Source organism: Megalops cyprinoides, chromosome 2, assembly GCF_013368585.1.
Source record: "Megalops cyprinoides isolate fMegCyp1 chromosome 2, fMegCyp1.pri, whole genome shotgun sequence".
In the NCBI taxonomy this organism is placed as follows: Eukaryota; Metazoa; Chordata; class Actinopteri; order Elopiformes; family Megalopidae; genus Megalops; species Megalops cyprinoides.
Window position 1 is genome coordinate 57,726,941 of NC_050584.1, and position 54,516 is coordinate 57,781,456.

A 54,516-nucleotide genomic window follows, 5' to 3' on the forward strand; every position below is an offset into this window, starting at 1 on the left:
CGTGTGGTGTGCCACAGACATGATTTCCATCAGAGGGGAGCCAGACAAAAGGTAAGCTCATTATTTTACAGTATAAAACAGAGTCTGCTCTACTCAATGGAGACTCAGTACATTGACACCTGCAGAGGACACCATCGCGTGACAGGCTCAGATCGCTCCATTTCTGCTTTTCCCCAAATTTTCAGCCAGGTGACAAAACTGCAGCCCTTGCTACGGTCCACTTGGGTTGCTTGCATGTGCTTGCGATTGCTGTGACATTTTGCACGTGACCAGAGTATGCACATAACGGGATTAAGTCAGTGGGCCAGCTGCATACGGTGCAATAAAACAGAGTATGCAATTGTTGAGCTGACTGTAGTTGTACACATCACTGTTGAGCTGATTGTGGTTGTACACATCACTGTGGAGGGTGGAAAGAGGGAAGGAGGTTGGGCCAGGGCATGAGTCGTCAGTGCTTGCTCTTCTTGGACTTTTTGTGAGATCGGTGTGGAGATCTGGACTTTGACCTGGACTTCTTGCTTGATTTCTTCGGTGTCCTCGACCGTGACCGCCGGGACCTTTTGGGCGTTCTGGGCGGTGACGGTGACCTTATAGAAGAAGGTGAAACAAAGTCAATGGAGAGTTTTTGAAATTCTAAAGATTTCAAACAACCATCAACAAAATACACTTTTCTCTTCTTCTTCTTCTGAATATTTTTTTTTGGGTGTAACACTGCTCTGATTTGCAGTCCTTGACAGACTGATGCATTTCAAGTGCAAGGGAAATCAAGCAAACAAATGTATCTTCAATTATGATTCATGTGTAAGTCAGTTGTGGTGACAGACATTCTACAGACTTGTGGTCTTAGTTAATTCTGTCCTTGTAATTGAGTGGATGGTAAGTAGCTCTGTCTGTTGCTGCAGGAGTTAGCTGCAGGCTGCAAGTTCTCTCTAATACCCAGAACACCCAAAATATATAAATATATAAGAGTGGCCACCTGTCAAGTATGTAAGTCAAGGCTGATGCGCTCTCTATTCTTCACTAACACAGTTATCACCGTAGAGCATAAAGGAGGGAGAGTACCTTTTGGAGGACTTCCTGCTGCTGTTCCGTGGGGAGTCTTTGTGCGAGGAGCGGGACCTGGAGCTGTCCTTTGTGTAGGAGCGGTCCGACCTTTCAGAGCGAGGGGAGGGGGACTTCCCCCGTCGCCCGCTGCTGCGGGCGGGGCTGGGGGAGCCGCTGTGCCTGCGTTTCCTGGCAACCACAGCGGGAGACACACACCTGTCACAGGTGGGCCAGTTTAATGCAACTCATCAAAGACACTTTCCTCCTTTTACTCACTCAATCCACCATATTTCCCGCACAGCACATCACAAAAAAGGAGTACCATTTCATGTTCTAGTACACACCCTAATGTTGGGTTATGCACAGTTTATGTTCTGATATACCACAAAACATCTGTTGGGTCTGGGTATTTATACACTTAGAATCTCTGGGGTCTGTAAAACACTTGCTACTGTTGGGAGGGGTGGTAGTTTAGCTCTAATTCCTAAGAATGGAAATGTGAGGCACAAATGGCTTACCTGTCTTTTCTGGATGGTGACGAATCCTCCTTCTCCTTTTCTTTTGAACGGACCTCTGTTTTCTCTTTGTCTTTTTTGTCTCTTTCTTTTTCCCTTTCAAGCTTCTCTTTTTCTTTTTCCTGAAAAACAAAATCTCTTTAAACAATCTCTAAATAACAGAAAGCTATCTGGCACACTGTTTTAAACTGCTTCTAAAAGGCAATTTATTTTTCATTTGGGCAAAGCCTTGCTGAGGTTCAGTGATTTTAAATACATACCTTCTGCCTTGATTCAGGCCAACATGCTCCCTTGATTATTGCTTGGGTAAGACCAATTTAAATGCCATTAGGGTAATGGAGGACGTGTGGGTTTACTGTTAATGTAAAATCATCGCCCCCTTGTGTTACAGCACTGACAGCACAAAACATTAATTCCCTGCGTAGTGCTGACGTGACCAGTGGTCAGAAAAGTGAACTCTTTTGTGTGCCTTGCTCATTGCTTATCATCAGCACCTAATGGTGTGGGACTGAATCAAAATAATGCGTTACACTGAAGGAAAATTAAAACGCTACTCTGTCAGCGACGAGAATCTGCCATTGCTTACCTTTTGTAACAGCTTGTCTCGATAATGCTGGACTTGTTCCTGAATGCTCTGTCCAGATTTCTTGGGCCGTTTTCCTGATTCCAGCTCATCTTGAAACTTCATCACTTTAACCTGAGAAGAAATCACGCGAAGAGCACTGACACCACCCATCACGGGGAAAGTCCTGCGGCATGCTGGGAACGTGACCGAGGCCGGGACGCGCGCCAGCGCTGCTCAGCCTTACCTCGATTTCCCGCAGCTTCGTGCGCTTCTCCTCGTTCATCCCGGAGAACTTTGCCATTTTACCGTCAGAGGAGTCGTCCTTGATGGGGTTGGAGTACGACTGCTGTTCCTCCGACCGGGAACTCTTGGAGTCATCCTCATCTTCGCTCTCCTCCTCTTCCCTTTGGAGACACACTTTCAGTTACACAGAGCATCTTCCAGCTCTCATTGAGCTGAAAAGGAGCTCAGTAACCAGGTGCTCTCGGTGACCAGCACATTGTGAACGAAATGCAGCATTTCAGAGTTCCAGGAAAGTCAGTAGCACATGCAGCACACTGGGACACACACAGGCTATGAGGGCTTCATATCAGGTGTTTTTATCCTCTTTTAAACCTTATTTTTCCTCCAATTATTCAACTACAAGTGGTACAAGTACTATGAGGCCCCATCCAACTAAATGAAGTAATCCACATCAAGGGAATGGATGAGTACCAGGACCCCATCAGCTTTTCACTGCTCTACAGCTGGAAGGAGGGTCTGGTCCAGGAGAAGCCTCCTATATTTGTGTCATTAAAACCCTCAGCTATGAAACTGGGCCAGTTATTAGACTGAATCGGTCCAAATGTTCCTGGCCCCAAGGCACAACTGTAACTGATAAGAGATATGGAAATGTGCAGGCAGAAGTCCAACTACGTGAATATCAATGTTAAGAGCGGAACATGTTGTCATTCTTACTTAGAGAAGAAGGAAGTGAAAGGTACACAGGTTATGTAAATATGCTCTATTGTTTTCGGTTGGAGAGTATCTGTTTCTACAATGTGAACAGGATCACTGACATTGCTGTAGTGATCATCCCACACACTGGTATCATGCATTTTACTTACTTTTTGAGTTCCTCTGACTCTGGCTGTTCAAAGATTTCCCACTTCGAAGTAGTGACAGCTGAAAGGAAACCAGACAAGTCAAAATGAACACAAAATAAAAAGTAAGACATGAATAGTGCAAGTGACTGTTTTATTTTTTGACACATAAATTCCAGCCATATCACTGAATGTTAAGTTTACAGTAATGTGTTCTCACCCTGCGCTTCCAGTTCAGACTCATCCACTGCTTCCCATTTTGAAGGTGCTACTTTGAAGGTACCTTCCTTTTGCCCAGACTGATCCACTGACAGAGGAAACAGGAAAAAGTATACACATTAAAGCATGCCCGTTACTGGTGGCTGGTGCTTCCAGAATCTGAAGAGGCAGATAAGAGCTGTGAGTCCACTCTTCCATAATTTTACCTTGTACTGAATGCAAAAAGTGCACGGTCTCAAATCTACATCCTTACTTAAGTCACTTCTAATATCTGCTTCTCCCATGGGGTCCCCTAAATAATACCAAAAGTACCAGACCTTACATGAATACACTATGCATCTCACCTAACATAAAAGGCCTAAATGCTGCCATAAAAACCGGCTTCTTTTTCATTTCCTTCTTTCCTTGCTTCCTCTTTCCAACTCCACCACATCGCCTTGCTAATCTTCCCCTGAATTCCACCACATTTAAAATATAACAATTTGCATGCTATAGCCCTCAGGACTATCAAAAATCTTACATATCACAATCACAGTGTTCCCCTTTAAGCATCTCATCTCCGGCATCTCTAAAACCATTACAACACATAAAAACCCCACCACTGTGAAACCACGGTAACACGAATTGCAGTAAAACACCACTGACAGTTCAGTGAGGTGGAGTAATTCTAAGAGGGGGGATTTTTTTGATTTACATACCACACAGCCATATAATGGGGTAAGGACCTCTAAAACATGACAGGTTGTACAGAACACAGTCTGAAAGTATAAGACCACAAAGTCGTCCCTTAAAAAACACCTTTACGATACTCACATGGAACCCCGTCAAGGTCGTCGTCCACGGTCTTTATGGGAACCCCGTCTAGGTCGTCAAGAGGGGCTCCGTCGATGGGCGCCCCATCTATGGGCGCTCCGTCGATGGGCGCTCCGTCGATGGGCATCCCGTCCACATCCTCCAGTGGGGCCCCGTCCAGCTCTTCCGCGATGGGGGCCCCGTCGATGTCTTCCGCGGGCTCCGCCTGTACATCACACAGAGAAAGTACCAGTCTGACTCCAGCTCTCCCATCCACACTCCAGTAGGACACTCCTCAGGGTCATTACATCAGTGCTACAGACTTATCCAATTCCAGTCAAAAGTTTGGACACAGCTTTTATTCTTTATTTTTACCATTTTCCACATTTTAGAATAAGTGGCAAAGACGTCATCAAAACTATGAAATAGCAGAAATGGTACTACGCAGTGTTGAAAAAAATCAAATCAAATCTTTTACATTTTAGATTCTTCAAGATCACCAAAAATATTTTTTAAAATTAAAACATTTTTTTTTTAAAGAAATTCATACATAGACAAATATAGTGAAGTTGATGCCTAAGAAAAAAATGTCAAGCATTTAAGCACAGGTCTTTAGATCAAAGTGTCTTTGAAAGCATGTTTTCCATTATCTTAATCAGTTGTGTCCAACTTCTGACTGGTACTGTATGTGCCTCGCTAAGTTTAGGAGGTCAGGATTCAGACTTCTCTTACCTCAGGAATGGCTACAGGGGGTTCCTTCTCTGCATTCAGGTTGACCAGCCCCAGGAAGATGTTCTGCAGTTTAATCAGGAAGGGGTCTGGGTACACCGCCCAGTCTTCCCACGCTCGGAAGCAGGACATCACTCTTTGCTATGGCCGGGAAAGAAGCGGTGGAGATATTTTAATGAATTTAACCCATGACAAATCACCCTGGATGCATGGGAAAAAAAACAGCAAGAGGATGTTCGATAAAAATTGATTACAAATGAGAAAGCTGAATCAGACTAGCCACGGGCTAGATGCATGCATGGAGTTTTAATTTTTTTCACTTTACCTCAAACAATTTTTGACTTAACATACAGGCTAAAAATGTCTAGGTTTAGTCTGAATCATGCTGAATACATCTAAATCACTGGATCCAATGTAATAGAGAAAATACCTTGAAATTTTCTGATTGTAGGTGGCCCTGTATTGTTCTGTAGGTGGCATGTAGGTCTGAAAATATCTGGCAGAGTTTGGTTTCAAAGCTGTATGGAAAAAGAATTGAAATGAGAATGATAATATCGATAAGGGTAATGGCAGTCCTTTTATAATGTTTTGTGATTGGTTGATTGTGTCAGCTATCAGAAATTTACTGTTCACTTCTCAGATCAGTTTCACACAAATTCAGCTCAGTATGCTGTTAGCAGTAATACTGTGCAACCCAAGTAAGCAAGTATTACAAATCAAAATAGCTTTTACTAATTTTTTTTTTTAATTCTTTTAATTTTTTTACTTTTACTAATTACATTTAATAAGTGTGAAAGGTACCAATTACTTTTTACTAATTTCTAATATATATATATATATATATATATATATATATATATATATATATATATATATATATACATATATATATATACACACACATACATATATATATATATATATATATATATATATATATATATATATATATATATATATATATATATATATAGTGTAGCTCTTCAATTTACTATTACCGTGGAAAGGAAAATGTGCAACATATCAGAGGGGGGGCAGTTCATACTTACTATTTCCTATAATAGGAGGCGTTGGTAACTTTAGCAGACGAGTTATACAGCACATCTGATACCAAATACAGCCGTGCAATCTAGGGAAAAGGCGACATGTTAAACAGAATATTCATTCATTCGAAAGAAAAAAAGTGATAGGAGCACATCAAAAGACAAGTGAAAGCTTCTCACTGATTCATGTTTTCTCATTTGGAGAGAATTTCACTGTACTGAGAAAACCCCATTCATTGGTTTTTGATACATTCGTCTTTGTACTTCTAGAACCCTTAGAAAGTCTCCCTCCCCCTCTTCTTGGGCAAGGTCTGCAGATTAATCTCTACATTGGAAAATCTGATGCACTGCTGTAATGTAGAGATACAATTTGGATACAAGAGGGCGTGGCCTCATTAACCACTAAATGTACCCACCCACTTACAAGCATTATACGTGACTGACTGACTTGAACCAATCACACTGTTTCGCTTTAAGTGTCTTGAGTGATTCAATAAAGACAGAACGTGACAGATCATAGTAGCTCCAGTCATCATCATTTCCACAATCCCCCTGACCTTTTTGGGCAGTGGAGTCTTCAGTATGGACAGAGACTCGGTGATGCACTCCACGATCTCCTCGGCGGCTTCTGCGCGACTCAGGCAGAACAGCATGGCATCTGCTATGTCACTCTTCCTGGGAGTCAGGCCGCGCAGGATCTCCTCCAGTTTGTCTCTTTCCCTGCGAGGAGAAGCACAGTCAACCAGAGTCAATCAGGAAAAAGAAATCGATCACAGGAGCTGAAGACTGAAACTACGTTAAACCACTGCAAAGGGTTTGACTTTCAGCTCAGCCTAAACCTGTACGCTACACGACAACCCCCCACGATACAAGTAACCTCTGGCATACTGAATCTAATCACTAACTAAAGCACACATAGAAGAAAGGACTAAGCAAGCTTGAGTATTCGGACGTTAGAGAGGAAACACACTCTTCTTTCAAGCAGCCTTTTTTGCCAGCCTCTTCTTCCTCTTCGTCATCTTCGTCGTCGTCAAACGTTCCGTGCAGGTAGGGGTTCAGAGGAGGCGGCCTCCACAAAGACCCGTTCTTAAACATGCGGAAGTCTTCCGTGCGCCACTTTGTTGGAGAATCTCCCTGCGGGACAACGTTCAGACTCATCTGGTGAGAAATGCTCTGTAATTTGCTTAGAGCTTTAGACATGTAAGCGCTGGATGAATATCAGACCTGTAGAATGGTGTATAGCTTCCATCGGTAGTACACATGAGCCGGGCTCTGATTCTCAAACAGAAACCTGTTTTTGTACAGAGAGGAAAAAAAAGAAAAGGCAACCAGCATATAAGGTATGCTACAACAATTAATTTAACAAACAGCCCTGTAGAGCAATGTCGAGAGCTGCAAAAAAAACGGGTGCTGATGTGCAAGCTGAAGTCACAGAAACGCACCTGTACATTGGGTTGTTGATCTCTCGGTTCATGATCATGGCTTCAAACATGGGGCCCTCACGCACCACAAACTCGATCATTCGGTGGATCAGAGAGAGCAAATTCCTATAAGAAAAACACAGTTAAAGCGAAACAGATTCAGAATGGTAACTGTTCTCCAAAATCACTGCCCTTCTTCAGAAGTCTATGACGTTACTGTGTTTGTACTGTTGTAGCCATCTTTCATATTCAAGATTCGTTTGCAGTAGAATGATTTAAACTGTTTAACTAGGACAGCTTCACTAGTTATGGTCTGATGCTTTGAAATTAATTACCTATAAACACACACAGATGTGCGATCTGTATTACATACATAAAAATACGTAAAATTACATATATTCACCATGGCTGCATTAAGTACTGCAGAGCTAATGAGCAACAACTACAAACTACACTCTAAAACAGGCTTAAATTATGAGCTGTATTAATTAGTATATCAAATCTTAAACCATTTGTCAAGCTGTCTGATACCACCACCATCTTATTTATCAGAAGAAAATAGTAAATGGATTACAATCTAAAAAATCTAAAAATACATAATAATGCTATACCTATGATTTATAATGCTTGCAGAGTGTCATCTTGTGATTGTTTTAGCTAAAATGCATTCAAGCTAACTTGTGTGCCACTTTCTAAAAATCATAAGCTGTTCTTAACGCTAAAACTTAGCCAATTAAAATGTGCAAGAAATGAGGAAATAAGAACCAGATCTTATAAAAGTATTACAAATTACTCTTCACCACAAAATTCATAAAAGAAAAATTCAGTGCTTTTCTGTCGTAAGAAATAAATGACTGGCTCTGTATGAACTGCTACATTTACAAATACAGAGAACCACAGCATTAAATTGCTGGCCAAAACAGGTCCTAAAAGGTGGCTACAACATTGTGAAGTATCAATAGATACGTAGTACTGAATAAATGTGAATGGAGAGAGGGAAGACGAATATGGTCTGTAAAAGAACTACAGCGATATCTACAGACATTTAGAAGGGGCAGGGTGCAGGTTGTACATTGTAAAATTAGCCTAAAGTGGCCAACAAAACAACAAAGGATGCCTTTCATTTACAACACAATCACATTTACTTGTATTGGAGCCGATCGTACCAATGTGAGGTAAAATTCAGTATACTTTCCCAATCCATCCCATGATGCTTTTCTGGTCCCCCGCTGCCGCAGACAGTTCAACTTGTGCTGCTCACCAAGGCCAATGTCAAAGGTCACAGACTATGAGGATTGGAATTCTCGGCACAGGTCGTTTGGCTGTACCCATGCTTGGCTGACAGAGGCCAGGGGGTGTGCAGTTGGGGTGAGCAGTAGTCAAGACTGACTTTAAATGATGTGAACATCGTTATTAGTTGAACTGGAATGTGTACATGGATAAAACTACTTTGTAGAAGCGTAACAACTACTCATGGACTAGTGGTCAGGGACATGACGCATGCAACATGTAAAGATGACGACGGTGAGATGGCAACTGTGATTACAAACAGCTGTTGTTCGTTTGACCAGACCTTTGAACTAACTGCTGTCCTGAGGTGCTTCATACCAAATGTACTGCACAGCAGAATTACTGTATCACTACCTGTGTAGCTATACTATGTTTCTGTATCGTTATACTATTACTTACACTTCTATACTGTAGTATCACAGAATGTGTAGTATCTGTGTTACTACAGTATATGTAACTTGGTATGTTGGTGTATTTTAAAAATCAGCAATATAGCCATGCTATAACCCTGCTCTATTGTAACGAAAGTTTTGGTATTACGGCTATAGTGGGATGCAGGCGCACTTCAAGACTTTAAGACAATGTAAGCCTGCTAAACTCAATCCACTCACTCTCTTGGCACCTTGTCTTTTCACAGCACAGAAAAAAAGTGTTTCCTAGAAAACCAACATGTAGCTGATAGCAGCCTTTAAAGACAGACACGAACGTGCTCCTTTATCAACTACTGCTCACCCAAACTAACCAACCTCCAATAGCATGCATTGTCCAATTGATCAAACTTTTATATTATTATGGGATGTTTTTCTACAATTTTCACCAATTTAAAAAAGAAAAACATGTACCTTTCTGTTGGGATAACCACTTTGACTATGGCTTGCGACAGAGTCTGTATATGAAGTCACATCAGATAATAAACATAGAATATGTGAGTATTGTTAACAAGCAACAAGCAAAATATAAAAAATGCATTGAAAACTGCATAACAACTTTACTGCTGTCAGTTTTAACACTATAAACAAAGTAACTATTTTGGCAAAACTCTTTCAACTGAAGTAGTGAAGTAAATGAATTATCATAACTACTATACAATAACTGAAGTAGTTTTTATTTTTTAAAAAATCCACTTTCAAATTGCTGGTAGACTTAACTTGCAAATGTCACATATGTGCATGAAGCAAACTACTTCAGTTATATCAACTGCACTAGAAATGTTTCACTTCTCTGTCACATACTGCAGAAATACTGAACAAAATACAGTACCTTACAGCTTTAAATAAAAACATACTGAAAAAACAACCACTGAGATACCAATCAGCTATACAATTTCTATGATATAAATATGCACATTTCTGTGTTAGCCATATCCCATCACACCATTGTTTATAAATAAACTGCATATCTCTACATAACCTTACTACGTATGTGCTAGCTCTTGTACACCTAAATTGGTATCAATGCTCTTCCACAATATCACATTCCCAAACTACTGCTGTGCACAGCTCTCTGCTCTTATGTTTTGTGGCAAGATAAATGTATGAAGTGCAGAACCCAAGCTTAATGACAGAAAATATGACCAACAAACTGGCTTTGCCTAAAATACTAATTTTACAAAGATGTTGCAAGTAAAAACACAAGGCTTTAAAAAGTAAATACTCAAAGACTTCTGCACCCTTACCAGACCTTACGTTATCTATGAACACACTTAACTTCCTACACATGGCACACTGAATTACCTTATCGAACTCCTCCTTGTTTTTGGGAGGGGGTAGCAGGGCGGCGTTGGGGTTCTTCAACCTCTCGCGGGGCTGGGCGTTGAAGGGCAGGCCAGAGGGGGGCGGTGGGAGCGTGTGCTCCATCATGGAGGGTGGAATGTATATGGGGTGGGGTGGGATCGGGACGCCTTTACCCCATCCCAGCTTCATCTCAAAATTCATGATCATCTTTCCTGGAATGATTTAAAATGATCGTGATGTGCTAGGGTCCATTTAAAATGTCAAAACAACATTGCTCAAGGGTATGGAATCATGAAGTCACTTATCAATGGTATCTTATCATTATTAACTTAAAATATCCTCAATACTTAGCTGCTGGTGGACAAAAATGTAAACCCATAAAACTCCAACCCACACAACTGGTTACTCAGGGTTGCAGCGATGTTAACACAACACACCACAAATGCACAGAAGTCTTTACCATTTAAATGTTTCAGCGCTCGTTCTGCATCTCTCCTGGTCATGAAAGCCACGAATCCACAGTTTCGCTCTCTGGCCCGTTCCTCATCCGTCCTGGGCCACATGATCTTCACACTGGCCAAAGGACCATAGCGACCAAACTCCTGACAAAGCATCTCTTCATTCATCTGGTATGGACAACAGGAAAGCAATTAAAACTCCAGCTCCTAAAATGCTTAAGATGGTGCTGACTCAACAGTTAAAAACATGGTCATGCACACTTCAGTCTCCAAATACCTTTGTTAAAAGTATGTTCCAGTGTGTACCTCTTACCTGTGGGTTTATGTTTCCCAGATACAAGTTTGTGGTAGAGGGGTCGCCAACATCGTGTGAGCCTGGTGCGGAATCATCCAGAACTGCAAAAAAGGAGGAACCAGGTGACTTTATCATTCGTTACTGTGCATTCATGCTTGTAGCCACTTGAAATAAAACGCATGCCACAATATAAAGTCAAATTACCACTGGACGGACGGTTTCTTCGTGAAGAACCATCCGCTAAAAGAAGCAGAAAACCGTGTAAATTTTGTTTCAAAATAAGTAGGGTTTTGAAGATCACTACAGGGAGAAGAGGGGTGATGACCGAAGAGCAGAGCGCAGAGGCCTCTGTACGTGAGGTCAGCAGAGCAGGACTAAGAGGTGCTGCCGTGTCACATGTCACTTACAGGAGCGTCTTCCATCACCGCTGGAGAGGGGCTCAAATCTGCTGACGCGTCCCTTCATCTTGTGTCGCTCATCTCGCTCTTCCTGGATTCTGAGGGAGTGCGTTTACAATGAGATCACCAAAAAAGCAGCACCACAAAGGGATGTTTACAGGGGCTTAACAGGGCCTTTACAACTGCTGCATGATGGTATTTACATACAAAACTATGGCCACTTAGTAAGGACCTCATACACCAAAGAACGCTAACGGTCTGCTAAAGTCTGTCATATGTTGTGTCAGTTGTAATAAATCACGAATATGGAAGATGAGCATTTTAATACTTTTGTCTTATATAAAACAAATGGACACTACAGAAGTAGTGTAACCAAGCAAGAAATAAAGCAGAAATAAAGCAGAAAACAAAAACAAAAACCAACACACACAAACCATTGTTCACCTGATAAAATAATATCTAATAAAATCCTGCCTATGCTGTTGCCAAAGCAACTTTTTTTCGCCAGTATATTAATCAAATAGTAGCATCCCAGACCAACCAACTGAGCTGTGCTATACAATCCTGGTATGGAGAAACAATGTTACAATGGAGACAATCCATCTGCAATCCAAGAACTGCTGCAAGCAAACTCTAGTCTGGGAGCCCTATGAGAAGGACATAGCACTTACCGTTTAAGTTCTTCTTTAAAGAGCTCCAGGTTGCTTTTCTTCTTTTCCTTTTCACCAGTCTTCTTTGCGGTCTATAAAAACAAATTAAGTAAAAATTTTCAAAACAAAGCATACAAGGACAAGATTTTTGCTACAATGGAAAAATTAAACCTGGATAAATACTTACATTTCTTTTGTCTATTGCTAAAAACTGTGGAGGGGTTTCCAAAGGCAAAGGCACACTTTTGGGTTCAAAGCGAGACTTGGGTTTGTACAGCTTGCCTTTCCTGTCATCATTAGCAGACTCTTCTGCGGGGAGGGAATGCATTCAAAAGAGAGTTAGACTCTTGTATGGAAGATCAAACCTGTTAGTTCATGAGATACTGATACCCTGTTGAGATAATATTAAATATAATAATGATAATCAGATGCAAAAGATGACCACTATGCCCTTACAAATGTATCTGTCGTGTTTAGATAACATCTGTGTACAGCTAGCTGTTACCAAACCACAAAGAGCTGATGAGGCTGGCCCCGGACCTCTTCTCCAAGAACATCACTTGCCATTTTTAATCACTGGGTATTTTTTAAGATTATATTATCGTCTTCCGATTTACCTCTTGCTGCATTGGCAAAGCCCCCTCTGACGAAGGCTTTGACTTTGCCCTCTCCACCTTCAAACGCAGCCAGGAATTCCTCATAGATCTCGGCTGCAGCCCGCTCATCCTCCTGAAGAAACAGAACATGGAGCCCCGCCTTCCACTTAGAGATGGAATAATGCATGCTGTTCTTTCAGCATGGCCAGCACTCTCACCGCAGCCAAAAATAATGTCCTTCTTAAAACTTTACATAAAATGTATAGATCCGTCTGAGACAGAGATTTGGGTAAATATTTAAATTGCTATCACAGCTTTGCTGGCATTTCAACTAATGACACAGTTGGACTTCAGCCCGCTCCAGCCTGACATGAAGCTTCACGCACAGACAGGCACGTGCTACAGCAGACTGCAGCTTGCATGGAACAGGTTAGTTACATGTATTTAGTGGACGTCATTTTAAAAATCCAAGCTAAAGCCATTGTATTAAAACCACGGTTCCATTACCTTCTTTTTAATCTCCTCTTGCTCCTTCTTGCTGAGGGTTCTTTTTGCAACAGCCATTTTGCCAATGGTGAAGGACTTCAGCTTACTCTCCAGCAGTGCCTGCATTACACAGTTCAAACTATGTTATTTACACAAATCAATACTGTATCCTCAGTCTTCCCCTTATTCAAAGTCAGACAGCGCCTACACCTTCATTTTCAGTACTTCTAGTAGCCCGGCAAGGTTTACTATCGGAGGAATTCTTAAAATGTGTTGAGTATATAAATATAAAAAATGACATGTAAATCCAGGTAACATTAAAGTAATTTTGTAACATCATTAAGCTAGCTACATGCTAAAATAATACAGACGGAGGTAATTAGAGGTATTTGAAGCAGGTTAGCTACCAAGCCATGCCTACCACACAATGCAATGCAAACGCATGCAATGCAAATACTTCTGTTGCTACGATAACTAACTTGCTAATACATTAACATGAAATCCTGGGTTGCTTGCATTTTGACATCATGTAACAGCTTACCATTTACCTAGACAGACGGGATGCCAGCAGGTAGCTAACGCTACAGTAAAATTCTGCTTTTCAAACGACGTGACAGACGACAGATCCATTCGAAATACAACAGAAATTCTCTAGCCAAAGAGCTAGCCTAGCTGGCTATAACCATTAAGCATGCCGAGACTAAGCTACAATACACACATAACTTACTCGCATACATTTGAAAAATAGAACAAACTAAAATATTAGATTACATCTGACATGAATAGTTGGTAGTCTGCCGCGGGTTAAAGGCCAACTATGAAATTGTTCCCAGGCTAGCGACTCAGCTTAGACCCGATGTGACAATGTTAGGCTAAGTTTCACCAGGGTGCTTGGTCGCTAGGACGAGCCACCAAATTATCTAGCAAACTGTTAACTAGCAAGGTAGCTCCAGAACTAAATACTAAATAGCTGCCATATATATCAAAATTGCAATTACCCTGAAAACATTCCGTTAAGCTGTTTTACATAATAGAAAACTAACAGAAACCAGTGCCTGTTCATGGGCGCTTTCGATATCACTACCGGTTAACTTGGCTTAAGTTCTCGTATAGCGTTAAAGCAGATTTATATATTAAGATAGTCTGACTAGCCAGTTACATACCGTGGTCATCAGTTCTCAGCCCTGCGAGAAGCGGGCTACATGGAAAAGACCAATTTCAGAAATTTTTGCTCTGCGAAACATTTTACTAAGCTACAAACTATGGCGCCATATCCAAACACACGCTACCGGTTAGCTAGCCGATTAGCTAACCACCTTCGACTCAATCATTTGCATGCTAGTCAGTCGATCTACGTTATTTCTCTGAACCACGACAATCAGCTGAATGTCTAACATTGACAGAAGTGAATAATATCGTTGCTAACATTATCTCAGCTGGACTAGTTAGACAACGTCAGACAAGCTCAATTTAAATAGTCGGCTCATTTAGTACATTGCACATATTAATAGGTTAGATCACAAATAACTAAGGATATCATTTAAGAAATCACACAAGACAGTTTTATCTGGATATTTGGCTAGCTCGGTCGAATAGCAAGGAAATCTCTGCTATTAGCAAGTCCGGCCTATCAGCTCAGTTAGCTAGCTAGCTTAGCCAGCCACACATTTCTGCACGGCCGCACAATGCTGGTCCCTTCCCGGTTACACACTCTCACACGTCAGTGCGCCAGCGAAATACACAAGGAACCATATCTAGATGAATCCCAACGAAACATATATTTTGTTTTAGTTATTGTTTTCGCGCAGCTCCACAGCAAAAAGTACATTTATTCAGTTTATTAATTCACCTTTGCGCTGGCTTTCTGGTCACCGCCAGGTGTTTTGTCCGCCATCTTGACTCTTTTCCCACAGATGTAATCGATCACCGATCTCTCGATTGCCAAGTACTGTAGAGACTTCGAGAATCCAAATAGCCAAATACCGAAATTTGGATGAGGAAGTGAATACACAAAGGCGTGTGCCACTCTAATTATGTTAGCCCGTGCAAGACGAAGGTTCAGAGCAGGATACATCAAACGCAGGGCTGACCTAACTACATGGGACTGTTTTTCTTATTTCTTGATGAAGGAGAGCTCAAATAATTACTATAAGCAGGCGAACAAGAATGCCTGAGTGAATTTATCAGTGATGATATAGGCGTTTCATAATTGAGGCTAGGTGCTTGAGTTATGAATAAACATCCTGCCTGTCAGATTTCAAAGTTAACCACTTTGAGACAAAGCTGAACAAAACATTGAATTTCAAAGGGACCGATATTTAGCGAAGCAAATAAATACTGTGCTTATTTAGACTACATAAGAAGCACTTCTTCAAAAGATGTGCATTCAAATCAATTAAATTTTAAACAATCCCAGTATGGACTATATAGATTATCGACACACTTGCACTATATGAGACATAAATTCAGTGTAAATTGCTTGTTTACTGCAAAGAAAGCTGCATTCACTCACTTCTGTCTGTAAAATTAATATCAAATAATTATGTGTAGGCTTATTTTACGTGCCTTTTAGGACCCTCATCGCGGATATTGATGAAACAGATAAAATATACAGTTAACATATCATGTAGCATCGGTAGTGTGCTGTCTCCTCAGCCTTATTATTTGCAATACTCATTGTGCTCAATCTGAAGAACCCAAGATTGGGTGGCAAGGTGGACATGAAGTTGCAGGTTGAATTCACAGTTCCAACAACACTGCTGTTTTACTCTTCAGGATGCAACTTAACTTGAATTACTTCCGTTAATCTCCAACCGTATACAATTACGTAACACTCTAAATCGCCTTGGGTACAGCCGTTTGCTAAGCAAATAAATAATGTAATGCGATATGCTTAGACACGCGCGCGCGTTGGCACACCTTATCTGATGGCACAGCATACAGTGGGCCACTAGATGGCGTAATTTCATTTATTTTTGTAAACTTAGATTATGCAATGATTTTCTGGATCCCCGAAACACACCAGCTCTGCACATACATTTGAAATGGACACAAGTCAGAAATTGTTTACACACGGAGACAACGTCCTAAATATCTGAAGGTTTATGTCTGGAAGTAGCACTGCACAGCAAATTATTCTTCTCAAAGCAGTCATTTGTGTAGGTCAAAAGTAGAGGTTTTAACATCAATAATAATATGGTAATAGCCTACAACGTTACAGTAATTTAGCTTTGTATTACACATGCCATTAATTAGGGCAGAGACTATAACTGAATTATTTCTATCACATTGAAATGTGAGGTTGTTAATGACATGAACACATCTTGGAGCAGTAACCTACTTATGGACTGATTTACTCTCATTATAAAATACACTTTATCAATCACTCATCGCTTTTTTGAGCTATTCATATAATGTAGCAACTAATTCTTACCACCGATTACGAACAGTTTTATATTCACATGGTTTTTTTTTTCATGAGCACAGCCTCAAATCTGTCATTAGTGTCAACCACAAACTAATGATGTAGGCTAAATCGAAACAACCTAAAGTGCGCCATTCCAGCCCGCACACAAACACACACACACACACACACACACACACAAAACGATGGTGGTCATATTCTGGATTGTTTAGGCAAATAAATGCAAAAACAATGCTTCAATCCACAAGTGTCAGGTGTCCATCCAAAAGACCACGAGAGATGCCTCCCCGCCACCCCCCGCACTTCCACTCTGTCAGTCTTTGATCCCAAGTTCTGGAAGAGGCAGCTGCCGGCTACTCCCTCCTACTCCTCGGAACAAACGCTATATTCATCTGCTCCAGCTTGCAAGCGGCGAAAACCCCCTCAAGGAGTCTAACTACGTTTTTTTCTCCGCTGTCGAGCGACAGACTACAAACTTCGATATACTACAGGACGCCAAACCGGCCACTCTGCTGATACGACAATGAGGAGTATCGTTTGTTGCATATGGGGTCTGCTGTTTCTGGTAGAGGTACAGGCGCAATCCCAGCGGAGGTATATTTTTCTATTATTTAAATTTTCAAATACATCGATCACAGATATTCGTCTATGGCATATTATAGCTGTATGATTTCAGTAAAGTAGCTGCGGGTCAAAAGTTAACGGAAATGTGAGAGGGAGTCCGAGGATGATGTAAAGCGTCTTGCAAGGAGTTTGGAACACAATGACACCGTTACTATCAAAACTGCTACCAGCGCGTGATTTGACGGAAAGTCGTTTGGTATATGTGCACCTTGAGTAGGCTATTAATCGTTTTTTTATTTAGGCAAAAATTGAAATCGCACAAAAAATGAACTGTAATGCAACATGTTCAGAAGTAAAGCGCACTGGCACAATTCCTAAGCGTCTCCAGTGATTGAAACAAATGCGCACTGCTTCCATACTGTCCATACTGTATATGGCGAGAAAAGCCGAGGGTTGGTTGTATGGTTAACGATTCATTCATTTTGGTTTTCAGGCCGGCGTTTACTTGCGGCGGAAACATAACGGGGGACAATGGGGTCATCGGTAGCCAGGGATATCCGGGGGTTTACCCCCCAAACACAAAATGTATTTGGAGAATTACGGTAAGCTTTTTCCCCCACTATTAAAAACAACGCTATATAAAACATAATCAGGGGGTCTCTCGTGGTCTTTTGGATGGACACCTGACACTTGTGGATTGAGGCAGTATTGCACCTATTTGCCTAAACAGTCCAGACTATGACCACGAGATTGTGAAAGAAAACATTTCGACAATGAGCATACATTATTTGAGGCCCTCTAAATCACGCTATGAAAAACTTACAAATCAGTGCGATTACACAAGGCAGAGGTTAAAGGCTTTACGGCGATAAAACAATAATCCACTAACCTGTGTTTTTGGTATTCCGGCAATCACCCCCTAAAGATTGAGTTTATAGGCGCTACTTCCTTGTTAGCATCGATGGCACGTACGCTATTTGCTGGATTTAATTAAAGCGTTGGCAACATGTGGTAACCACTGCTTTTTAACACACTAACCACATTCACTGTCCGACATTTAATTTCTGGACAATTTTAGAGCATGAGATCATGTTTAAAATCAGAGTAGACTGAGAGAATTCTGTAATTAGGGAGAGTTATATTTAGGTAGCCTCAGATCTGAAGATCATTATGTAGTGATTTTATTACAGGTTTGACTGACAGTAGCTTCAAGGTTCAGAGCTCTGTTCACCAGCTGTAGAGCCAGGTGTACCCTCAGGGTCTCCATGGTTCAACCTGTCACATCTCTTTAGCTCTCAAACTACGAATTCAGAGAAATAGTTATAGTTATGCACCATAAAATACACAACTACTGGGGAACAATGTGCTAATCTTTGTAAGGAATAATCCAAGAGTAGCAGGTTTTGCCCTTTTCTCTTTATCAAGATCACCAGTATATACAGAGCACTGCATTGTGGGTAACATGTTTACTTTATGCACTACCCACAGGTTCCCGAAGGGAAGGTGGTTGTCCTCTCTTTCCGATTCATCGACCTGGAGAATGACAATCTGTGCAGGTATGACTATGTGGACGTGTACAACGGCCATGCCAGCGGGCAGCGCTTGGGCCGCTTCTGCGGTACCTTCAGGCCAGGCGCCCTGGTCTCCACCGGAAACAAGATGCTGGTGCAGATGGTGTCCGATGCCAACACTGCTGGAAGCGGCTTCCTGGCTGTGTACTCCGCCGCTCATCCGCACGAGCGAGGTGAGGACGCGGCGTGCAGCGCGGCTGGAAGTGACTCCTCGGCGCAAAGCTGGAACAATGTTATCAGTTCCCAGTGTAGCCTTATTACCTCTTCCAGCTCAGCCTTCTGCTTCACAAATATGATAGAGGATCAGGAATATTTTTCTCATTGCTCAAGTGTGTTCTAGAAATGGGGGTTAAGGGGTGTTTCTTACGAGGCATGGGTGTGTGGTTGTGCTTTTAGTGCTCAATTTAACAAGGCTCTTAATGGCTACCTGCAAATGGCTGTTGTAAGTAAATTTATGTCTCAGAATAAACTCACTTCATAGTAAAGGTTTGAAGTACACTTAATGGCTGTAATGAGCACGGATGTTGCTGTCACTCATTAAAAATTACATTTAGGCCTTTGGCCAAGCTGAGCTGCTCGTTTATAGCTTGGAGGGGGGAGGGGGGAGGGCAAAAGCGATCACCAAGAGCATTTCACAATATGACATGGAATTTCTCACAAGAGTTTCCAGACTGGTATGGTGACAACTTGGAGCCAATCTGTTTCTCATTTATGTGGAATGTCTACTCAGTTACAAGTTTTCTGGAATTTCGGTAGCAGGGGCACAGATTTATTCAGACAGCTACCATAGCAGACTGCCGCTTTGGAGTACAATGTGGTTGCTAAACTGGTGAGCAGCATGCTATGTACAGTAACTGTGACTGATTCTAGGTCAGTATGTCATGTTAATATTATGTATGAACACTGACATTCTGGTGTTGGTCATGTATAGTTTCCTCTGTGAAGATGTTGCTTTTATACAGTTTGTATTCTATTCCTTCATATTACTGCTTTAGCCAGAACAAGCCATTGTGGTTTAGGCATCCAAACTGCCTTGCTAATGCTAAGATATGCGGTTATGAGCCTGATCTCTCTGTGGAGTTTAATGATACCGGCAGCATGTATTCTCCCTTGTAATCACACATTTCAGATGATTATACAGGACGGGCAGATGCCTCAAAGAGATATTCACTATCCCTGAGGTTTGCATTAGCTCACAAATAAAGAGGAATTGGCTTTTAACCGCACAGCGATGCTGCGCCTGATCACCCTATCATTTGCAGAAGGATGAGACATGGGTGTGTGCCCTTCAGCTGTCAGAAGTAATGTATTTTCCGCTGAGCCGTTAGCACATGAAGTCATTTCCAGGGACCGATGATACTTCTGTGTATCACTCTGCACAACAGGTGACCAATACTGTGGAGGTCGCTTAGAGAAACCTTCCGGATCCTTCAAGACTCCCAACTGGCCAGAGAAGGACTATCCGGCTGGAGTCACCTGCTCCTGGCACATTGTGGCACCTAAAAACCAGGTGAGACAGTGTGCTACTCTTCTACCAAAATCCAGCCAAGATCCCTTCCAGCCATGGAAGCCATTATCCCCATGTTGTTGGTCAGTCCAGTAGAAGGGTCTTGAGAGAATGGAAGTCAGTGGAAAGCAGTAGCCCTAAACTACTTAAGTAGCACACACTTCCTGAGGCACGTTTTGCTGTTTTCCGTGCTGGTATTGATGCTTATGTTTTATAGTAGAATGATTATATGTCTTTGCTTCTTAACTGCAATGTTCTCTGCCTCCGAACCCCATGTTCATCTGCCCAGATTATTGAGGTGAAGTTTGAGAAATTTGACATCGAGAGAGATAACTACTGCCGGTATGACTACGTGGCAATTTTCAACGGTGGGGAAATCAATGACGCCAAACGAATTGGGAAGTACTGCGGAGACAGCCCACCAGCGTAGGTCACTTATTTATGTTGACTCTGTTGTCACTGTGGTCACATGATTTTAGGTGATGTTTGATTCATGACAATTTTTTGTGCACATGAGGGCTATAAAATGCTTTAAAACAGAGAGCATGAGCATTGCACAGTATTGGAAACCAATATTTAATACGTTTGATGACTGTGGTCTTTCATTCACAAAAAATATGTAATAAAGCACTGTTCAATTAAACATTTTAAAATATCAAACTAGAGTGACATTACTACTCACCTGTATAAAGAGGCTAATCAGGTGCCTCTGCCACTTACTATGTATGAAATACAGTCTAATATATTCTGTTCTGGTCCTCAATTTTGTATATTAGCCTTTGCTGTGATGCGTCATGGACATTGTCTCCATTTTTCCTTCTTAGTCCAGTCTTCTCCGATGGGAACCAACTCCTTATTCAGTTCCTCTCTGACCTGAGTCTTACCGCTGATGGCTTTATTGGTCACTACAAGTTCAGACCAAAGAAGTTCTCCACCACTACCATGCCCCCGACCACCACCACCCCACTGGCTACGACCAGGGCCGCAAGTAGGTGGTGCTCTCTTCTTCCCTCCTGCCTCCTCTCTCCCTTTCCCTCAAACTACATTGGTGCTGCCATGTTAGAGATGTTCTTCCATAGCCTGAGGTCATTCAACTCACAGTTCTTTTTTTACTTTTTCCCCCTTTATCCAGCCTTATGTTGGAATAGCAAGTTATATATTAGGCTCATCTCACAGTGTCACAGTGACAACCGCTGCATTCGCTCAGGAGCAGTGAGGTGAGGAACATGCAGTCCTCCAATATATACTCACATGCAGTCAATGGCTATTGTTCACACTGTAAGTCACACAATGCACTACAGGGAAGTGGGCAGTGATTGGAGGACAGGTGCCACTCCACTGACATCATCCAAGCAGCTCGCAGGGTGCCTTACAAATCACAGGGTGACAGAGAGTGGTTAGGCAAAGAAACTCTGGCTGACCTACACACCCCAATTTGTCCCACCGCTGTAGGCTCCCAGTCACTGTTGGGTTGTACAGCTCAGCTTGCATTCAAAGCAAACGCATTAACCGCTGATCTACTTGGGAGGCCCCACCTCATAGTTCTTTAATGATGATACAGGCTTATATTGTTTTGAGAAAACCGCTGTACCAGATTCAGATTTATTAGTTAGATTGCCATTAAATAGTAGTCACATGGCAGAAGTGTGAAGATGTGGTTGGAGTACTTAATTAGGAGTGAATTATTGCCTTTCCTGTCTCTTTTTGTCTCTGTCTGTCTCAACACTCACTTGGCTTTGGTCCTAAACCTGGGGTTGCATGCATCTCTGCCTTAACTGCACGTGCACTCAGATGTGCTTCATCTTCATTTTTAGATCTGAGAGACAATTTTCCCCAATTGATCCCATCTGCTTTACACACATGTGGCAGATCCATCTGATCTTGCACTGAGACAGAAGATTTAGTGCTGGGTTCGTCTCCCTGGCTCATCTGTGTCCTTGGTCTCTGATGCTACTGCCAAGATGCCGGCCGGTTCCCGGGAGGAGAAGCCAGCCACTCTCTGCTCTCTGCTCTTGTGGCTCTCTGCGGTTGTGCTTGTGGCTGAGGCTCAGGGTGTGGGATTGTACGCTGGGACTCTGTGTCCCTCTGCCTGACCACTGACCCGGAGGAGAAAGACGTGACCCAGTCTGTTCAGAGTCTTGGGAGCCCCCCTCTTGTTTTCCTTTGTGGAAACCAGAACCTGCCGTACCAAGAAAACAAATTAGGTCCATTGCCTTGGCACGGCATGAAATGAGCTCACCCAGTGCAGACTGCCCCTCTGATGCTTCGCCTCTCTGCCTGTGTTTTTCTCTCACAGTAAGAATAATACGGGACTGGGGGGCTTTATTTTTCTGTTAGCCGTTCTGCCCCATAGACCGTGTGAGTAAGAGCAGTAGACATAACTTTAAAAACAGATGTTGGCCGGATTACGTTAGAAGTGGGCCACGCTGTGTACACAGTGCGTCTAACTCCGCCGGAGCCCACACACACTGGCTGTACTCTGAGAAAGTTTGCTTCGAATATCGCTACTGCAAACAGCAAACGTGGATGGCGAAAGCGCAGGGCCCCCACTTGCGGTAACGGTGTGTCTCTCTGTCTCTCCACCAGCATTGAAGTACTCAGCAGCTCTATGCCAGCAGAAATGCAAGAGGAGTGGGACCCTTGAGAGTCATTACTGCTCAAGCAACTTTGGTGAGAAAGCCCCCGCTTTTCCTGACACGGGCCAGAGTGTGCTAGGAGTGCGAGAAATGACGGAGCCTCGCCCCCACGTCGCCCCCAAATGGCCCTCGCCCTCGAACAAGAGCCTGTTTTCATGGTTCTCATGCCACACTATCTTTGGCCTTCTGGTTTGTTTCAGTGCGTCTCAAAAGATTCCTTGAGGATTTTTCAAGAAGGAACAGTGAATTTGTGTATCGGACACAGTTCCCTTAGTGTAAACCAGGAGGGCTAAACTGTAGGTAAACTGTTGGTAAATGAAAGTGTTGATTCAGTCAGTAGTTTGGCCACTTTCTGGTCTGGGAACAGCTTTATATGTTTGTCTCTGGGAGATGTTTACGAAAAGAAGCACATATTTAATTGCGATTTCTCGGCCGGTTTACTTGGATTTGCATACGGAAAATGGTTGTTAAAAAGTTCAGTGCCTAGGTTGCATTGAAAAACCTTGTTCTTACAAGGCAATGTAAGTCTATGGCAGAAAATCTCACACATATCAATTCAGGAGTGTAACATCATATAAAGGCCAAAATGGGTAACATATAAGATAACCACAGGGGTCTTTGATCTTCTCCACAGCTTTGAGGGAATGTGGGACTGGTTAGTGTGCAGTCTCTCAGCTTTGTTTTTGGAATGCACAATCCGAGGGCACACATCACATAGACCACACACACACACACACACACACACACACACACACACACACACACTAGCCCATTCAAGCCAAATTGACCGAAACTGATCACATTCATCAGTCAGAGCCTGGTGTACTGAGATGTGTCTGTGTCAGTGAGAGTCATCAGTCGCTAGCAGCGTGTGCTAACACCATTGCTGTGACTTGTCCCCAGTGATAACGGGGACAGTCATCACCGCAGTGACACGGGGGGGCAGCATGTACGCTACCATCTCCATCATCAACGTCTACAAGGAGGGGAACCTCGCCATTCAGCAGGCAGGAAAGACCATGAGCACCAAGATCGTCATTCTCTGCAAGAAGTGTCCCCTCATCAGACGAGGTGAGTCACTCAATTAAGTCAGACCTGATATCTGAGAACGCAGTCCTAGTGTCTCTTTGCCGTTGCACTAGTGTCCCTAAATTTAAAATTCGCTTTCATAATGTTATTTCAGGATTAAATGAATGTATTGAATGAGGTAATGAATTTTGTGTGGTAGTTTTATGAAGCATGGCATTGATCCCGTTGCATCCTCCTATTGGAAATTTGATTGTGAGTTAACCAATGAACTGCTCTTAAACACTCATTTCCTGGCTTCCTCCTATGACACCTTTGTTAAGGGTAGCCATCTATTGACAAAACCTTTGCTTTTAATTTGTTAGTGGTGGCTTTTACCCTGTACTACTATACAAGCATGTTGTTCTCTTAATATAAAATTTGTCTAATATTACAAATAAAATAACATGAAATGGTCACGAATTCATGAATGGTTAGACTATTGGTTTGTTTACTTAGTTGTGGTTTAACAGCATTTTATTTAGTTCATAATGGGGCCAGTGGTCATATTTCTTCACTGTCACACAACCATAGTTTAATGTTACGGTTTAAACACCCTGATAAAAGCTGCTGAACTAATGGAATGAACGAATGAATCAGCATTCCTCACCACACGTTCTCGTCCACTAAATGGAGGTCAGTGTTTGGGGAGTGGTGCACCAGAGGCCAGTGAATCAATACTTTATACACAAACAGAGGCGCTTCTTTGGTGGAGACTGAATGAAGGCCACAACTGGAGGGCTGTCTTGGTAAACAGCTGTGAGCCGAACACATTGAATACAGAGAAAGAACAGTAGTACTTTGCAGCACAACCTCTGAGGCCGGCCTGGGCTTGACAGATGGAGCTTTGCTCAGGAGTCAAAGGTCAGCAGCAGAGAACCGGTTATAAATCACGCTAAATTACAAGGTCAAACTAATATTACACTAATATTACACACTAATATTACAAAATGATGCTGGTTGGATCCGAGGTAGTTTGTGTTGTGTCATGTATATGTATCGTACATGTTGAGCATTATCACGTCATTGTGAATGAAGTTTTTTTGCTCACGTAGAGATGCTGATCCTCAGTCCTCCTGAATGTCTCCTGAATGTCTCTGCCATTCCACTGCTGCATTCAGGCTCTCTCTGTGCGGTCTCACCAGGTCTGAACTACGTCATCATGGGCCAGGCGGACGAGGAGGGACGCGGCAAGATCGCGCCGCACCACTTCGTCATGGCCTTCAAAGCCAAGAACCAGAGGAGCCTGAACGTCCTGAAGACCAAACGCTGCTGAGCCAACGACCCTCCCCGAGCTACGGCCGGCGCCCCCCCCGGCCCCGCCCACAGCGTTACTCCGTCCCCACTCTTTCAGCAAGGACAGACCCAGCGTTAGAAGCACCTCAGCGCGGTTGCACAATCCCACCCTGTCTGACCTGCCCCCCCGCTGTTTTTCTTTCCCTCTTCTGAAGCGGCCCCGGAACACGGCGTAAACAGGGAGCGCAGTCAGAGGCCTTCGTTTGATGTCTGTCAACCAGTCTTTGGTGTCGGTGCTTGGTGGGCGGAGCCGAAACATTTCAAACAGCAGTTTGTCAGACGGAGTACGCCTGGCAGATAAACCAGTGTCATCTCCTCTTTGTTCTATACTTACTCTCTTACAAAGCAGCGTTTTACAAACTAATCTCTGTCACTTGTGATTTCAGTGCCATTTTGGATGAACAAAATGTGGGGAACGTTCTATGTGGTGATGTAAAGTGCAATAACTTTTTTAAAAAGTTGATGTATAGCCTTTTCCTTAAATAACTGGGGGTTATTTTGTCTTCTGGCATAGCAATTAGTTCTGTGACCTTTTGCATAGATCTTTTTTTTTGTCATGTGCAAAGGGAAAGCACTCCATACCATTTTTGTTTTGCTTGTTGTCAGGACATTTCATTTTAGCTTACTTTTAAATTTAATGATTGTAATTAAATTAGTATTGATGAACACATAAAGTTATTTTCCTACAAAGCCTTTCTTAGTGGTAAATGTTTATTTATATTTCCCTTTTTTGACATTTTAAATAAAATCCATCAAAGTTGATTTTGTTTAAAAAACTGTCTGAGCCCTTTTGGGGCAAAAAATTCAGTGGAAACTAATAAGGTATTGGCCTGTAAATACAGGGTACACGGGATGTGGCTAGTTATGAATGGGGTATTTATTTTGGGTGGATATCTGATATATAACCTGCATTAAATCAGAACTTAAAGCATCCTTCAGTGTTGTGAGGTGAGGGAGGCCCACGTGTAATTGCAGTCATTGGTTCCAAGAGGCTGCAGTTCGGTTGCCTTCCTCAGGTGCTCGCATTGTTCTCTTCCGCAATCAAAATGGCTGAGGTTGGGACTTGATCTGGCTTCACACAAGTGAGGCTGCTGTATTTCCCTGTTAACACAACTGTCTTCTTGTGCCAGCACACATGAATACAGTTGCCATGTAGAGTGAGGGAGAGTCTTTACACTGGAATTTTGTGCAGTGTTCTTATTGTTGTCATGCAAGTGCAGTGGAATGGCTCTTAGACGTAGCCTTAGCTCTGACAACGATAAATCATGGAAAGAAGCATTGGAGTCAACAATCTTTCATAAATCTTTATTTTGTAGTTGAAAAGAATGGCACTTTTAGAAAACAAGTAAGATGAGAGCATATTATACAAAGCCTGAATTTTGAAACATTAGTACAGAATACTTGTTCCAGTCATTTTCCCAGCTGTTCAGACGTCCCTCTGAGCTCCTGAGTAAGGGCCGTGGAAGTTTCCGTGCATGCTATGTCAATCCTAGCCACATACAGAGAGGCGGGCACTTAACTTCTGGGGTAAAACATGGCATACTTGGAGGTGCGGAAGCCCAGCAAGTCCCTCATCTCGTTGCGGAATTTGGAGAGGTCCTGCCGGAGATCGTTGAGGTTCTCCACGGTGGCTTGGTCCGTGCTCTGCATCTTTTGCCTGGTGGAGGTCAGGTAGCGGTGGACCAGACAGCACATGATCTTCTGATAGTTCTCGTCCCGCTTCTGTTTCAGGTTCCTCCACTCCTGGAGAGACACGGCAAGATCCATGTATCTTCTACTCTGTATTTACTCAACAATTCATTTTCAAACACTCTTAAGGATATGCGTTTCATTGCAACTGTTACACATGGATGACAATCCTATTGAAGTAATCTGCTTTAAGTTGTCTCTGCACACTGCACACTGAAAAAAACTTCAGAGCTAATAGGCATGAGCACTGTTAAATATTTGCACCTTTCGTTTTTTGTAAATTCTAAAAAATGAATGTTTTACTTCATTTCAGCTAAAAGGAAGTGATTATTGATTAATGTTCTATGATTTATCTCAGACCCTAGTAAAGTAGTAATTGTCAAGTGACACAGAAATCACAATCAGTACTTAGTATTGCTCTGGAGGGAAAAATCACATGACCACAGTGGGAGGGTAGAAGAAACATTCAACTAGAATGCAATGTGACATGTCCTTTTTTAGCCCAGACAATCCATCTTTAGTATGGACAAGATGTGACAACAGGGGGAGCCTCGTTTGTTACCTAATGACCCCTTACAGTGTAACAATGAGAAATACCTCCTGCGCACTGACTGAAAGAGTGAAACACCCACTGATTTTGATTGCTCCGTTTTTTTGTGCATACATTATCTCGGTTTAAAGCATCGTTGTCATTGTGCTTGTGACTTCATGTGGTTGTCAGGCCTGGTTTATGGGCTACATGTCACAGGGACCTGGAGAACAGTAGAAGACTGAACACACACTGTGTTAAGTAGAAGGTAGTAATGGATCACCTATGCCAAACGTCCTGACACAGCTCTCTCTGTGGATAAACCAAAGCTTTCAGCATATGATATAGGATAGAAGTATAATTGCCCTGCAACTCCAGAAGCTCACTCACATTTACATTTATTCATTTGGCAGACGCTTTTATCCAAAGCGACTTACATAGGTTGCAGTTCTTTACAATGTTATCCATTTTTACAGCTGGATATTTACTGAGGCAATTGTGGGTTAAGTACCTTGCCCAAGGGTACAGCAGCAGTGTCCCAGCGGGGATCGAGCCAGCAACCTTTTGGTTACGAGTCCTGCTCCTTAACCACTATGCTACACTGCTACACTCACCCTCAGACTGTTCTGTCTCTTGACTTTGCCGGTGGAGGTGTGGGAGCAGATCCATTTGCTCAGGCTGGTCACCAGGTAGCAGACGGTCTTGGGGGAGGGGAGGATGTTGAAGGGGGGCGGTAGAGTACACTTGTCGTCGAAATAGCTCAGCCACAGCTTCGCACGGGCAAACTTCCATTCCTTGTCCTCATGGTTCTGAGTTACATGGAGAGTGTTCACTATTCAGTTACAGGTTAAGGACACAGTTCAACTGCTTAAGTGCTCCCTGTGGAAATTCAATCAAATCAGTTCCATATGCTTATGAATTGACTGAGCAGGCTTGCATACAACATGAGGTTTATTGCATCTGTAAAGAATCTGAGTAACTGTAATTGTACAGATATCTCAACAGTGTTTTTGTTAAGTTTGTTCCCCTTTGCTGTGCTCACTAACTGCTACAACCGAAGGCCACATGAGGTGCTAACCCCACTGAAGGTCACAATTAACTTCTGAAAGGTCTGCCATCACAACCAGAGGAATAACTTGCACATGTGCCGCACCTGTGTGACCCTTCCGACCTCTGACGCACACGTCCCTGCCACATCACAACTTGTCCCAACTTTTGTCCTGGACTAAAAACTCAATAGCTTGACTTGCGAACTTTGACATGGAGTCTGTGAATGAAACCTCAAGAAGCCTTCATCACATAACAATATAACAGGAAGGGAGAGATGACAGATTTCAAATGAATCAGTTTGGCCGGGTTAAATCTGGTAAGGAATACGGCATAGATTCGCCACTCACAGCAATCTGTCGGAAGCTCTTGTGCAGCATAGCTACCAGCAGCTTGGTGAGGACGATGACCACCACAATGTTGTAGGTGCCAACGATGACCGTGCCCACAAACGATCGCAGCTCCTCGTTATAGCTGATCCTGGTGATGAAGAGTGCCACGTGGGCCAGGGAGAAGATGTACCAGAAGAGGGTGTAGCAGGTGCCTATGAACCTGGAGCGGGAAGTGCAGAGGGCTGCAGTTAGCACGTGCTCTTAGGGTTTTCGCACTGTGGGATTTTAACGAGGCTGGCTATCCAGAGCAGTGACATTACATTCATTTAGCAGACACTCTTATCCAGTACAACTTCCAGCACAAACGGACAGAAGTGTATCCATGCAAGCTGAATGAGCAACACTCCCAGACCATGTGACATACGTGTGGAAGGCATCGTTGCTCTGCTCCTGGCAGAAGATGCCCTCGCAGTCCTTGCCCGTGCTCTTGGCAGGGTCCTTCTCGTCTTTCCCGTAGAGCTGGGTCAGCCCAATGGTGAAGGAGATAAGCACCAAGAGGAACAGGCCCAGGAACTTCCCAAACTCCTGCAGCATCTGGCCCATCGATATCTGTTCACAAAACAACCCAAAGCCATCCGTGTCTCTACTTGGCAGACAACGAGCTGACTGGGCCCTGAAGGAATATAGGTTGAGAAAACGTAACAAACATCTCTAAATGAAATGAAATGACGCATAAAATGTCTATGCTTATTTTTGGAGTCATTTCTAGGCATCGTCCTTTGCGACCAATTATAGTAACACAAACATAAACACTGATGTTTTTCGACAGTGTGTACCATGTGAAAGCCACACAGAGCAGAGCACTTATTCCACCGGAACAAGACTCCAAAGGTAAATATTGATCAAACTGAGGTGGGCTAGAGGACAGAGCAGCTGTTCTGGGTCCCCAGTACCTGTCACTATTTATGGCGTGAAGAGCATTCTGTGGTGGCATTTCTATTTCTGGTGGAGTTCTGCCTACTGCTTGACACAGACACAAACCTGACTTTGTGGAACAGTGAATATGATGATTGACCATCTATGTCCTTCAGTGAAATCAGCATAGGCCACAAAACCCAGTCAATTGGACGACCATGAGCATGTTTGTGCTGAAATATCAACAGAGAGCTTGGAGAAATTTGTCTCCATTTTAAAAAAAAGCTGGCAACATGAGTGTGATTCATTTGCTGGCTACAGCATCGGTGCTATGTGTGCAAGTCTGCCAATGTGACGCCACTGGAACGCTGAACGGTGTAGAGAATGTGCACGCTTGACAGGTTGGTGATTTAGCTGCAGTAAGCGTTCCTGGCCTCACTGACAGGGCTCCCTTCCTGTCTACTGTACAAATATTGCAGGAATGCTGGGGGTCAGTCAGCTTTTTCGCTAACTGTGGGCCACTGACACAGAAAGGAATGACATCCCATCCCCCGCCAAAGAGCAGCAGGTTTGACATGCAGCCTCCGAACCCTGCACACCAAAATTAACCCTGCCCCTTGGGGATGGGGATAGGGTGTGGCTCCCCATCCCAAGGCCTTCTTCTTCACATAGCCAGTGATTCACATCTTGTCAGGGGGATTTAAGGGTCTGGCTAACTCATGCGTTCCGACAGGGAGAACCTCAGAGGTCTCTCCCTGTGATAGCACAGTCTCCCACCCCCGCAGGAAAAACTGAATGAATGATCCCACTGCCATGTGTCATTCCTCTTCCCCGTCTCCTTCGATGGCTCGGCTGTGGCCAGACAATTGAGTCAGAGGTACGGGGTGTATGGGTGGGTGTGTGTCAGTGTGTGATGTCACCAACGGCTTTTCCATCCATGTGTGCCTGGTCGAGCTGTAGCAGCCAGTGAGCAGGCAGTCAGACGGATCTGACAGTAGCCGCTGGGAAAATAGCAAGGGGCTGCAATCTGAAGAGTTCAGCCATGCACAATGGCATTTACAAGCTAGAGCATCTGACACCTCTCAGAATAATGGCCGGAAAATCTGCAACAGAACCAAATTACCTCATAAACTCATAAATTTTACTGCTATATTTTCTTATGTAATTATTCTGCCATGATTTCACTATTAAAGCATTTTTAAAGGTGGCGATTTTGTTTTTTTTTTTTAATGCAACGGAGCAGAGAAACAATTGAAAGATTTATAGTAGCCTCTAAGTGGACAGCGCAATGTCTGAAATTTTAACGCGAGATAGTGTTGATTGTACAAGCGCACAAAGAGGAGATCTGAACCAGGCAACTGACAAAGCAAGGAGAAGAAACAAAGAAAGCATGAAACGCCAGACAAAAACCGAAAGATATGCATGCCCTCCCTGACTGAGGTAAAGAGTGGAGAGCAGGTTATGGCTTTCGTCTGGACAGTGGAATGCTGTGGTTACTGGCCCTGGTTAGGGAACTGGCTGCTAAACTGATAGTGATGATAAGGGCTATGGATGCAGGCCATTGTTCTCTCTGCCATTAAAGTGAAAAAGGTCATTCCGGTGACAGGAGAGGCTACTGCATTCCAATAGGGGCAAATGAGAGAAAAAAAGCCAGAGCATGAAAAGTTTTGCTTGTATTAGCACCATACATAGTATACTGTACTGTGTATCTAGAAGGAAAAGCACCGAAACTGCCGTGTCCATCTATGGGTAATGATAACAATGACAAAAGCATTACCAGCTCTTGATGCAGAGCTCTGGATTGGAGCTAACGATAAGAGTGATGAAGAAGAAGAAGAAGAAGATGATGATGATGATGATGATGATGATGATGATGATGGTTATGTTGATATTACCTGTAAGGGCCCCAGGATGGAACTGGTGGTGTACATGAAGAAGAGGCGTAGGTAACTCAGCACATTAGCGAAGGCGAACAGCCCCTCTGCCACCAGGATGGGGTGGAACGCGTCCCAGTTCTTTCTCTCTGTGTCCTCCACATTTTTGAACTAAAACAAAGGTGAAGGGTGAGTGTGTTTTACTGGGTCATCATTATTTCAAAAGCCTGCAGGTTCACATAATAATGGCTGAAGTTAATCCCATTTGCTTCCATAATCTGAACTAATCCTCAACATCCAAGATTACAGACTTTCTCATTTTCTCCCAACAACTAAAAACAGACACGCTGTTTCCGGTCCTCAGAAACTCGTGTCATGCTTAGTAAAGTAGTGCACGTTACTCATCAGAGGGTTTGGTGACTGCGCGCAAGGTAAAAGTTCGGATAGCCTCAACAGTTTAAGCAATCGGTATGGTCACAGCACCAGACCCGACCTCCCTTCGGTCACCTTGCTGTGTGCCACCACTTTGAGTGCGAAGGTTGCCAGGTAGAGGGAGTTCATGACGAAGCTCAGCTGGTTCCGTGACTCCTCCAGGAAATCCTCCAGCCCCTCGTACCAGAGCCGCTTCACGTCCGACCACACCATTCCTGGGGGAAGAATCCGCTGTTACCCAGGAGACGAACACGCAACAGCAGCTTTGCTCTGCCAAGTACCCCCACAAGTTTGGAATTTTATTATAGTTTCCAGATCCAACATCAATGTACTATACAACCTCACTGAGAGGCTCTGGGGAAAATGGTCTGACAGCCCTCTGGAAGAGCATGCAGCTCCAAGTCAGTGCCATGTGAAGTCCTGCTTACACGTCTCCAAGATTTATGTCCAGTTCAGGTGTCAATTTAATTTTATTCCCTTGTGTCACTGGGATAAGAAGCCCTACCTACAATGCAATGTCAGGCAGCTCAGACCGCAGTATCAGAACAGATGTCTACTCGAATCATGGCTCTGAACTGCAGTAGCTTGTTCCAAATTTAAACCAATAATCATAAAAGGACAGTCATTAATCAGCAGTCCATAAATATTATTCCACAGCTGGGTACGATCGAGCTGCTCGTCGGTCTTAAGCACTGGTCCAGTTTCCACAGCCAAACGGAACAGCAAATCACATCTTTAAAAGGCTCGGTTACACAAATACTATTCCCCAGCATTCGAAAAACCTCAGTGCTGGGGCCAGCCTTGGTGTTTTGGCTGAGGCCTACCCTGCATGGAAGACTGCCACGCGGGATGAAGATATAAGCAGTCTTTGATGCAGAGATCTGCCCTGTCTTGTTCCTAGCACTCTGCTGTGTAGCTGTGCTGGAATCAGAGTCTGGGAACCGAAGGCTCCCCCGTGCTCAGCTACACCGGGTTGTTTGGAGGATTCGCTGTACACGTTGTTTTGGTTTGAGAAAAGGGAAACAGACAGGAAGTCTGATTTCCTCACGATGAGAGGCATATGGCTCGAGGTGTGAAAAAAGCTACGGGGGAGGGATAGAACAATGGGAACTAAAAAACAATGCGATTCGGCAATAAATGTAATACAGGTTCTACAGTTTTTAACGCCTGCAGGCACATGACTGAGCAATAGAAGTGCGATTGTGTTTTCCTACTATTTCTCATAGCACTAGACCGGAGCACACATGACTTATTGATCTCATTTTTTAAAAAATCTCGATAGGAGTGCTCACAAGAAAACCCACCCACCACTACCCTCAAATCAACCTCCTTCCCAACACACCTCCGCGCACCATAAATGACAGCCCACCTTGATATATCAAAAGCATACTGGCCCATTGTACAAGAAAATCTTGCATATCTGACCAACCACAATAACAATGTATTTAGAACCTCTGACCTCAAGGGGCCCTGAGTGAGAATTTCCCACTGTATTAAATACAGCTGCAACACAGCAAATAATACAACGTGGGGCTTTGTGACACCACTGTGACCACCACAATGCAGTGGCCCCCAGATAATTCTGGGCTCTTGTTTCCCTAACACTCATTACCCTGGAATAAAAGCTAAAAGACAGTTAAATGGTGGAAACAGTTGCTTAATCACAAGAGAGATAAATCCTGGGAGCATTCCAGGAAGTCATTAGCGCTGCTAGGTTAGCATATTAATGATTTCTTGGCAGAGCTTGCCTACTGGAGACTCTCTAGGCAGGGTGCACCCTAGAGCAGAGGAGACACGCTCTGCACCAACCCACCGACAATCCACATGATGAGCAGGTAGTCGATCATCTCCAGGGCGGGGCCCATGGTGTTCTTCTTGCCCTCGTTGTAGACCAGCGAGTAGAGGTTGAGCAGGAGCAGGAAGGTGAAGTAGGAGGCGCTGTGGATGATGAACTTGACGAAGGGCGTGTGGATGACCTGGCCCACGCGTGAGCGGGGCACCAGCAGGTAGCAGACAGACAGCAGCGGCCACAGCACCGCCACCGTCAGCACCGTCAGCATCTTCAGGCACGTGTGCTTGCGCCGGTAGCTGGCCGTCTCGCCGAACCACACCGTGTTGAGGAACTGCTGGCAATTGGACTGGGCCACGAACTGGGGGACGCGCCAGCGGGGTGACACACAGGACAAGGAGAGAGAGAGAGAAAGAGAGGGGGAGGGAGAGAGGAGAGAGGGATTAACCACCTAGAGCAATTCATTCTAAGTGACATAAACATTCTCAACAGATGACAAATGGTGTTTTCATCATATATTTATTACTTGGCTGTATGCGGTTTCATACTGTCCAACTAACATGATTCAATATATTACACACAAATTGTGCTACATGAAATGCTTTTTACCGCCAATGAAAACAACCGCATTCAATTTTAGACCCAGACAGACATCCAAAATGATTTGGTAAGCATTCAGATACCCATTTGCAGTGGAGAAGTGAGGAGAGAACACCAGCACCATCTGTCTCCACGCGGATGAACAGAATGCATTAGGAGCATGATGATATATTACCCAAACACTCTGAGTTGAAAGGGCCGTGTCATAAATAATTCATAGCCTCACCAGCTAACTTTAATAAAAAAGAGGACATAGCTCCACTGAGGCTTTTTTCCAGTGCTCTCTTGAGTGACACATTCAGCAAGTGCAGCTTCCCATCCTGATTTTCACAGAGCTACAGTATTTCCACAGACGTGAAATAAAATTCATGAAACATATGTAAGAGCTACATCATCTTGAATGTTTGCAGCCTTCAATGATTGGTAAAAGCCAGTGCACTGAATAAGTGAACCACTTGTTTAATTCAGTATAACATGTATTTAACCAGCTTCAACAGTTGCCCTTTAAATAATCATTAATACTTCATCTTTACACTATTTCTTACTTAATATTTTCAAATTCATACTTACTGTGAGTTTGAAAATATTTGAAGTTCCCTGGAACTTAAGTACTTGAAAGTTACACACAGAAAAATACTAGACATACATAGAGAATACTAGTGTGGCTCGACAGACAAGATTTAAACCAGCTATATAGGATGCAAATTCTGTCCCTGACTCCAGATCCGCTTCACTTTTTTCACATAATGGTAGCTGTTAGCCACAGGGATGTGTACACTGATGCTGGATCAACTTTTAAGGATGTACCCAAAGCACTCCATCAATGGGCTTGGTGTGTTCCTTCAGCTTCTTCATATAATAGTTACAGTTAGCCCTGGTTTTGCTAGCTGACCATGGATCAGCAGTGCAGGAGGAACATGAAGAACCCTACAGCTGGGCTTCACCTCTTTCTGATTGTACTTGATGGCCAATTTCAGCCGGCTGAGGTTCATGCGCTCCTCCAGCAGTCCCCTCTTGTCCACGTGGTCGTCGCTGGACGTGTGATTCAGGATGACCTCCAGCTCCCGCGAGTTTCGCGCCTGCGCCAGGAGGTCCTTGGCGAACATCTTGCACTGCTTGGCTAGCTCCTCATAGTCGTTCCTGCCCAGATATAAGACAACAGAACTCATTCGCAGATTGGGGTGGGAGGGCAGCCTATCAGTCTATCAGTCTATCTGCAATAGTAGCAAAACTGCTCCCAATGCTGAAATGGGGCCTGAAACCCCATTCCCTGTTCAGTGCCTTTCTGCTACCTTTGCTTCCGTGGAAAAACAACATTCCCTTAATTTCAACAGGCTTCTGGGCCAGGAGATGGGGAATCTAAAGGGCTCTCTCAGTCTCCTCTTTCTTCCCCTCAGTCTAAGAGTCAACACCAGAAATATCTTTACTTCAGCATTCATTAGTACCAACAAATTTTGCCAAATCAGATACTATTAAGAGAGAAAACTGTGAAAGCACTATTGTTTTTAAGAGCACTCAATTTATGTAAGCCTCTGGTGTGAGTGGCTTGCCTGTTCAGGTAAAATAGCTAGGAGCGCAGTCCAAGAGCAGTCATGACTCCCCTAATTACCTGAACTCCACCTCCACTAGGCTTAGCTCCTTCAGGTCAGCGCTCAGCTCAAAGGCCCTCAGAATGGGGTCTTCCTCTGTCAGCATGATGAGGGAGGGGCTCGCCAGGCAGCGGTAGATATCCAGGCGAAACCTGGGTGATAAGAGAGAGAGAAAGAGGGAGGAGGACAAGAACAGTGAACAAGAGGGACAGGATTGCACGTAAGAAGCTACATCTGCTTGTTGTCATGAATACCACTCACTCAGTGATGATGTTGCTCCTGTCAGAGGACTACAACAAGAAGGAATTGTGGTGTACAACACAGCTGGAAGGTGACCTGTCCAAGACTGGACACCTCCTAAGGTGTGAGCTTATCCTGATTTTGAGGTCTGTGAAGCAGCTTGATGTGCTATAATGCCCCCTGGAGAGAGCGCTGTGATATCACAGGGCCGTTCCACTGACCAACCTCTGTGAAGCAGACTGTCATTTACACACTACCCTGTATGTTGACCGCATGATAACTGTAATACGTCTGAAGTTGATGTACAACATTGCATTACGCCACTTTAGAAAGAGATTAAGTTGTTTTCCCCTATTATCCTAAAAAGGCATGGTCTCTGCTTTTACCAGCTCTGCTCCATAAACCATGCTAATGTGATGGATGGATTTGACTCCTGGGCTTATCCAAAAAGCCCTTTTTGTCCAGCAGCAGAGCTTGATGTTTTATTGCCAGGTGATTTAGGAGACTGCAGTTAAAAAGTCATCTGTTTATAATAACTTTGACCACAGGCTGATTCAAAACATCCCCAGAGTCTTTAGCCTGTCTCCGTACACAGTAAATCTCACCCTGACACAGATTCTGAGCGGTTCACCCCAATAACCCCAATAAAAGTACAGTTCCACAGTACCGTTCTGACTGTGCAGGGAGTGGCAGACATGCCACATGTGCCATGAGAAAGGGGGGAGGGGCAGGGGGGCTTGCCTGGAGTGGCGCAGGCTGTCCTTTTTGTTCTTGGCATTGCAGAGGGTGCACTCACAGCCCACGGCGTGCGGCCGGGGCAGAGAGATGTCCTGCTTCAGCAGCATGGTCAGGATCTCGTAGTTGTTCCGATGGGCCGCCAAGATGACGGGGGCCACGTCCATGGTGGTGGAGTACTCCGGGTTCTGGATGCGCTGCATCAGTTTCTGAGGGAAAGAGAGGAGACCAACCCAGTGCCCCTAGGGTCTCTCAGTTCTATTCAGTCTGCCCTGCACTTTGCTTGGTCAACTGTTGTTTTTGGTGACATGGCAACGCTCTGCCCCACCACCCAATATTAGCATCCCAGTAAGTACATTAATATTGGTAACCTGGAATAAGGGAATTCTCAGACTTCATGCCTGATAAAAAAACTTAATGTAGAAGGAGTTGCAAACTGTGTGCTTGTGGGAAAAACCTGAGAATGTTTGTGTTCATCTTGGTGCCTGAAAGAGACCTCATTAATGGAATTATTAAGGTATATCATTACAGAAAAGTCAGTGTTTTTTTCCTTTTAGTGGAGCTCAATGCAGACCAGAAATGTAGTGTGAAAGCTAGATGCGAAGCTGAACTCATTCTCTTGCACACTGCTTTGGGGGTGGGGGGGAGGGGATTATAACCAATGTCTTGAAGGGGAAAATATGTGGTTAGATTAGGTGGGCCAAATAACAAATACTGCTTTCTGCAGTCAAAACAAACCCTCCATATAAGAATCTGACAGAGGACCTCGTCCTAAGAGATTCAGTTTGATACAGCCATCCTTATGATGTCACACCTCAGATACCAAATGTTTACTCATTTGTAAATGGCCTTTTACAGAAAAGCTTACTAATTAGATTTCCATTGAGTGATACTCAAAATCATCCCATCTGGCCACAAAAAGGCTTTGTTGAGTGGCATTTACTGTACTGGAGAGAATACTGACCGCAATGGAGGGCTTGGAGGACCTCCGTGGGCGATGGTTGAGCAGGATGTCCACAGCTCCAACAACCTCCGAGTCAATGGCAACTAACAGTGCATCAGTTGCCTGAACAAAAAGGACAGACGGGAAACAGCATTTAGAGTTAACAACCACTGAAAAGATAGCAGTGAATAGAATGCATCGTATAAAATACAGGAAATGACAGAGGAATGCCTCTTACAGGGATGTGCAAAATCTGTGCTATACTTCTCACACTTCTCTCTTTCTTACAATATGGAGTGGTGTGTGTGTGTGCGTGTGCGTGTGTGTGTGTGTGTGCATGCCTGTGACTGTGTTTCAGTACCTGGCAGCCATGTTCCAGCAGAAGCTGTAAGATGTCTAGGTTCTCGTTCTCGATGGCGATGGTGACGGCATCACGGCCCAGCACGTCCACGCAGTTAATGTTCAGCTCGCCGTGTCTCTTCTCCTCCAGCAGCTTCTTCACCATGTAGTAATCACCTTTATAGCACAAGACCCCTGTTATCTCATGCACATACACAATTTTACACAAATACAGCTGCATAACCACAAACACATACACACACAGATACATGTGGGTGCACACACACACACACACACACAGTGTGAGAGACTGTAGATCATACTCAAGGACTCTCTTCCTCTGTGGCGGCTGAAACAATAACATCTCCCTGGAAGGACAAAGATTTTCCACAGACAATCCAGGGTGACTTTATATGGTAAGATGCAGTTCTGCTCTGTTTCAGACATGGCTGCTAGGTGTAAGAACAGAAAACAGATAATGCCTGCCCATTAACATCTCTCATATTGGGTTTCATTGGGATAAAATGATTCCTGCTAACCACTCGATTTCACTCCACAACATGGCACCTAAACCACAACAAATACAGAATTCCAGATTTCCACTGCTATTTTTCATTCACATGGCGCAAAAGAGATTATCGGTGTTGATAGAGACTTTAACATTGTCCTCATTATTCCAGCAGGCTCCAGAGAGCTGAAGCAACGTGGCTTATATAATTTGAAGTGTTGTCATGGAGACGGAAAAACGGTAAGAGATGACTTCTCTGAAAACGGCAAAAGGTGCAAGCATTATGCTTTCACGTTTAAATGGGTAATGTTTTCCTCTAGGCTAAATTCCACCGAACAATTAAGCAGCTGCATGCACCACGAAGGACCCCAAGGGCAAACTCTCGCCTATGAACGTTGTGAGAAATGCTCAGATATTTCAAACTGTTGGATTTGTTAGATTAGCGTTCAAATATGAACACCCTCATGAAGACATTTTGGAAAAAAAAATCCATTACTAACGTGACGACATTATGTGTGAGTGTAAAGAATGTGTACTTTTGTATTAAATCAACGCATCTCATGTAAGTAACCTCCTGATTGCAACAATGAAAAGCATTTTCACTTAATGTATGACAACTATATTATTTGCAATATCGTTTGTAGCAGCAGTAGTGATGGTGGTAGTAGCAGCAGCAGCAGCAGCAATAGAAGTAGTAACAGCAACAGCGGCGACGGAGGCAACTGTAGTAGCTTCATTTCTATTAAACACGTAACGTTATCGAAATTGTTGTAATCCAATCATCTTAACATGCAGTTAACAGTTAACATGCAGTTTTATCACATTTACAGAACATTTCTGCAACAAGAAATGTCTCCTGAAAACACAATTATAATATATTATACAGTGAATGTAATTAATTCTACTTACTGTTATTCCGGTAAAATTTCAGAAAAGGCATCCTACTTCACTACAGTACATTTTGTCACCCACCTTTCTCGCAGGCCAGCAAAAATAGTTTCTCGTCTAGAGTCGTCTCTTCCTTCACCTCTCTCACGTCTTTGAGCGCCAGATATTTATCTGGAGAGGAGGTGTCCGTGCCCTGATATAGAGCGGCCATTACGACGGAGAGCGAGTACGGCAACACATTGATGTGCATCCCACTAAGCAGAAGCGTTCATTTAAACAAGAAACCTCTTCACATTGGTCTGGAAAAAAGCACAATGCCGTCTTTATCCTTCCCAAAATTCAGCGATGCCTAGAAATGGCGGAGAAATGGCGATTCCAATCACTTCGATTAATTACCTCGTTGATCTGCAGTCACATCGGTGTCTGTTGTCTGTTTTTAGGCTTTTAATTTATTTCAGGTTTCCTTTATTTATTTTTCTCTTCATATATTAGCATCGTACAGTAGAAGTCTTCATATTGGATGCAGTATGTGTAGAAATCGAGGTCAGGGTCAAAATATTTACGTAGAGCTCCCAGGCAACTTCATCCTTGTGTCTGGCGCTCACAGCTATCTGGTCCTGATGGTGCTGGTGCATTGCTGTGCGCATGCGCACTGTCAACCTGCCTGCTCATGTCGCGGGCGCCCCATCTGCAGTTTCAGGGCAAAACACAACAAAACAAAACGACACGCGTGAAATCAGCTGCTTACAGTATGCCGCTTGAGAACAACGTTGTACATTATTTAAGTGTCATTGAATCCATCATGTTCACTCTGCTCATGAAGAACATCGTGCGCTTTTCATATTGTAATTACTGAGACCTGGTGAAGTTCTGGGCAGACAGAGAGGTCAAAAAAGAGAACCGCGCACTTGAGGCAGATATTCATGTAGTAGGCTACTTGTAATGCGGATGACCCTCTTCACCTACATACCTCCGGCTATTGGCTCTCGTCGCTCAGCTCATTGGTGCTCATGACATAAACAGAGTTCTAGGGTGGTTTAGCAACGTAAGGTGTGACCCTGGCGCATATAAAACAAGTATGCCTGCCTAAATAATTTGTCACGTGCTTTTTACGCGTATTACCTTGACGATATAGTTCGCTATCAAGCATGCTGGTTATATTACTGGTGAAAAATGACCTAATTGTCGAGAAACAAACTTGCTCCAAACAGCTCCCCTGTGTTGGTTGGTTGTGTTACCACTAGTGGGCCATAGAATTGATATTCAGATCTTTAGTTTTTTATCTATCCTTTCAAAAATCTTGCCCTAAAACTCTGGTATTAAAATAACAATCGATACATGTTATATAGTGCATTAATGAATAAAACCATGTATTTGTTGTTAGAAATGTTCCAGATGGAATGTTTATTCTCTCCTAGTCTTTAGTAACCTTGAATTTCAGATCACACAAGAAAGCCAGCTAATCAAGTGTACTCTGTCTTCAGCGACTGGGCTGAACACTTGGTTCTCTTTTTGCACTTTATATGGTGCCATAAGTACATGCATCATTTTCAAAGATGCCTGTAGCTGTATAATTAAAAGGACCATGAGATGAAATCAAACTAATTAGAAAAAGGATACCTGACTTTAAGTTATGAAGCAATGATTATTATTTATGTCCGACTGAGAGACTTACTTAATAATTTAGACTTTGCTGGGCTTTCAAATCAACAAAAGTAAAATTTTGCAGCTCTGTCAATATCCCTGGATTTGGTGTGTCCAGGGGATAAGAGCAAGATAAACTATATTTGGGCAAGCACTGGTAATAACTGACTAATGAAAATCCATATCAAGATTAACACTGAAATCAACTGTATTCTTATTATGTGTGCCTTTGTCGTGTAATGACACAGAATAGTGTGTGTTTTGTTAGTGCATTTTAATGACTTGTTGAAAATTCAATGCACTTTGCTGACATTTGGTAATTGAACGACATAAAAAAAATATCTAAAAACAAGTTGCAGAGAAGATCATTACATTACATTGTTACATTCAGTGGCGGTTGGGGAGCTGGAAACAGGGGAGGCTGAAACATTACCTTTAAATCTATCATTTCTTTCAACCTGTTGCCCTTTATCCTCCTTGATTAACAATAAAACAAATAATTCACAGAATAACTGAGACCAATGCGTACACAGAGTAAATGATTATGCTCGCGAAACAGCGCAGATTGTCCGTGGTTTGTGCGCTATCGCGAAAGCTACAGCATGACATTGTTGAATTAACAAGGATGGCAATTTGAACAATTAAGTGGCAAGTAATCCCAAAGCTTTCTCTTAAATGTTCCACATTATAATTTTTTGTGTTACAAAATTCAAATTACAAAATTTAGTTCGATTTTTTTAGATCGATTTAAATGACTGAGAATAAACTTTTAGGTTAGGTTGAATGTAATGAACAATAACGTTTAGAACACAGACCTCACAAAAGCTGTGATGTGTCATGAGCAGTTAACGTAATTTAAATCGATAAATGCCATCCTTGTTAATTAAACAATCTCACGTTGTAGCTTTCGCAAGCACACAATCTGCGCTGTTTCGCGAGCATAAGCATAAGCATTTACTCCATTTACGCGATTGGTGTCAACTATTCTGTGAATTATTTGTTTTATTGTTAATCAAGGAAAATAAGGGGGAGCAGGTTGAAAGTAATGATAGATTTAAAGGTGATGTTTCAGCCTCCCCTGTTTCCAGCTCACCAGCCGCCACTAGTTACATTGTTGTCATTTTAGCAGATGCTCTTATCCAGAGCGAGTTACATAGGTTACAGTTTTTATATGTTATCCATGTATACAGCTGGATATTTACTGAGGCAAGTGTGGGTTAAGTACCCTGCCCAAGGGTACAGCAGCAGTGCCCCAGTGGGGAATCAAACCAGCAACCTCTCAGTCATGAGCCCTGCTGCTTACTACTACGCTACACTGCTGCCCCACCATGTGTTTTTTTAGATAGTAAAGTGCATGGCTTAACTGTGTCCTGATAGCTGATTTAATATCATATTTGCTTCGTGAACCATTTGTCCACAAAGACTATTTGTAAGACATACATGTATACATCCATCAATAAAACAGGTCCCATCTGATAGTACTAGGGGCTTCAGAGAGGGAATTCTTACAGTACAATTACAGTGGGAAATAGAAGCATACTTCCAACAGACGTATGGCACAAAGGAGTGCATCCAGTCCTATTTGTAATACATATAATATTGGTTAGCTATTCATTTAGACCGGAGGACCCTTTTCAGGCAAGATCCAGAGTGTCGGGTGCATGACAGTACCTGCTTACCCCTGGGCTCCCTTCAGCCTCCTTCCCATCATGCTCTTGAGCACTGTCATCATGCCCATGTTTGCTTGCATTTCCCCTGCAGTCAGTGTGTGCACTTTGACTCAGACCGTGCGGGAAACTGAGGAGTCAACCCTGCAGAAATTCCCATCACAAGAAGAGAGAGAGAGAGAGAGAGAGCAAGGAGGGATAAGAGATAGGCATAGAGAGATCAAGCATCTGTAAGAGGACTCAACAGTAAGTCAGATATTAAGTGCCATTTTTGTATTATGCATTTGCTCTGAAATATACCATCAGCCATTTCTGTGTGACATTAATGCTATTATGATATCATTATGATAATGACACACTCCCACTTCTCAGAAGAATTATACTGCTAATTACATTGAAAAGAAATAACATAATTTCACCAAAGTAATTGATATTTGGATCTTTAGGTTTTGTGCATGTATCCTTTGAATATCTTGCCTTAAAACCTGTGTTTTAATGAATATTATGTAGTGTATTAACAAATCAAACCTAGTGACAAAACTGGAAATGTCATTATATGCATGTAATGCATATTACATGCATACACACGCACACACACACATACACACACACACGTAGAGGTGCACAGTGCCACATAAAACAAACCTCTAGATGGCGATGTTGTATCATGTTACAATCTTTTTTTTCCACAGCAGGAACTTGGCAATACAAATATGTCCACAGATGAGAATATGCAGAACATCATAGCCAAGTAAACACTCGCAATCACATATCCCCTGCTATATCAACACCTTATGTGATATTGAAAATAAGTAATCTCTGTATTACAGTGGATTTGAATGTGAATCATGCAGTAATAAACTTGGTAAACATTCAGAGCAGGGAATAATTCTGGGTATGGAATAAATAGTGTGACTTGAATCAAGCCCAAGCCAACAGAAAGTGAAAACAAGGCTTTCTGTGTGACTCTGAGATTGTCACATGCCACTCTAAATGAGAAAAATCAGTCTTCTACTATAGCAAGGGGTCAGGAGTCTGAGTCAATAACTCAGTTACAGTCTGCCAAATGAATAAATGATGTAAATGTAGTCTGTCCATATAGCCAGGAACTTTATATACCTTAGAATGGCTTGCACAGTTACTGTCAAATGGGAAATGTATGGATGCAGAGTACCTTAACATGCTCAAAAATTCATTTGTGATGAAGAAATATATGATGAATATATGAAATCTAGCTTCATCACTTATCTGTAAGATTTAAGGGTAAAAAAGAGCTATGTCAGGTCAATGACAAGGTCCAGATTGGCAAAAGGGAAAGACAAGCACGGCTCCTTTAAAAATCATCCATATGCGCATTGCAGATGACCTCACAGACAACAACTTCTGTGACCTCTGAAACAACTTTCATTACAACAACAAAACATAAAGCAATAAATCTGCATTTATAGCTTCGGCAACACATTAGAGAGCATTTGCTTGTAATTTGCTTCCACTTGTAGACTTCAAAGGGTTGGGATTAACCAATGACAATAGCCACAGATAATTTGTCTCCCCCCCAATGATTATCAGGGGAGGTAAGACAGAGATGCAATGATTCGTGGGGATAATTAGAGGATCTGCTTTCAGACAATGCAGAGCCGTGATGTCTGGTTTGCTTACAGCTATGGGTAAACATGTGGGCGATAATGCATTCCAGTGTAATTGTGAGTGAAGACTCAGCTGGCACCTCTTTATTGCCACTGTGAGAACAAATAACTTGCAATGACTAAACTGCGGGTCCCCAGTCCTCATCCGTGGGGGGATCAAAACTGAGAGCAATATCAGCTCTCAGTCAAATAGCAATGCTATCAGGTTTAAAAATAGAGATAACAAGGGTTCTAGATAAATAAATGCTTCATTTAAATTGGAGGGCATGCGTACATGAACTAAGGCGAGTAGCAGCCCTGCTGTACCAGCCAATACAAAATCTTACTGGGATGACGCTCATGGAGTTGTGTGACCCCCGTCTGGTCATTTTATGCTCGGTGTGTGATTCCTATCAGTGTTACAGGTCGATAACATTGCTGCTGGGGTTGTGCAGGGGACAGATGTGTATTGGTTGTGTGGCTCCCTGCCATCAGGTCCAATTGCCTGGTCCCCACCGCTGTTCTACATGGGCTCTGCACACTTCTCCTTATCACTCTCCCACGGATCAACATGTCTGTCTGACTGCTGTTACATGTCTGATCCACATGCTCTGTGTGTCTGCCCGTTGGTATAGTATAAACATCCATGCTGTATATGTTCATATCTGTCTGCGTTTTGTCTGTCTGTGCCTCAGGTCTGATCAAAACGAGTTACTCCCAATTGTTCCCCTTGACCGGGCCGTCTCAAACTCTACCAGTCAGCCTGTCTCATCGTTCCACAGTAGAGCTTCTCCCAGTATTCAGTGCTGTCTTTTCCCACCTGTCTATCTGAGCAGAATGTGCTTGGTCACTGTTCTGTTCACTTGCGTGGTTATGAAACAGCTCTGTCTCTGCTGACCTCTGTACCCATGTGCTCATTAATTCTCACTGATTCTCCTGTCTGGATGCCAGTCTTCTGCCTCCACACAAGCGCGGTCTTCTCTTTTGTTTTTGTGTAAAGTCTGATCACCATACCAACACCATCTTATCTCTGAATACAGTGCTAATTAATGACAAGCCCCAATTATACACTCCATTTGGCTAAGAAGCTGTAAATAGGCCTTGGAGTCCTGAAGATGAGGAAAAATTTTTACAGTTCAGAACGTTATACTAATCAGAGATGTGAGTATCAGTACAGATCAGTGGGTGTATGAAATCAGTATTTTCATATTCACAGTTAAGAGATGCACTCCTAACGTGTTGTTAGCTGCCCCAACACAGCTGTAGCTGTATGGGTGACCTGGACGGAAGGCACTCCAGGTCTCCTCTTCCTTCCCTTCACCCATTGTATGTGTCAATATCCTTTCACCTCAGACCACAAAGCGCCAGCAAGAGCCATCGGAGTGTGACTTAAAAATCCAATCTGCAGTCAACACAATATGTGATATTCATTCCTGAAGATACCTCCTCAGCTGGATTATCTGCCGTAGCAGGCCCAGACCCATGTGAGCGCTCCTGGCCTTCAGGATTGAAGTAAGTTCTCCTGCTGAAAAAGGGAGACCATGGACAAATTGATCTGTTGGGCCGCACTGCCTCTACCATTCCCTCCTGCATGTATGCATCAGAGGACTCCATACAGATAACTTCATTAAAAGCTCATCTGATATAGCTCCTCCACAGGTACTGTAGTGGGTTCCTCAGAAAAAAAATCCCTTTATGGAAATGAAACCTAAAACCTCTTCACTGTAATGAGTTATTCATGAGGACGAGTAAGGTGAAATAAAAAGGCAAAGAAAAAATGGTATCCGGCGGTAATTATGAGAAGAATGGCACAGAATATTCTATGCATTAATGAAGTGGCAGGAGAAGGCTTTCGGTTATCTCTTACTGTAAAAGGAAAAGTGAGACTTCCTCCAAACATCAGCACGCATCACGTTGTGTTAGGGAAGATGCATTATCCTGAACCAAGTGAAACAAAATACTGTTATTAGAAAAGTGGTTGTGCTTAATGTATTTACAATTCTTTCATCACTTTTTTTTGGGTTGAGATATGTTGGTAATTGTCCTAAAATAATAAAAATAATACATTTTGAAAAAAAAGGTGCTCCTATCCATTTTCTGTAGACACTAAAGCTGCAAGATGATAGCCTGCTAAGAAACAAAAATGAGGAGTCACAAGCCTTACTGCATCCTCACCCTCCAAGCCCTGACTGACAGAGAGCATGATCTCCACTGCGCATTAGCAACTAGCTGTCCAGTTCACTGATCTGCACATTCACCAGGCCGGCTGCTCTCGCCGTCAGCCAGCAGCCCAAGTGAAACTCATTCATTTTATATGTCGTAACTGACCAGCAGACTCAGCTGATGTCGGATACAAGCAGTCCGTGATGGCTATGCAATGGCAGTGGAACAGCCAGGGAAAGTACGAGCTCTCGAGAGCTGCAGTTCACACTTCAGTTGGAGGCGCAAAAGCACAGATATAAAGTGTTCTCTGGTGGTAAATACAAGAGGATCCTTCCATACAGAGACCAGCTGTCCCGTCTGGCAGAATGCGAAGCCCTACCGAAGACGGCTCTCAACCGCATTGGCACACGCTGTTATGTGGAAGAGCGCTGGTGAAATCTGGGCCTCTTTAACCCTCTCTTGGCGATACTCTGGTCTGTCCTCAGAATTGAACACCGGGGGTTGGGGGGGTGGGGGGGCTTGAACAGCGAAGAATCCTAAAGCAAGTCCCTAAGAGTACAAGAGTACAGCCTGTAAGAATACGTCGGGGGCACCGGCATGCCTCCGCACATTCTCCCACACAGCCATCTGTTTGGCAGCAGCTCCGTGTACGTTCACTCCTGACAGCCTGCCCGTGCACACACTACCACTTGAGGAAATGGAAACCTGCTGGGGCATTTTGTGCACGCGGCCGAAACTGTTACGAGATGCTTTCGGAGCCGTTGGATCGCGCATCTGGACCGTTTCACGGGGACAGCAAAGGAACAAGTCGTCTGCGGGGCCACCCTGCTGATTTATTAATAAACGCAACTTGCAAAATTAATGCCTTGTTTTATTTATTTATTTTTGTTTCATCACTGCAGCGCATTCTACAATGGTATATATTTTTTCACACTGACTGAGAAAAACAGAGAAAAAAAAACTGCAGTAAATGATAGGAATTGAAGCATGAGAGAGATCAGAGATAGGGTGGGAGTTAATTGAGAAACACAAAATTTTGCAAATGTGCATCTGTGCCTTGCATTCCCACCCAGGAAACAAAGCAGATTTGTATTTTCAGTTTCACAGAAAATAAGAAAACAGAAAGGAAGAAATTACATCTGGAAAATGTAAAAAGGTTTCAGAACCTCTTTCAGAAGAGGACAGAATGGACCAAGATGGAAAAACTAGAATAAGAAGATAACAGTCATTGTAAACAGTCAATGTAAATTACAGCCATCTGTGCTGCGGAGGCAAACCTACTGGAAGCTTCCAGCAAAATGGCACTAGCATTGGTTGAACTTCAAGCTTATACACGTAACATTCAGATTATATATAGGATCTAGCGCCATTAATTGTAACACATAATTGTCTTCAATTGGGTGCAGACATTGAAAAAACATATTTTGTTGTGGCAATAACTCAAGCAGTTCCTTCATTGTTAATATGTTACAAACAGCTGAATAACAGGAACATACTGTTCAGCCCATCCCAGTATCAACCTCGGGTGCCAATCGAATAAGGTCCACTCACCACTTAGACAAAATGCTGAACACCAATGAACTGCTCGTCTGAAATTTGTCTCAAAGGGTTACACTTTACACTTGATAGAATTATTCTGTATTTTAAACTCTGTATTAATTAACTTGCAATCCAAAACAGAAACAGTTTGTATCTTGAATAATGTAGCATAGCCTTCGGAGGAAAGAAAGAATAGAATACCAGAAGCTGGCATGCTGTGAAAGAAAGGACTAAGACGTCAATTTTAATGCAGGTATCATTGCACCAAAAGAGTTGAGTCCTTAGGATAGCCTTTGAGGAATACAAGAGCCTTACTTTCCCTTCTGTAACACAAGAGTTGAATATACACATCTTAGCTTAGCAGCGGGATTTTACTGAGCCGGCCACAGGAAGCTCCTTCAAACTTCAGCTTTCAGCTCCTTTTCCACCAATTCCTCTGAAATCCTACCGGTACAATGAAGGAGGCTGTTTTTGTGCACAACTCCCAGTATGCAATGCCCACACCTGTAGACTGATGCCAAGATCTAGGCAAGTTTGCTTTTTTCAAAACAGTTTCAGGCACACTCCCAGCAGAATATATTCTCACTCACCCTCTGCAATATTGAATGCCTGGGTATTTCCTGTCAGTCCTCTACATACACCAGCCTGTTTCTGCGTACCCCCACCTTAAGTTGGGCAGGTACCCAGCAAACACACAACATCATCACAATGATTCTGAAACACTGCTACGTAATCACATTACAACAAGTCGCTGGAACACTGAAACCATTAGTCCATATATCAATGAACGCAACCCACAGTGTAATTAAAACTTCTAAAGGATCCAAACCATGTAAAATTAGCTTTGATTTCACAGTGAGGGCAATCTGTGTTGTTAGTTACATCTCCGCAACCAGTGTATAAATTTGTGCCCTGAGAAGCTGGAGTATTTAAGATTTATAAATTATACTAAACTTAGCATGAATCTCACCAAAGACAGCGGTGAATCTATTTATCTGGACATTGCATCAACTTTTTGATTACCTGCAAAAGTGAAAACTGCCTACGCTCCAGAATGTAACTGCTGCCAAGGCTGTAAAAAAGGATCTAAAGGCATCTTTTGTGCTGATATAGCAACACTCTAAATACTCCCCTATCTACAGCAAGTCTGAATGTTTGCACAGTCTATTCTGCTAAACTGAATTCAGATGAAGATGCTGCTGAAATTTTAAACTGAAAAAACAACAAATTACTGTACCTCACCCTGAAGCTCTGTCAATATACAAATATATGACAAACCTATATATATATATATGTTTCTCTATATGATATTATGAGTCTGCTCCTTTTGCATGCAAAGTACTAATGTAAGCAGTAAATATATTAACGAATCTGATAATTCAAATTTGCAGGAAATGATACCACAGCACAGTTGACAGGGAGAAGATTAACATTTCAAATCACAACATGGGTACATGTATGGCACCAAAGAGTAGTTCTTCCTGTTTCTGTGTTGCTTTTTATCTGATATGCCATGCAAACTTTGTAAGTGGAGACAAAAAACATTGCAGACGATGCCTGATTTCCTTTAGTCTCCGAGGTGATTGTGAGCAGCAGTAACAACGCTTTCAGCGGCTGTTAGATTGTAGTCTACAACTCCCAAACACCTGCGCAGATGCGATATTGGATCGCTCTCGGTGGGGCTTTGATTAAAAACCTGGAGAAGGTTCACATGCTGATTGCAAAGGATTGTCTTAATGACAGCCGTGGAAGCGACGCCAGAGGCAAGAATCTTCCTCAGACCCCGGCTGATGAATGCTTTGCAGCAGCACAGCCTACACTGTAATTTGCAGCTTTTAGTCAAGTTTAAGGAGATTGATGAGGAACACAGGGGAAGCGTTTAGAGTACCGCGTGGCCTCCGAGCCCTTGAGAGTGACTCTGAGAAAACTAGCTTCAGGTAGACCTGTGGATGGAACGCGGAGATGACACCTCAGGCCTTACAGGACTGTACAGATGTGATGTTTGCCACAGATGGTGCCGGAGTTGAAACACTAGTGATGCAGTCAAAATACATCACGAAATAAAGTGATCACCATGCACCGCCATACCCATAACCACCATGACATTCTGGTCACTCTAATCGAGGGGAATCTAACCGCTTGGATTTGAAATCCCTTGATGTTCACCGGTGTGTTAAACTACATTTCAGCTGGAATCATACAGGTAAAGAACAGGAAGGGAGAACAACTGTAGAGTAGTGCTCCACCTGAGCTACAATGGAGACACATGATCAGGACTGCTCAACACTATTCAACAGTCACTCAACTATACAGTGCTGCTTTGAAACCTACATCTTAGACTGTATCCAACACAGAGTAGCAAAGTATTCGCGTGATATCTTAAAAGGATAAAGTTAGATCATCTATGACATGAAAATAAGATCAAGGTCTCCTTACTCAGCAGCTGCATAGATATGCTACTCTCAGCCAGGAAACTGTCTTCTCAAAAGCATCTCTCATAAGAAGTGGCATTTCTGAAAGGATTAAGAAAAGCTAAATTGATGTACGTTTAAAAATTTTAAAATATAATCCATATCATGTAGGGACAATTTCAAAACGTTAGGATGGCCGCTTCCGTAGAAATGATTGTACTTGGCCTCCGTGCTATGCAGCTCAGAAATCACTTTTCACACAGTACCCAAAATGTGCAAAATTACCCTCATTTGCATGGATGAGACAAAAATTATGGAGATTAAAAAACAGTAACCATGTTTGTCATTCAAACATAGGTACTCCACAGACATTAAAATTAAACCAGCAGATGGCATTATTCTGCAAAGGAAAGACATTGCAGTTTTCCATTGAAATAAGCAATATGTTTAAACAGAAATAAAAGGCCACTTGAAACTCAAGGCCCACAACATGTCATGGGCAGTACAGCTGCAGCCATTGTTACTCTGCACATTGAAATATGCTTTGTATCAATTACATTGTATATCTTCAATTGCAGAACACCAGGTAACAAACACCAGCTGCATAGCTTGTAAACACACAAGATGATAGCTATATAAGACAATTTCATGATGTGTGTAAGGTGGTCGCTGAAGGCACGTAAATCGCAGTCTGTGGCGGTTGCAGTGAGAAGTCCTATGCTGGTTTCCATTCAAGGCCACAAAGGTAAGATTCCAGACTGGGCAGCCAGTGTGGGAGGCTCAAGTGTAGCCGCGTGAGTTCAGTTTAAGAGGAGGGGTTGATGGACGTGGGTGAAGCCACAGAACTCTGGATCAATATTTGGTGGAACGGCTTCAGGCAGTTATAACAAACAGTCCTTGACTGGGACAGCACATCCTTGATGTAATACTGAAATCATATCTTGGAAAGCCCTTTCAGCTCTGCAGCAGGTTTGCATAACTGCCTTGCGTTATCTGTAACACAGCACAAAATACCTCAACTGAATAAAGCACCAGAGCATGCTGGGAGTGACATTATGCTTCCTCTCCCACTCCCACAAACTTTAACATGGTGTCCTCTGCTCCCTTTTTTTCCCGATATGAAGCTTTGCAGATGAGGTTCTGCTCAAGGTTTATTCCTGTTAATTAGGGAGTTTTTCCTTGCCACTGTTGCCTTGGGCTTACTCTCAGGGGGTCTCAGGCCTGGGAACAATGTAAAGCTGCTTTGTGACAACTGTGCTGTAAAAAGCGCCATACAAATAAAATTGAATTGAACTGAATTGAATGTCATTTTATGTGGACCAGGAGTGATGTAAGTCTAATCTGTGACACAACTGAGTGGAGCACTGCCAGAAGGCTTGTGTTCTCTACCATGTGCCCACAAGAGTGGCATGTGACAAGAGCCGGGCAGCTTGGAATTGCTTATGAGGCAGCAAAGGCTCCAAGCAACATCTGATCTGTGGGACTGGCATGCGGGGCAGCAGCAGCTGAATGCGGTTTGCTTCCTGAAGGGTGGACAGAGCAAAGCTCCGAGCCAATGTGTCCAATGCATCTCTGTCCATGAATGAGCTTCAGAAGAGATTTTAAGCATTATTCTGCTCTGATGTCTTGTCAATGGATAGAGCTGGTATGGGAAAGGCGTGCGCGCACACGCACACGCACACACACACACACACACACACACACACACACACACAAAGGCGAGAAATCATAGGCTAAAGCTTTTTAAGAGCAAGATGGGAATTCTACAGCTTGGCTTCCCGAGTTATTAATCATGAGATATGTTCCAATAATGCAATTTTCTCAAAGAAGAGGAGGATTGGCAAAAATGTTGTCTTATTAATATAATTAATAATGCAATTATGCTATTAACGCAATTTGATTTTTTTCTTGATGTTGCCTTCCTAATAGTTGGTCTCCTATAGGTGTATCTTCTTTCTTTTCTTATCTCTTTCTTTTTCTTATCTTTTCTTTCTTTTTCAATGTTTATAACTGTATTCAAGCTGACATTTAGTTCCTTTTTGTGCACCAATTTAAACTGTTAGGTGAAATATCTCCTTCTCAATATAAAACATCGGTTTACGTCATTAGTCAATAAAGGTAATTTCATGATATGTGATGGGGATTTTAAACATTATCAGTGTTTCTGAACTATCTTCCCGTGTGTGAACAAACACAACCACATACACATACACATACACATACACACATCGCACGCAACTGTATAGTCACTGATTCTCAATCCCGCTCCTGGGGCCCCCCTGCTCTGCACGTTTTCCACCTTTCCCTGCTCCACCTACCTGACTGAACTCATCAGTGGCACTTTTGATTAGCTGAGCACACCTGATTTAATAAAAAGCATGTTAGTCATTTCAATCAGGTGTGTTTGGAGCAAAGATGGATAGAAGACATTCAGGACAGGGGGGCTCCAGGAGTAGGACTGAGAAACACTGAAAGGTATCAACCAAAAAGGCCCCCAGCCACTTGATCAAGCCCAGCAAATGACGACAATCTGTAATATTCTGCACTGACCTGTCTAATTTAATGGTATATACCGCGACACACGGAACACTAGGCTACAGTTTACAAATAAAAATAAAACAAAGTAAAAAAAAAAAATCAACGATCCACATTAGTAGCAATGCACTCATTATTTACATATTGATGTGACGAGATATTTGCGTGTTAAAACAAAAGAGACTGCATACGGCATTTACCATGCAACCACTATGAGGATATTACCAACTTCGGGTGGAAAACGGACTCCGGCGAATCCAGAAACACTGTGGATGTACGCGAGAGTTAAACTCTCAACAACAGCATCATTTCCCTTCACTCACGAGCACAGCTTCCCGAGGCAGTCTTCGTGACGAACTCTAGGCGTCTCATAGGGCAGGCCTGCGAGATGATGGACGTGGCTGACGACCAACGGAGCGGTGGGCTGGAACCAGAATCCTGTTACATCCATCAATCGCAGCCAAGGATGGGAGGGACCGTCGTCGCAGTCCCTGATTGAATCAGTCCCGTCTCAATTGGTAACAGCTATATGGCACGTTAGAAGAAGTAATAGCGGATATTGGACGAGAACAGCGCGCTCCATCTCCAGAACGCGGGGCTGGCAAGGAGATTATTACAGTAAAAAATCAAACTAAACGGAGTCCTGTGGAAAACGACGCGCGTAATTATCACGATTTTATTGTCTGGCTGTGACAGCTAGCCATCCGACTTGATCGCTGGCAGGACTGCACCAGATTTAAACTGCTTAGAAATGCTTACCGTGGGTGCTGGTAAGGAGAGCGTAAATTGTTATCGTAAACAAGCCGTTTCCATTTTTACCTTATGAGAAGCCAAAAGCACCACCCTGCCTTGTGATGGGACTATTTTCGCTGTATTTCTGTGCCGAAGCAAAGGCTTGCGCACTGCAGTAGAACAGCCGGCGTGTGTTAGCGTGTTTTTGGCTTGCAAATGTGATATTTAATCAATCTGCCCTTCGTACCAGCTAATCGATAACCGTTCGATTTGGTCTATAGTGAATGCTGTTTTTCAGTCATCGAAATACCTGACTCGGTCTGGGCTGTATTGACGTTACATGTACGAAGCTCCATCTGCGTGGTACGAGCT

The 54,516-nt window shown here is 43.0% G+C and overlaps 4 protein-coding genes across 6 annotated transcripts in view; 2 read left to right on the forward strand and 2 right to left on the reverse strand.

Annotated features, from left to right (window-relative positions):
• Positions 1–339: 339 nt before the first annotated feature.
• On the reverse strand, positions 340–15,251 carry LOC118772630 (U2 snRNP-associated SURP motif-containing protein-like). Of its 3 annotated transcripts, none has more exons than XM_036521143.1 (26): positions 15,166–15,251; positions 13,338–13,436; positions 12,852–12,963; positions 12,422–12,543; positions 12,256–12,326; positions 11,594–11,682; positions 11,391–11,426; positions 11,205–11,287; positions 10,894–11,059; positions 10,434–10,645; positions 9,543–9,586; positions 7,432–7,536; positions 7,214–7,280; positions 6,960–7,123; positions 6,547–6,709; positions 5,996–6,075; positions 5,377–5,464; positions 4,950–5,087; positions 4,239–4,443; positions 3,427–3,513; positions 3,231–3,288; positions 2,369–2,528; positions 2,146–2,256; positions 1,563–1,681; positions 1,063–1,233; positions 340–587 (listed from the first exon to the last, which is right to left on the reverse strand). In XM_036521143.1, exons 1-26 carry the CDS (start codon positions 15,208–15,210, stop codon positions 449–451), a joined length of 2,934 nt encoding a protein of 977 aa, XP_036377036.1. In that variant the 5' UTR covers positions 15,211–15,251; the 3' UTR covers positions 340–448. The 3 variants fall into 3 exon arrangements, with proteins under 3 accessions (XP_036377036.1, XP_036377035.1, XP_036377037.1); XM_036521142.1 differs by having other exon boundaries at positions 1,063–1,260; XM_036521144.1 differs by lacking the exon at positions 11,391–11,426 and having other exon boundaries at positions 1,063–1,260.
• Positions 15,252–17,078: 1,827 nt separating this feature from the next.
• pcolce2b (procollagen C-endopeptidase enhancer 2b) lies at positions 17,079–25,864 on the forward strand. The gene is made up of 9 exons (XM_036521092.1): positions 17,079–17,334; positions 17,798–17,906; positions 18,793–19,048; positions 20,261–20,385; positions 20,672–20,808; positions 21,207–21,370; positions 22,969–23,052; positions 23,922–24,089; positions 25,229–25,864. Exons 1-9 carry the CDS (start codon positions 17,264–17,266, stop codon positions 25,357–25,359), a joined length of 1,245 nt encoding a protein of 414 aa, XP_036376985.1. The 5' UTR covers positions 17,079–17,263; the 3' UTR covers positions 25,360–25,864.
• Positions 25,865–26,712: 848 nt separating this feature from the next.
• On the reverse strand, positions 26,713–40,439 carry trpc1 (transient receptor potential cation channel, subfamily C, member 1). The gene is made up of 14 exons (XM_036521091.1): positions 40,225–40,439; positions 39,913–40,127; positions 38,455–38,609; positions 38,115–38,216; positions 37,157–37,359; positions 36,196–36,327; positions 35,531–35,726; positions 34,011–34,347; positions 32,273–32,412; positions 31,787–31,936; positions 29,401–29,585; positions 28,995–29,196; positions 28,212–28,406; positions 26,713–27,122 (listed from the first exon to the last, which is right to left on the reverse strand). Exons 2-14 carry the CDS (start codon positions 40,076–40,078, stop codon positions 26,895–26,897), a joined length of 2,391 nt encoding a protein of 796 aa, XP_036376984.1. The 5' UTR covers positions 40,079–40,127; positions 40,225–40,439; the 3' UTR covers positions 26,713–26,894.
• A 13,468-nt stretch (positions 40,440–53,907) lies between these two features.
• Positions 53,908–54,516, forward strand: part of chst2b (carbohydrate (N-acetylglucosamine-6-O) sulfotransferase 2b) — a 2,551-nt gene continuing 1,942 nt past the window's right edge. Inside the window, exon 1 of the mRNA XM_036554228.1 lies at positions 53,908–54,516. This exon is cut by the window's right edge and continues 1,942 nt beyond it. The gene's annotated coding sequence lies outside the window, so the exon portion shown is untranslated.

Excerpts from the sequence above, each read along its gene's own strand:
- trpc1 (XM_036521091.1), bottom strand. The coding sequence starts at position 40,078 with ATGCACATCAATGTGTTGCCGTACTCGCTCTCCGTCGTAATGGCCGCT. Across the intron at positions 36,328-37,156 it reads GACAGCCTGCGCCACTCCAG|GTTTCGCCTGGATATCTACC; the intron begins GCAAGCCCCCCT and ends CTTATCACCCAG. Across the intron at positions 27,123-28,211 it reads AGAGACAGAACAGTCTGAGG|GAGTGGAGGAACCTGAAACA; the intron begins GTGAGTGTAGCA and ends GTGTCTCTCCAG.
- LOC118772630 (XM_036521142.1), bottom strand. The coding sequence starts at position 15,210 with ATGGCGGACAAAACACCTGGCGGTGACCAGAAAGCCAGCGCAAAG. Across the intron at positions 11,060-11,204 it reads TGGGAAACATAAACCCACAG|ATGAATGAAGAGATGCTTTG; the intron begins GTAAGAGGTACA and ends TGTCCATACCAG. Across the intron at positions 1,682-2,145 it reads GAGACAAGCTGTTACAAAAG|GAAAAAGAAAAAGAGAAGCT; the intron begins GTAAGCAATGGC and ends TTTGTTTTTCAG.
- pcolce2b (XM_036521092.1), top strand. The coding sequence starts at position 17,264 with ATGAGGAGTATCGTTTGTTGCATATGGGGTCTGCTGTTTCTGGTAGAG. Across the intron at positions 17,907-18,792 it reads AATGTATTTGGAGAATTACG|GTTCCCGAAGGGAAGGTGGT; the intron begins GTAAGCTTTTTC and ends CACTACCCACAG. Across the intron at positions 19,049-20,260 it reads CGCTCATCCGCACGAGCGAG|GTGACCAATACTGTGGAGGT; the intron begins GTGAGGACGCGG and ends TCTGCACAACAG.